The sequence below is a fragment of the Nicotiana tabacum genome, chromosome 8 (genome assembly GCF_000715075.1).
Source record: "Nicotiana tabacum cultivar K326 chromosome 8, ASM71507v2, whole genome shotgun sequence".
Taxonomy (NCBI): Eukaryota; Viridiplantae; Streptophyta; class Magnoliopsida; order Solanales; family Solanaceae; genus Nicotiana; species Nicotiana tabacum.
This window is the reverse complement of record NC_134087.1, coordinates 125506563-125578651: the sequence shown is the minus strand read 5'-3', so window position 1 is coordinate 125578651 and position 72089 is coordinate 125506563.

Sequence of the window (72089 nt, the reverse complement as noted above, 5' to 3'; positions counted from 1 at the left end):
CGATCTAAGATTCGAATCGTTGGGTACTGATTCGAGGAAAGTCGATATGGGATTTGGAAAGAGGACGTTGTCGGGAGTCTATGGTGTAATTTTGGGGCTGTTTGGACCACCGAAACCGCCGTGAGGTGATTTCCGGTGGGCGGAGGGCGGTGGTTGAAGGTGGCGGGTGTTGGGGCCTGTCTCTAGGTTAGAGACGAAGGCTAAGGGGGGGTATGGCTTAGGGGGTTGGGTATGGTTTAGGAATATATAGTGGGGTGGGGATTTGATCTTGGTCGTTGGATCAAGCACGATCAACGGCCTGGATCAATTCACTTAAAGGAAACGGTGACGTTTGGTTATGCATCGAGACTGGGTCGACCAGGGTTGAGATGGACCGGGTTATGGGGGAAGGCTGGGACCGTTGGATCACTGGGAACGGACGGCTCGGATCAACTCGCCTAAAACGGCATCGTTTCAATTAATGCTGGGTTGAACTGAGCCGTCTAATGGAAACAAATCAACGGCTTAGATCCAAGGCACCAAAACGGCATCGTTTGGACTGTCTGAGAGACCAGGCTTATTGGATTGGATCGTTTGATATGATTAGGGCCTGATTTTGCATTGAAATTGGCCCAGTTCCGATTTGGTCCAATTTTTCACTCCTTTCTTTTTTTTTCCTTTCATTTTCTTTTAATTTCTAAAAACCAAAATTCCTAAATTAAATTGTAAAACCAAGATTATTTTAAAAAGATATTAATTAACCCTTAACAATAATTAACACACAAGATCAAATATTGATTAAAATAAAATCACACAATTAAACAATAAAAAATGACAAAGCTACCAAAAGTCATATTTTTTGTGATTTTCATTCTTTTAAAATAGGACATGGTTTAATTAATTCAAAAATGCCCAATTAAATCCTAAATATGCATGCAACATGTATTTTGGTATTTTTCAATTAATTAAAACAAGATAAACATTCACAGACAAAAATAATTATCCAAAATGTCACGCAAAATTCTCAAAATTGTACCCAAAGGCAATTTGTTTTATTTTTCAATTTCATTTTGGATTTATTTTCGTAAAGCAAAAATCACGTGCTCACACGTGGTACCGTTATACTTCGGGACATCAGGAATTCTAAATTTCTTCAGGATGAGCTTCGGAGCCGGACTTGATGGGAATGGTTTCTGCATGTACTTCTTTGAATCTGAAAGTACAAGAGAGGGGGTGAAATGTATATTTTTAAACTTAACCATTGTTAGTTTACTGGTTTTTCAATTAGTCGAGTAGATGCAACAAACTAATAGTTGTAATAACAGAATATAAGATGCTAAAAGTAAATGTAGGAATTAAAGACACCAGAATTTTTATACTGGTTCGGATTCAATGTGAATCCTAGTCCAGTCCCCTTGGGTTGAAAGGGAGTTCTCTTTAGTGAATCAGTTTTTTCGAGTACAATGGAAATGACGTGATAGCTCAGTTCCTATATCACTCGTCTCTTTTGATACAATGCATCACCAATGTTGTTCTCTTTTTCTTCTCTAACTTGTTACACAACAAGCCTTAGAGAGCTACAATGTTTGTTTGTAGTATAACAAAGAGAGGATGTTTGGTTCGATCAAAGTATGTCTAGCTAAGGTGTGATTACAGGTTTAAATACTTTGAGAGAAAGGCTTGAATTCTGGAAAGATTTGCCTACCCAAGATATTTGATCCTTAGAAAGAGATTGATTCTTACCAAGAATAAAGTTGTTCTGCAACGACTCTGTTGAACTCAGAATCTTGATCTTCTATATTTAGACACTTGATTGAATATTCAGCGAGATCTTGATTTATCTGATTCCTTGAGTTTAGCTATAATTGATCCCATATGTATCTTATGTGATTTCGTCTTCCTTTAATCGCGTCCCTTGATTCCGTCAGTATCTTCATGATTGATTTCTTCTTCCTTTAATCGCGCCTATATTCCGTCAATCTCGTAACTCAATCCATGTGTTTCCATAAGTTCCTTTATCATTGATTTCACTAATCCAAGAGTTCCTACACAAGAAGCAAATATATTATTTTCATCATTAAAATTAGATCTAACAATATCCCTCCTTTTTGATGATGACAAAATAATATATGTGTATCGCCCCCTTTTTCCCTTTTTGACGGGGGTCCGGGTTTCGACGTTCATGGGGGAAATAACTCGTTTTCTTTTGGGAATTGGGTATTTGAAGACTAACGGGTTTTAGTGTGTTAGGGCACCTTGAGCAATTAACTCATGGACTAGTTTGCATTACTAGAGATTTAGGGTAAGGACTCGAAATAACCTTGAGGGGAAGGTGTTAGGCACTCCTCGCGGTCCACAATGGTAGGTCCCGACCGAACATAAACTATATGAATTAGTCATTTTAACAAATAAACAGTTTTAACACGTACTTGCAAGTAAAAGGCATTTTTTGACATTCTAAGCGCATGTATGAGTCAAGTAATGGAACAAGGGAAAAGGTTTGAACAAGTTGCACATATATAAAGAAAAGTAAATTTATTTAAACGACGGAAATTGGGAAAGAGGAGTCCTAGGTTGGTTAGCCTACAGGATCATATCCATACAATGCCCGGTAAACACTCCTCAACGAGGGGCTACATGTGACATTAGCGCGTAATCATATTCCTTACTACCCAATTCCCTCCCATTGGTCATAGCCTAAAGCGTTCTAGCAACTTTGAAAGGTATCATGTGCGTGCACTACCCGTCCCTTCTTCGCGGCCCTTGAGGTATTTAGGACCTCTAATTTAGGTAGTTCTAGACCATCCTAAGGTTTCTAAATGATAAAAGTCTAGGCGTCAATAAAAACAATTAGGACTGCATTTAAAGAGGGAGAAGTTAAAGGCTCACATTTACCTCCACAAACATAAAAAGTAAGTGCACGTCTCAAACAACAGTTTCAAGTATTTAAGAGAAAACCTTACAACATGATATCTAGGAGAGCAGAGATTATGCAGTATTGAATTAGGATCAAAGTATCAAAGACATATTCAGCTTGCCTACTGATTTTTAGACCTATTGAATGTGAGCAGTCTCAAATAACAAAGCGCAGTTTTATAGTCGCAGGATTTTTAATTGCCCTATAGGCTTGCCTAGGCGTATAATAGTGATGTCCTATGAACATGGTATATATTACTGATTAGGCATGCAGTAAAACAGTTTTAAATGGACAACTTGAGATCCTATAGGCATGCTTTCTAGCAATATTATTTAAGGCAGCATTGAAACTTATTAAAGAAGTGGACAGATTAGTTAGTTAAACCAATTCAGAATAAACACATGTGAGTTAAACTATTTTTCTAATTAAACTGGTTTTAAGTCTTATAGGCATGATTTCTAATTAAGCATAAGGTGAAACAAACAACATTCATTTAACCAAAGTGAAATCCATATAGGCATGATTTCTATTAGAGCTGATTTTAACCCTATAGGCATGGTTTCTAGTTATTAAAAGTTGATTTAGATTCCTATAGGCATGGCTTCTAATTGTGTGGAAGTAAAGCAAACAAAACTTATTTTAAACCAAAGCATGCCCTATAGGCATGTTATCTAATACATTTGAATCAATAGAGACCCTATAGGCATGGTATCTACCCAATTTTACAATATATAACTACCCTCCCTTTTTCACTAATCACCCCACTGTTTGTTTACAATAATTATTAAAGACCAATTAATTGAATAAAAAAGAACAGAAATTAATCTATAGGGAGTCTGAAGTAGGCCCAAATGATTTCCAAACCTCCAGTAGTCTCAAATACCCATAGTTCCATAGCCAATTTTATGTCTAGGTGTGTCATAGTTCCCTAAGTACCTCGAGGATCCTGGGCAGTGCTCACACCTAGACATTTCTTAAATAGTAACTGATTTAGGTGCAGTGTGGAAATGCCAGCCCTGACATGCTAGAGTTCAGAGAGATCTCCAGGGTCTCAAGGCAGTACACATATCAGAGGGGCAAGACCTAGTATTCTAAGAGTAAGTGGAAGTGCATGATTGTTTGAAAGAGTTTAATAGAAAGGTCTTATGACTTAAAAGAACTTCTGAAAACCATTAGTGATAAAACGGTTTGAGGGAAAGTGTGAAGAAAATAACTTGCAATCAGTATCCAAGTCATAAAACAACTTTCACGCAAGGGGATATGGGTTGGGAACATAGAGGGTATACCTTAATGAAGCATACAAACAATATGATATAGAGAGTTTTCAGGGGGTTCTACAGATGCAGCAAAGATCACAACAGAAACAAGTTGAAGACATCTAACCACACAACTAGAATCACTTTAATGAGATTGACTGACTTAGTAGGAGTGAAATAGAACAAGCAAGGACTTAAATGCTAGGCAAGTATTAACAATGAAGGCATACCAATTATATAGAAGCAAAGTTTAGGAAAAATAGTAGTTAGTCCAAACAGGCTTAAGTTACATATGTAGACATGCTAAACAAGACAACAAACATGCAAGTAAAGTAGAAACATACTAATCACAGGTTTGAACAGGCAATATTAGACATGCTTGGATAAGCAGTAAACAGAAACATGAATAGACTTAGGCCATATGAACTAAAGCAGTAAGTAAACACATAGGTTTGATTCTTAAAAATTAATCAGAAGCATACCTAGTTAAAGAATGAAAAACACAAGATGTGAGAAAGATAGTGTGCAACTCCCATCCTTGGCTTGCAGCCAGCTAGAATGACAGGGATCACAAGCGGCAAAGAGAGCAGAGAGAGAGCCTTTTAGAGTGTAAATAGTAGTAGTTTTGAACTGTTATCCGTTGTTCAGAAGTTAAAATAGGAGGGAGTTTATATAGTAATCAAGAGTTAAACAAAATATGGTAAGGGATAAATTAAGTAGGAATCAGGGGAATTCATGAAATCAATCATATATGTAAATCAGCAAGTCTTCCCTTTAATCGAGGGATAATCAAATCAACGGTAAAAGCATGGTAGATATTTAAGGAAAATAATCAAGTAAGGTTTGGGTATAGGGTAGGTAATTAGGGGTAAATGAACAGAAGTTTCTGTATGCGGCAAACATCAGAAGACTTATTTTCTTGCTATAAGTCATTTCGAAGGGATGCCTCGAGACCCCGAGGATGTGGAGCCACGACTGAGTCCCCTCCCTCGGGGCTCGTCGAGGCTCGACTCAGAGAAGATAGAGATTGAAGCCAGGATAGAAGGGAAAGCTCCCAAGGCAGATGGCTAAGTTTGAGAGGGTCGACCTATCTAGAGCGTATGCCGAAGCGTCGCATCTAGCCATCCCATCTCCGTACTTAACAATTAATGCATGTTGTACTATAGTCGAGTTCCCCTCCTATATAAAAGGAACTCGCACTACCTTGTAAAGGGATGAGGTTTCTCTATTTCTCCACAAGTCCAATAATATCTCTATCTCTCTCTCTCTCTCTAACTCGCTTGCTCTTACTGGTTCGATGCCACTTAGCATTTATTGCCTTCTTACTTGTTCTTTATTTATCGCTTGGTCTTGGCCATATAGAAGTTTTGTTTGATCATAATCTAACTATTATCCCATTCTCGACTGTCCTCGATACCTCAAGATCAATCTGAACATCGGCCCCAAGGCCCCCATCGACCGATCCTACGCCCGGGCAGCAGGTTTCTCAGCTCGTTCAACTCTTTGTTTTAGCCTGTATCCCTTTGGTAAAACAAACCCGGGCAGTCAGCCTTTAGGTTTGGTTATCGCCCCATTTTAGCTTGCATTTCATCATTAAACTCCACATTCTTAGCACCATCTGCTCTAACAACTAGCTCGAGAATAGATCACGTATTTTTAGAATCTCATTTACAAATTTAATTGTTGTTACCATTTTCACGGTAAACAGTTTGGCGCCCACCGTGGGACTAAAAATAATAGTGATTATTTCTAGCTGGTTTCATTGCAAAAATTCAAGTTATCTTTGGTATTTTTTCTTGCCCAAGATATGCGCTTTCAGGACGGAGCGCCTGGCTCGACTAGTGAAATAGGAAGTCGGAACCCCAAAGGCGACAGAGAAAAAGGCATGACCGACCTAGAGACCGGTGTCCACATGATTATTGAGGGAACCAACATTCCCCGAGGACTCGTGTCCAAACGAATAAGAACATCTGCTACAGAAGAGGGACCGGACGGAGAACGCTTAACCGAAAAAACCCTCATATTCAGCGAAAAGGATCTCAAGGCTATGATGGAACCGTACAACGATGCGCTAGTAATCTTGTTTCTCTCAAATAACACAAGGATAAAGCGCGTGCTCGTGGATCCAGGCAGCTCGGTCAACATAATCATGTCATAAGTCGTGGAACAGCTGGGGCTACTCCATCAAGTTGTTCCCACCCCTCGAGTCCTCCACTGCTTCAACATGTTCATAGTAGATATGAAGGGAGAGATCACCCTCCCGATCAACACGTCTGGCACAATCCAGAACACCAAGTTTCAGGTCATAAACGGTGACATGAGATACAACGCCTTACTTGGTAGGCCTTGGATACACAACATAAGGGTAGTGCCCTCGACCTTGCACCAGGTGATAAGATTTCCCACAAGGGATGGCATCACGACCATACATGGAGAACAGCGGGCAACGAGGGAAAGGTTTACGGTCCACCACAAGATGCCAACCCCCACATGCATGGCCTCGAATGAGGAGGGAAGCGTGTAGACCCTTGAAGACAATGAGAAAGACTTATTCGCCACAACCTTCGTCTCTCCCCGAACTTTCGTCGCCCTCGAGGAATCGGATGCGACCAAGTCAACAGTCAAAGAGCTGGAGTAGACCGTTTTGATCAAACACCTCCTGGATCGCAAGGTATACCAGGGAACGGGGCGGACCCCTAAACTCAGGATAGGGTTTATTCAATTCATTAGCATTAATATCGATTGTTTCGACTGGTCCCACTTAGATATGACTTGTATCCCACCAGAAATAACCTCCCACAAACTAAGCGTTGACCCCAAATTTAAACCCGTGAAGCAAAAGAGAAGGTCGCAGTCTGAGGTAAAACATGCCTTCATTAAAGAGGAAGTAGCAAAACGTCTTAAAATCTTATCCATTATGGAGATAAAGTATCCCGAATGGCTAGCTAACGTAGTGGTAGTTCCAAAAAAGGGGAATAAGCTAAGGATGTTCATAGACTATAAAGATTTGAACAAAGTGTGCCCCAAAGATTCCTTCTCGTTTCCTAACATCGATCGCATGATCGATGCTACAGCCACGAGACCCTCACTTTCCTCGATGCCTACTCGTGGTACAATCAAATCCAGATGAACCCCGAGGATATGGAAAATACCTCATTCATCACGAAATATGGTACATAAATGTAATGCCCTTTGGGCTAAAAAATGCGGGAGCAACATACCAACGCCTAGTTAATAAAATGTTCAAGCACCAAGTATGTAAATCAATGGAGGTATATATTGATGATATGCTAGTCAAATCCCTACAGGCAGAGGACCATCTGACCCATTTGCAAGAAACTTTTGACATCCTCAGAAGCTATAACATGAACCTCAATCCTGAGAAGTGCGCCTTCGGAGTAGGCTCGGGCAAATTCTTAGGCTTTATGGTCTCAAACAGGGGGATCAAAATCAATCCCGACAAAATAAAGGCCATCGAGGAGATCACAGTGGTGAACAATGTAAAGGCCGTTCAACGGCTGACAGGGCGGATCGCAACCCTCGGTAGATTCATATCGAGATCATCAGACAAAAGCCACCTTTTCTTTGCCCTACTCAAAAGAAAGAACAACTTCGAATGGACTCCAGAATGCCAACACCCCCTGGAAGAACTGAAACGGTACCTGTCTAGCCCGCCTTTGCTGCACACTCCCAAGGAGGATGAGACGCTATACCTATACCTGGCCGTGTCCAAAATAGCGGTAAGGGGCAAACTGGTCCGAGAAGAGCAAGGTACACAATTTCCTGTTTATTATGTGAGCCGAACCTTGGGGGATGCCGAAACTCGGTACCCCCATCTGGAAAGGCTCTCGCACTAATAAGTGCCTCGCGCAAGCTGAAGCCTTACTTTCGGTGCCACCGTATCTGTGTCCTGTCAACTTATCCCCTCCAAAGTGTACTGCATAAAAGCTGAGTTATCGGGTCGATTGGCCCAGTGGCCATTGAACTCGGAGTGTATGACATCGAGTATCAACCTCGAACGGCCATCAAGTCCCAAATCCTGGAGGATTTTGTGGCCTATTTCTCGCCAACCCTCGTGCCCGAGGTAGAGAAGGAGCTTTTATTAAAATCAGGCACATCCTCCAAGGTATGGACCCTGTTCACAGATGGTGCCACAAAGATAAGAGGATCTAGACTTGGTATAGTCCTAAAGTTGCCTGTCGGTGGCATAATCAGGCAATCCATAAAAACCAAAAAGCTAACTAACAATAAAGTCGAGTATGAGGCTATGATTGTAGGTTTAGAGTTGGCCAAAAGCTTCGGAGCCGAGATTGTCATGGCAAAATGCGACTCGCTCCTCGTGGTAAGCCAAGTGAACGGAAGCTACGAAGCCCGAGAATATAGGATGCAAAGGTATTTGGACAAAATCCAAATCGCATTACGTCACTTCAAAGAATGGACCTTAGTCCATATACCTCGAGAGCAAAACAGCGAGGCCGATGCCCTTGCTAACCTAGGATCTTCCACTGGAGAAGAAGACCTATTCCCTAGAACCGTCGTCCAACTGTTCAAATCTGTGGCCGAGGAAGGTCACGTGAAAATCACTCCGGGGCCGATTCCTTAGTCTTAAAGGTGATAAGAGCGGGCTACTATTGGGACAACATGGAAAAAGATGCCAGGGAATTCGTCCAAAAATGCGACAACTATCAGAGGTTCGATCCCATGATCCACTAGCCCAGGGAACAACTGCATTCTATTTTATCACCATGGCCATTCATGAAGTGGGGGATGGATAGCGTCGGCCCTTTGCCGACAACTCCAGGTAAGGCCAAATTCATTTTATTTATGATTGATTATTTCTCAAAATGGGTGGAAGCGCAGGCCTTCGAGAAAATAAGAAAGAAGGAAGTCATCAATTTTATATGGGAACACATCATATTCCGGTTTGGGATCCCGTTCGAAATAACATGCGACCACGGGAGGCAATTCATCGGGAGCAAGGTAACACAGTTCCTTGAAGACAACAAAATCAAGAGAATCCTGTCGATGCCATACCACTCGTGTGCAAACGGCCAAGCTGAATCTACAAATAAAACCATCATTTAAAACTTGAAAAAGAAGTTGGAAAGTGCCAAGGGAAAATGGAGAGAAACGCTGTGGGCATATCGGACAACTCCAAAATCGAGCACTAGGGAAACACCCTTCTCTCTAGTATATTGCGCTGAAGAACTGATACAAGTGGAGGTCGGGGAACCAAACGCCAGATTCCGGCACACTAACTAGGGATCAAACAACGAAGCCATGGCAATGGCCCTCGAGCTGCTCGACGAAATACGAGTAGCCTCGCTGGTTCGAATGGCTGTCCAAAAGCAGAAAAACAAAAGATACCACAACAGAAGAATGAATCTCCGATACTTTGAAATCGTAGACTTGGTCGTAAGGAAGGTTACTCTCAAAACCAGAAACCCTAATAAAGGGAAGCTGGGCCAGAATTGTGAAAGGTCGTACCGTATCCTTGGGATAGTTGGCAAAGGATCCTATAAGTTTAGCACTATGGAGGACGACCGGCTTCCGAGTAACTAGAATGTATCGATGCTTAAACGGTATTACTTCTAGGGCATCCGATTATGAAACCCCACAACTATTCTCGAGCAAACGTCGCACTCTTTTAATTCGACCGGGTTTTTTATTCCAAAACAGGTTTTTGCCGGCAAGGTTTTAACGAGGCATTGTCCACAAGCTCCCCAAGAAGGATTCAAAGAGCCTACAAGACTCCCTTTGTAATCAGCCTCGCCTCAGCAAAATGATGAACGAGGCCCTGATAGGAAACAACGAACTGGGTCGAGCGGTCCGAGGAGCCGCGCCTGCATGGGCCGAGCTTACAAAAACAAAGAAGCATGTATTTATGCCAAGCAATAAAGAATATCTTTCGGCATCTCATACTCCGAAAAAGGAAATTTCAGTATACTCTCGGCAAAGGCCTCCCCACCGAATGCATCCTGAAATACTCGAAGACTTAGAATCAACAATTCGGCTCCCGCACGACCCCAAGGTCGGAACTCCGGGCTCATAAAGCCCCTGCAAGGCAACTTTGAGTTCACAAAAAGTGGCCTTCGAGATTAAACAAACTCGATGACTTGGAGACTGTCATTAATCGCCATGCACTGGAAAATCCGAAACTGTAAGATCCCTAGCGGGCAGACTCAGCGTAACCAGATCTATTCTATATTACAACAAAAACTGAAAGACCTCAATAGGCATGACAAACTGTAAGACCTCAACAGGCATGATAATCTGTAAGACCTCAACAGGCATGAAAATCTCAAAGTTTAGGCTATACGTCGCATTTGTAAGAATCCCGAAAGGGCATACCCTTGGTGTAGATGCCAAAACTATCACTCGGGATCAAAAATGGCTCCGGCCAAACACACATGACTATGGTCAAAATGGATAATACAGCCAAAATAATGTGACTCGGGGATGCCCGACCGTCGCTAAACAAAATCGCAGGCCACTACTTCGAATATACTTCGAAAAGAACCGGTTAAAACAGGCTTCCCTCAAGAGGCAAAAATGAGCTTTGACCACGTCAGCTCCAAATCGCAAGGTGTCGATCTACTCAACCTACAAGCTGAAAACCTTCTAGGGTGCTCAAACATCGCCGATAACGACTTGAAATCGAGGTTCTTCCGGAATCGACGATGGGTCAGGCAAAATTATTTCAAAAGACCTTAATGAGCGGAAAACAAAGCCTACAAAAAGTCCACTGGCAAAATAGTGTTAGAGCCACTGTCGCCAGCCAAATAAGCCTCTGGGCTGCACACTAAAAGGTCTCTACGACTAAACAGCGTAAGAGCCATTGTCGCCAGCTTGAAAATTGACAACTTGAAGATTAAAATGAGCTCGAATCATAACCCGATTCAGAGACCGGATCCAAATAACTATACAAGCCTCCGGGCCACATATTAAAAGGTCTCAACGACCAAAATAGTGTAAGAGGCACTATCGTCGGTCTGGAAATCGAAAGAACTTTAAGGGTCAATTAAAGCTCGAATCGCAACTCGAGTCAGAGACTGGACCTGAAATAGTTGAAACAACAAACGCCCGAGGGTGAGAAATAAAGGCCACCAGTGTCCACCCAAGTAGGCAGGAAAGAACTTAAGGGTCAATTAAAGCTCGAATCCTAACGCGACTAGGAGACTGGACCCAAAATAGTTGAAATAGCGAATGCCCAAGGGCAAGAAATGAGAACAATCACTATCCGCCCGTACGGGCACATAAGACCGAAGATCAGGCAAGCTCGAGTCAAGCCCTCACTCGGAGACTGAGCCTAAACCACTGATCAAAGCACAGAGGCCCCAACGCCTGCTCACGTCAAAGGTCGCACTTAAAAGCCCCTGGGCCTATCTGATTAGTTCCGTACCTGCAAGGCTCCAACCAAACACGGAAGCCAGCCCGCCTGGTTAACAACAATACAGAAAAAGATGCAGAAGAAATAAAGATTCAAGTTTCCTCTTATCTTACATACACAAAAACCGTGCACTCTTCATCTACAAACATGCTCTACAAGTATCAAATACAAAGCGGAAAAACAAAAAATCTACACTCCGTTGCAAAAGGCTACAGCGTTCCAGATTCGCTCTCCACAACGTCAGTAAGAAGCGACCGAGCGTCACGCTCATCAGCCCTTGCTCGAGCCAATTCCTCCGAGAGAACAAAGCCCCTTGCACCGATCTCCTCGAGTACCTTTCTTCAGGATCTGCAACAAACATATTCCTCGATCTTATTCTCCCGGTCGGAGGCCCACTTCAGCTCGGCCTGGGCATCAGCAGTGTCCTTCATACGAATTGCCATCTCCTGATCAGCCTTGCTTCGGCTTAGTGCCGCTTTAGCCCAGGCATCGATTATCTCAGCCCTAATCTTCGAGAGATCAGACTCGAGTTTCCCGATCATATCCGCTTGAACTATAGCATTGTCATGGGCCAAGCGGAGTTGGGCTTCGAAGGCAGGGACCTTGGCCAAAGCGCCTGTCTCCTCTAAAGCTTGAGCTTGCACCTGACCCCTTAGCTCACCACAAGCATTTCTGACGCGGTCGATGTCACCCTTGAGGTACTCCAAGGCCTCCGTCTTTTTCTGCAACTAATATAACAAAAATGGGGGTTAACCTTAAGGTTCAAAAGGAGCGAAGCGCGTGCTACAAAAGGTTACCTGCTCCATCAGATAGCTCTCATAATTCGAGCTTCGGTATGCCTCATATCGATAATGCAGAAACTCAACCTCCTTCTACTTGCTAAGGATCCTAAGGGACTCGCCCTCGTCTAGAACTTTTTGAAGCATGGCTCCTTGATGAAGTAGCTCAAACCTGAGCCAATCACAGTCCTGCAAAAGGAAAACTCGATGAAGATAGGTGGACGTGCAATACAGAAATATTGCGCCTAAACTCACCACGAAATAAAGCCGGTGGACTTCCTCGAAGTCAGAGAAACGGGCCCGTTCGGCACCTAAAAAGCTACATCACACTGCGGGTGCCAATCCCATTTATCACCATCGTCCCTTGGCTCGGAGGCCGACACCTCCTTCCCCCCTTCGGAAGAGCACTGCCTCATCCCAAAGAACCGCCTGATACCTGAAAACGGCAAATCCAGTGCAAAAGAAAGGGGCAAAATGTTACCTCAAATATACAAAGGCCAAGGCAGAGGAAGCATGTGCGCATACCATGGTATTTTGCTCCTTATCTGATGTTACAGCTCGCCACCTATGCTCATCACAGGTCGAATGGGTCACCAGCCTCCGGACCCAGCTGCGCAGGTCAAGAACTTCGCCGGTATCCATGAAGTTGCTACAAAAGGGGAAAAACACGATTACTCAACTGATTTTCGCTATAAGCAAAATCTAAAATAGCACCAGACACTCCACTCACGTGCATAATTCCATCCCTCAGGAAATGGCCAAAGCTCTACAGGGATAATGTCGGCCATCCAGACCCGGATAAACCAACTGGACCACTCTCGATCCCCATCTTCTTTGTCATCGACAACAAAAGGTGTGGACGAACGGCACCTCGGGGTTAGCAGGCCTTGGCGATGAAAGGGCCGGTATAGCCTTACGAGGTGGCTAAGCGTGAATTCAAACCCAACCCTCTCTGCAAAGAACCTCATCATCAGCACCACTCGTGGATGTATCTACGCCAAAGTAACCCGATACTTCAAGCAAAAATCAAGCACGACCCTATCAAGGGGGCCAAATGCGAAAGGATATAAGTATACGCTCAAGAATCCATCAGCGGATTTTGTAATACTCTAATCCGGGGAAAGCATCTGCAGCATATTCTCCTCGCTCCATCTGCAGTATCTCCTCACCATCTCCAGATATTCCTCTCTTATCAAAGACACAGTCTTCAGAGTGAACTCCGGCGGATCTTGAGCGCTGGGAGTAGCACTCCCCACTCCCTGCTGGGTCGGCCCCGAAATAGTCACCATGACTATGGTAAATTGATAGACCAGATCAAGGTCGCGCGCCAACGCCTTTTATGCCTGAAGAAATGAAGAACCATATACCAAAGCGAAAGGGAAGCTATCTAAAATAGTGAGGCCTTTTGAAGAAGCTGAATTTGCCCCACATATATGCGAGAAGCAGCGACGACTCGCCTACCCGGAGTGAGCCCTTAGAAGCTAACAGCCTTGATACAGATCGATGGAGTGATACCTGACCCCAAGGGCATCTATCAACAAGAGGCTAGGCCTCAAGGAGTCAATTGTATTGTCTTCAGTCTCGATATAGTGTCCGACCTCGAGGACCTCTGCCAAAAAAGAAGTCGGGCTTCGGGAAGCTTTCAACGACATTATTTAACTCAAGATGGTACCCGGTCTCATGGTTTCCTTTTTGAAAAAGAGAAATAAGCACGCGAAGCTCCGATCTTGAAGGCACCACGAAGGCCCGAGGCAGCACCTGAGTACAGGCAACCCCTCAACAGAAGTCTATCCTATACGCTTTAAAAATGTATCTGCGTCAAGATCAAAAGGACCCCCAGGTATCCAAAGCTGACCTTTGTTCATTATAACATTCTCGAAAGCTCCGAAAGTCAGCGTATTATCTCTATGTAACTCGGAAGTCCCGACAACCCGAGCCTATCAGATCAATTCAGGCTTGGTCCAAGGTATGACGATGGGCTCAGAAAGGAGCCATGTCGATCAGTAGAAGATCGAAAGAACGCTCGCATCTGAGTCAGATATCAACGGTCAACAATAAAGGAAAACATTCAAAAGGCCTCGAAGGGTACGAGGGCATGCAATTATAAGGCAAGAATCGAAAACAGAACTTGATGAGGTATATTCATAATCATAAAAAACCATGTAAAATTGCTATCGAGGAGTCAAGTGTCAGAATCATTTCCTTTCGCTTCGTTTAGGGAAACGCGGAGACTATCTGTATGCGGCGAAAATCAGATGACTTATTTTCTTGCTATCAAGTCATTTCGAAGGGATGCCTCGAAACCCCGAGCACGTAGAGCCATAACTGAGTCCCCTCCCTCGGGGCTCGTCGAGTCCTAACTCAGAGAAGACGAAGTTCGAAGCCAGGACAGAAGGGGAACTCCCAAGGCACACGGCTAAGTTTGATAGGGCCAGCCTATCCAAAGCCTATGTTGAAGCATTGCGTCTAGCCATCCCATCTTCGTACTTAACAATTAACGCATGTTGTACTATAGACGAGTTCCCCTCCTATATAAAGGAAACTCGCACTACCTTGTAAAGGGCTGAGGTTTCTCCATATCTCCATAAGTGCAATAATATCTCTCTCTCTCTAACTCGCTTGCTCTCACTAGCTCGAGGCCACTTAGCATTTATTGCCTTCTTACTTGTTCTTTATTTATCGCTTGGTATTGGCCATATAGAAGCTTTGGTTGATCATAATCTAATTGTTAACCCATTCTCGATTGTCCCTGATACCTCGAGCTCGATCTGGACATCGACCCCGAGGAACCCATCGACCGATCCTACGCCCGGGTAGCAGGTTCCTTGGCTCGTTCAACTTGTCCTTTTAGCCTGTATCCCTTTGGAAAAACAAACACCGGGGAGCAAGCCTTCTGGTTTGGTTATCGCCCCATTTTTAGCTTGCATTTCATCATTAAACTTCACATTCTTAGCACCATCTGCTCTAACAACTAGCTTGAGAATAGATCACGTATTTTTAGAATCCCATTTACAAATTTAATTGTTGGTGACATTTTCATGTTAAATAGTTTCAATTAAGGAAACAATTAATAAGAATCAGCAGATAACAAATAAGGCAAGGGAAAAACTAATTAAGGCAAGAAATTCAATCAAACCGAGTGGAGATGTAAGAATCAAAAGTTTCGTTTAAGGAAAAAAGTTCAAATCCAACCGGAAAATAAGAACTTCAGAATAGTCAAAGGTTCAATCAAAGAGAAAATCATGTAAAGAGTCAGCAAGTTTCGAAGACAACATAAATAAAGTAAGAAAAGAATAGTTAGAATGAACATAGGCATATAGAATCAATTGAAAAGTTGAACTAAGAAACTCAGTAGGCATATTAGGATAAGAAAACCACGAGACATTCAGATGGCTGAAGAGAAATCACAATAACCAAGGCAAGAACACAGTCAATACACCAATACATAGAAACCAAACAAAGAACATAAAAAAATAGGGCTTTTAGTATAAACGAGTTAAGGTTGTAGCAAACTTACGAAATCAGTCAAAACACATAAGAAGCAGAATATCAAACACTTAAAAATCATCAAACAATTCGGAAAAGAAATTTCCAGAAACCCTAGTATAGAAAAAATATAAAATCATTTGAAAATCACACGATTCTTGTAAAAAAACCAAAAGGCTGTTGTAAAACTCATATGAAGTAGGTCTAACCATCTCAGATCTATACGGAGCTAAGAAGTTCAGAAGAAAGAAATTAGGGTTTCGAGAAGAACAATACAGAGATGAAGAATCACACCTAGAAACCCATGGATATAGGAATATCTCACTCGGAATCAAACCAGGATAGCCTGAAACAGGCGAGAAATAGCCATAGATGCAATCAAACTAACCCTGGTCCCTTGAGGACCCTGAAGATGGTGATACCAATACAAAGGAGGATATTAGAGGCCTAAGGGTGGTGAGGAACCACCATAGATAGCCATAGATGAGTGACGGTGAGGTCCGATTAGGGTTGGGTTTAAGAGCGTTTGAGAGAGGAGAGGGATTTCAGGGCGGACGGTGGGAAATGAAAGGGTTTGGGGAGTCGTTTCGGACTAAAAAAGAAAGGGGCTGATTATTGCCGTTGATCTATATGATCAATGGCCGAGATTAAAAGGGTTTGGGGCCGAATCGGGTGTTAGGGTTTCGGTTGGGTAGGTTTAAATTGAAATTGGGCTAGTGTTGGGTTGAATTAGGACCAAAATTGAAATAAATATAGGCCAGATTTTAAATAGCCACTTTTAATAACTACATAATTTATAAAAAATAATAAATGAGTTCAAAAAAAATATTTCGTGTAGTAAAATAATTTAAAAATGGTTATTTAATATTTTAAAAATATAAAAGACTATTTTATGCATCAATAATGTAATTATACATTAATATAGGTTATCATTGCAAAGATGTGCAATTTTGCCTAAAAACGTAAATGCAATTATAAAAATGCACAAAAAATATTTAAACACTATGTTGGTAGAAATAATGAATTTAAATGGCTAAATCACTACAAAAGGATATGAAGGATAATTATTGGATATTTTATAAATAAAAAAGAGAAGAAATAAATTGATTTCTAGCTTTTTAAATTATAGAAAAATTATAAAAATGTTTATGCATGCTTATAACTTCATATGTGCGATTTTGAAAGTATTTATATGTATTAAAAACATTTGAGGAAAAATTGGGTACCAACAGCTACCCCTCTTTTCCCGGGAAGGATGAAAGAGTTTTCGGGTAAAGAAATGATGGCCAATTTTGTCCGGACGGGATGTTTTGAAAGACAGAGGCCGGACTCTGGTCTTGAGCTGCCTACATATCCCTGGTTTTGCAGGAATCAGGCCATATGTAGCTCTGGATTCATTGGCGGAATATACTGATGAAGTCATTGCAAGAACGAATACGAGATGCAAGAGCGGTTAAGGTTAGAGATAGTTGAAGGAACTGGAGCGAGGTGGCTCCTGCTAGGGTAGCGGTTGTTTGCTGGTCACCTGCAGATAAAGGGATGCTACAAACATATATTTGTGCTAAAATTTAAACATGATTTAGATTTCCTTTGGACCATGAAAGATGTCTTCAGACGGTTAAGGATGACGTCCTCAGACCATGATGTCCAGGGCCATGAGTTGTTAATGAGGGATTCGTAGGCTATGAAATGGTTTTCTCGGGTCATGCAGATAGTGCCTCCGAACCATGACGCCTTTGAATAATGATATGCAAATTTGAGGGATCCTAAGGCCATGACATGGTGTCTTCCGGCTATGAGGATAATGCCTTTTAGACTATGACGCCTTTGGATAGATTGCTGATATTTCAGCTCATGAGATGCAATAATAAGATGCTACCAAGACAAGGCTTAGTCTTGTGAAATGCAAGTCAAGGCTTAGCCCGATCGAAAACAAACGGATAGTACCAGAATAGAGCAATATTTATGTAAGGAGGGACAATGCTTAGTCCCATGCAAGTACGGAGGCAAGGATTAGCTTCATGCAGACATGGAGGCAAGGATTAGCCTCATGCAAGTATGGAGGCAAGGATTAGCCTCATGGAGGTATAGAGGCACGGATTAGCCTCATGCAAATATGGAGGCAGAGATTAGCCTCATGCAAATATAGAGGCAGGGATTAGCCTTGTAAAAATATGGAGGCAAGGATTAGCCTCATGCAAGTGTGGAGGCAAGGTTTAGCCTCATGCAGGTATGGAGGCAAGGTTTAGCCTCATGCAAGTATGGAGGCAGGGATTAGCCTCGCGCAAATATGGAGGCAAGGATTAGCATCATGATGTATGGAGGCAAGGATTAGACTCATGCAGGTATGGAGGCAAGGAATAGCCCCATGCAAGTGTGGAGGCAAGGATTAGCCTCATGCAGGTATGGAGACAAGGATTAGCCTCATGCAAATATGGAGGCAAGGATTAGCCTCATTAGATATGGAGGCAATGATTAGCTTCATGCAGATATGGAGGGAGGGATTAGCCTCATGCAGGTATGAAGGAAAGGATTAGCCTCATGCAAGCGTGGAGGTAAGGATTAGCCTTATGCAGGTATGGACGCAAGGATTATCCTTATGCAAATATGGAGGCAAGGATTAGCCTCATGCGATATGAGGAGAGGATTAGCCTCATGTAGATATGGAGGAATGGATTAGCCTCATGCAGATATGGAGGAAGATATTAGCCTTATGCAAGTATGGAGGCAGGGATTAGCCTCATGCAAATATGGAGGCAGGGATTAGCCTCATGTAGGTACGGAGGCAAGGATTAACCTCATGTGAGTATGCGGGACAGGGCTTAGTCCCATGCAAAGAGCGAGTAGCAGATAAGAGTAGTGTATTTCATAGCTAGAAATATGTTCGGTGTCTGATGTCCCTGGGTAACACCTGATCATTACGGAAATAGAGTTTTCAAAAATACGCAATTATTGACGAATAATAGAGTTATTTTAGAAACACGTTGAAGTATCAAGTAGTTTTTTAAATGAACTAGCGACTGTAACACATTTTAGATACATTGTAGCTTTCTCATATTAGAATTTTGAGGGTCGTCCTCAAAATTCTGCCCCAGTTTGGTGGATGATATTTCAGCTGTTTGCGGGTAATGAGCCTTGTTGAACCTTCTTCAGAATTTTTAGAATCCTTCTCAAAATTCTGCCCTAGTTTCTTAATCGATTTTCGACCGTCTGACATATGTCGGCGTTGGCTGGACTTGCTCCAGAATTTTGAGGATCCTCAAAATTCTGCCCTAGTTTCTGATCTTGGGGGGAAATGGAAATTTTATTATTATATGACTGAACCCATAAGGCTGTCTACGTATCCCCTCTTAAACGGGAATCAGGTCAAGCGTAGTTCAATTACATCAGATGAAGAAATATAAATAGTCAAAGCATAGTATCTCTTGACTGCCTCTGAATTGATTGGTTTGGGCCAAATTTCTCTATCCATTTCTGCAAGTATGAGTGTTCCTCGTGTTATCACCCTGTGAACCATGTAAGGACCTTGCTAATTGGGAGAAAATTTCCCTTTGGCTTTATCTTGATGCGGAAAGATCTTCTTCAGTATTAGCTGTCCTGGTGCAAATTGCCTTGGTTTGACCCTTTTGTTGAAAGCTTTAGACATTTAGTTCTGGTAAAGCTGACTGTGACATACTGCATCCATCCGCTTTCCATCGATAAGGGCCAATTGTTCATAGCGGCTCCTTATCCATTCTGCATCGCTGAGTTCGTCTTCCTGTATGATTCTTAAAGAAGAAATCTCTACCTCGGCCGGGATGATAGCCTCGGTTCCATAAACCAGCATGTAAGGGGTTGCTCTGGTTGATGTGCGAACTATAGTGCGGTATCCCAACAAAGCAAAAGGTAGCTTCTCGTGCCATTGTTTGTGGTTTTGTACCATCTTCCTTAGTATATTCTTGATGTTTTTGTTGGTAGCTTATATGACTCCATTCATCTAAGGTCTATAAGCTGTGGAATTCTTGTGCTTGATTTTGACAGTTTCACACAGGGCTCTCATTAGATCACTATTGAGATAGGCAGCATTATCAGTAACAATGGACTCGGGAACTCCGAATCAGCAAACAATATGATCTTTGACGAAATCTGCGATGACTTTATTGGTCATAGCTTTGTAAGATGCAGCATCTACCCATTTTGTGAAGTAATCAATGGCCACTATAATAAACTTGAGCCCATTTAAAGAAGTGGGCTCTATTGGACCAATGACATCTATTCCCCAAACGGCAAATGGCCAAGGTGAGATTGTGACATTGAGCTCATTTTGCGACACTTTCATCATATCAGCATGCACTTGGCATTGGTAGCATTTGCAGACGTAGTGGAAGCTATCTGTCTCCATGGTCATCAAAAAAGTAACCGGCCTTAAGTATCTTCTTATCCAAGACAAAACCATTCATGTGCGGGCCACAGGTCCCAGCATGTACGTCCTCAAGTAGTTTAGAAGTTTCTTTTGTGTCGATACATCTTAGCAATCCCAAATCGGGAGTTCTCCTGTACAAGTTTCCTCCGTTGTGGAAGAAGTGATTGGATAGTATCCGGAGTGTGTGTTTCTAAGTGTGGTTCGCATGCTCCGGATAATCTCCTTTCGTCAAATACTCTTTAATGTCATGGAACCAAGGTTTTCCATCTATCTCTTCTTCAACATGAGCACAATACACTGGCTGATTATGAATTTTCACCGGGATAGGATCAATGTAATTCTTATCTGGATGCTGTATCATGGATGATAAAGTGGCCAGTGCATCGGCAAACTCATTCTGAATTCTGGGCACATGTCAGAACTCTATCTTCGTGAACCTCTTTCTCAATTCCTGCACATGGTGCACATGGTGCAGATATGGCAATATCTTGGAATTCTTGTGTCACGTCCCGACCTTGGGAGGCATGACCGATGCTCAATCGAGTGAACCCAACTGAGCAAGCCTTTTTACCCCTTCTACCCAACTCACTATGATAAAGAAACCATGCTTTCATTTAAATTAGACAGTAGGGAAAGATCAAACATGAAACATTGCTAGTTCATTATATATTACAATCCTTAAAGCATAGATAAATTTTCAAATTTCATACATTTACCGATCAGAGGAAACAAGAGCTTAGAATTACAATATAGTTAGCGACCCACCCAATACCCGAACATAACCCACACAAACGTCAACGAGGCCTCTAAGGATACAAAACATAGTTATGATAAAGCCAGCAACAAGCCCCTGGCTATACCTCAAAAGTGGAAATTTTATAACAAAAGGTGTACAACATAAACCCTGAAGGAAAGGGGCTCAACAAGACTTTTGAGAGGAGGATACTTCTCTACCTGTGATCAGCACTGTCCGCTATAGAACCACCTACATTCATTCAAAAATGTAGCACCCCCGGCAAAAAGGGACGTTAGTACTATGGAATAGTACTAATATGTATAACTAAACACCACCTCATTAGAAAGAACTATCATACAAGAACAAAGATTTCACAAGTATCAATCAAAAGCTTTAAACGATCACCACATCATCAAATCAAAGAATCATATAACTGTCACATATTTTCCATAGCATTAGGTTGGGCCATTCAATACTACTCTTCATCATTCATAATACCACCGCTTTTTTGTGCGGAGTTTGATACGACATGATCGGCTGGGTTGCCTCATTTTGAGACATGTATCTCAATCACCATCTCATTCTCACTTTCCGGATTCAATATCAGCATAATACCACCACGTGTGCGGCATGACGTCCGATCACGGCCCGATCGGCTAGGCCGTCTTCCCAAGACATTGTTCCTTTTTCATTAATCATCTCATCTCAATCTTTATTACACATATATCAATTCGTGGGCACTTGGGGCCACAATTATCACATCATACTTGGCACTAGGCCACGTTTCACATCATTTCCACTTTCAATGTTAACCTTGCAATTTAGGATAATAGGCACATACAAGAGTAATTCAAGTTGTAAGCATAGATAAGATTTCACATAGTTGGCATGACAATCTCAGTTTTAATCTTTACTTGAAGTCTAGGCATTTCAACACAAGGTTCATATTCTTCGTGCATCCTTAAATTATCAAGAATTGTATATTGAATACATTGAGGCACATCTTTCACGTATATATAATTGCAAAACCAATTCATGTGAAATAACAATCAATAAATCAATCCAATTTTAGTCTTACAACATTTGCATATACACCAATGGAGCTCAATTTCTAAAAAGAGGGGGTTTAAGCCATACATACCTCAATAGAGTTTTCCTTAAATTCTTACAAAATTCCGGAACTCTTAGCAACTTCAATCTATTTTATGAGAATTACAAGTTGAACCAAAAATTTGAGACATGATTAAGATTCTAGCTCATTTGAGCATATTATCAAGCACTAAGTGTGCATTGTGATTTTAGGACCCCTTTGTGAAAGACTTTTATCATCTTACACCCCAATTGCTATCTTTTTAACTAACAATCTCCCCATACCCTATTCTCACTCATGCATGCAATATAATCAATCCGTATACCCATGAACCCACTTGTTAATCACTTATTTTAATAGAAATTTCGAAATCATAGATTAGGGCACAAGTTCTTGCCTCTTAGGATAAAGGCCTAGTACTTTTACTTGATAATCTTCAAAGATTTGGGCAAGGATTGTAGTGACTTGGTAAGAGTTAGTTTCTACCTCTAGAACTCCCTCTCTCACTCTATTTGCAGAAAAATAGCAAAAAAGGGGTCTAATGGGGTGTTTTTAATGGGATGGGGTCGGGTTTTAAAAGTTAGAAAATAGGAGCCCCGACACAATCTGCGATCACATATGCAATCCCATAATTGACATGCGGCCCGCAAAAGGGACCGTAATATGGCCCCCAAAACATGAACAAACAGCCCGGGTATGCGACAAGAATGCGGTTACATGTTCTGCGGTTGCATAATGCACTGCAGAACTACCCCTCACAAAATTCCAAGGAGATTATGCAATGACAATGCGGCTCGCATATTGATTATGCGATCGCATAATTGGCTGCATAGTTGACATTAAAACTAACCAGCATATTGACTCTCTCTGTGGCGACTATGCAGTCCGCATAGCTTTTGCAACTGCATAATGGACCATAGGGCTTTTCTAAAAAATATTATTCCTTAACGTTTTATGCACAGATCAATCCAAAAGGGTCCGAACAAGATTTCTAACACATATCCCTAACTTGGCACTACGAGATTTCGGGTTTTTGAGTAAAAATTTCATGGGGCCTTACATCCTCCCCCACTTAAGATCATTTGTCCTCGAATGAGGATCAAGGTTCACTCATTAGCAATCCTTATGCAACTTTAGCTTTTTCACATCATGAAACATATCAACAGCCCCAAATTTGGCTAACTCCCTAAATTTTCCAAAACTTTTGCTAGAGTTTCCTTTGTAACTAGGCCTATCCACCTGTTAGAGATCCCCAAAAACATATCCTAACAGCATATACACAATCCATAGACATGACATAACTTGTAACGACACCAACTATGGCCACATAGGCAATATATAATCAAAACAGAGCAGTTTTACATAGACCAAATCAAAGGATACAGAGCTCATATGAACCAAATTCATAGAAGCTATTACATGGCTATACAAACAAATGCGGGTACTTCCTTTTCATTTCTTCCTCAGCGTCCCAAATGGCTTCCTCAACCTGCTGGTTCCGCCATAACATTTTCACGGAGGCAATTTCCTTATTTCTCAACTTCCGGACTTGCCTGACAAGAATGGCAACTAGAACTTCTTCATATGATAGTTCTTTATTAACCTCAATAGTTTCAACCAGCATAATAGTGGATGGATCTCCCACTACCTTCTTCAATAGAGACACATGGAAGACTGGGTGTACCAATGAGATCTCAGGTGGCAGCTCGAGCTTGTATGCCACCTGACCAATCCTCTGAATGATTTTGTATGGTCCGACATACCTCGAACTCAATTTTCCTTTCTTTCCAAACCGCATAATACCCTTCATAGGGGAAACCTTCAAAAATACCCAATCATCTTCTTTGAACTCCAAATCTCTATAGCAAACGTCCGAATAATACTTTTGGCAACTCTAAGTAGTTTTCAACCTCTCCTTAATAATCTTGACTCTCTCCATAGCTTGATGAATGAGGTCCGGCCCTATCAACTCAGCTTCTCCCACCTCGAACCACCCAATGGGAGACCTACATCTCTTACTATACAACGCCTTAAATGGTGCCATCTGGATACTAGCATGGAAGCTGTTATTATAAGCAAATTCTATGAGTGGCAAATGGTCATCCCAGCTACCTTTGAAACCAAGAGCACAAGTACGTAACATGTCCTCAAACGTCTGAATAGTCTGTTCTGCTTGCCCATCGGTTTGAGGGTGAAAAGTCGTGCTAAGATTTACCTGCTTACCGAAGCCTTGCTGAAATTTCTTCCAAAAGTTTGCCGTGAATTGGGCCCCTCGATCCAAAATGATTGAGACTGAAGTGCCATGCAGCCTGACTATTTCTTTGATATACAATTAAGCAAGCTGATCCGCTGTGTCGGTATATTTGACTGGCAAGAAGTGAGATGATTTCATGAGTCGATCCACGATTACCCAAATTGAGTCGAACTTGCGCGGAGTGCGCGATAACCCTATCACAAAATCCATGTTGATCATTTCCCATTTCCATATTGGAATTTCTATGCTTTGAGCCAATCCACCGGGCCTTTGATGTTTGACCTTCACTTGCTGACAGTTTGAACATTTTGCCACAAAGTCTGCCACATCCCTTTTAATATTGCTCCACCAATAAACTTCCTTGAGATCATGATACATTTTTGTAAAACCTGGGTGTACGGAATACCTAGAAGTGTGAGCTTCTTCCATGATCCATTCCCGAAGGCCGTCAATATCTGGATCGTATAAGCGGCCTTGGTACTGTAAGGTAGCATCATCCATACCAAAGGAAAAAGTTGTGGTCTTGTGTTTATAAATTCCCTCCTTCAGCTGCGCTAATAATTGATCGTTGTATTGCTTTTCTTTGACCTCCGCTACAAGCAACGATTCAGCCCTATTATGCACAATCACTCCTCCTTCATTAGAGTCCGCAAGGCGAACCCCCAAACTAGCCAACTGGTGAACCTCCCGGGCCAACGACCTTTTATATGCCTCCAAATGAGCCAAACTTCCCATAGATTTTCGGCTAAGAGCATCCGCCACGACATTGGCCTTTCCTAGGTGATAGAGAATATCGATATCAATGTCCTTGAGTAACTCAAACCATCTTCTCTGTCTCAGATTCAACTCCTTTTGTTTGAAAATATATTGAAGGCTCTTGTGGTCCGTAAATACATCCACATGGACCCCATTCAAATAATGTCGCCAAATCTTTAGTGCAAACACCAATGTCGCAAGCTCTAAGTCATGGGTTGGATATTCCTTTCCATGATTCTTGTGTTGCCTAGAAGCGTAGGCTATAACCTTGCCATGTCGAATCAGCACACACCCAAGCCCGATCCTTGAAGCAACGCAATACACTACAAATCCCTCTATACCCTCTAGCAGGGTTAATACTGGTGCTGAAGTCAATCTTGATTTCAACTCCTGGAAGCTACTTTCAAAAGCATCGTACCATTGGAACTTAACTGCTTTCTACATCAATTTAGTCAATGGAGAGGCAAGAGTATAAAATCCCTCCACAAATCTTCTATAGCACTCAGCCAAACCTAAGAAACTGTGAATCTCTATTGGAGTGGTAGGTCTAGGCCAATTCCTTACTGCTGCAACTTTTTAGGGATCAACCATAATCCTTTCCCGGGAGACAACATGACCCAAGAACGTGACAGATTCAAGCCAAAATTCACATTTCAAAATTTTTACATACAGTTGATATTGCTGAAGAGTCTGCAAAACTGCCCTGAGATGGTCAGTATAGTCCTCCCGGCTTCGAGAATACACAAGAATATCGTCGATGAACACTATTACAAAGGAGTCTAAAAAAGACTTGAAGACTCGATTCATAAGATCCATGAAAGTTGCTGGGGCATTTGTTATCCCAAAAGACATCACCAGAAACTCAAAGTGCCCATACTGGGTTCTGAAAGCTATTTTTAGAATATACTGCTCCCTTATCTTCAGTTGATGATACCCAGACCGCAAGTCAATTTTTGAGAAACACTTTGCACCTTGCAATTGATCAAACAAATCATCTATCCTTGGTAGAGGGTATTTATTTTTGATTGTGACTTTGTTAAGTTGTCGGTAGTCAGTACACATCCATAGCAACCATCTTTCTTCCTTACAAACAAAACCGGTGTGCCCCATGGTGACACACTCGTCCGGATAAAGCCATTCTCTAGCAAATCCTTTAATTGTTCATTTAGCTCTTTCAATTATGCCGGTGCCATTCTGTAAGGTAATATTGATATAGGCTGCGTGCCTGGCATCACATCAATCCCAAAATCGATCTCCCTGTTTGGTGGGATCCTAGGGAGCTCATCTAAAATGACATACGGAAATTCATTCACAACTGGCACGGACTCAAGGCTAGGTGCCTCGGCATCGGTGTCCATAACACGGACTAAATGATAGATACACCCCTTCTTGATCATCTTCGCGACCTTAAGGTAGGAAATAAACCGACCTTTTAGCACTACATTATATCCCTTCCATTCAACAACGGGCTCATTAGGAAATTCAAGCCTCATAGTTCTAGTCAGACAATCAAGTTTGGCAAAACATGAACAAAGCCAATACATTCCCATTATTACATCAAAATCGACCATCCCAAATTCAACAAGATCGGCCATGGTATCCCTACCACGCACCGTAACGACACAACCTCTATAAACTCGAGCAGCCATAATAGACTCACCAACCGGAGTAGACACCGAGAATAGATCATGAAGCTATTCAGGTTCTATCCCAAATTCCATAGCAACAAAACAGGTAACATAGGACAAGGTGGAACCGGGGTCAATAATTGCGTACACATCATGAGATTTGACAATTAGAATACCTGTAACAACATATGGAGAAGCATCTGCAGTCTGGCGACCACTCATAGCATAGAACCGGTTGGGTCCTCCTGAACTCTGTGCACCACCCCTAGCTGCACCACGCCCCACGGGTGCTGGGGTACCTCGAGCTGGAGAGGGGGTTGAAGATGTAGCAGCTGCTGGGCTGGCTAGCTGTGATGTGCCCTTACCCACTCCCTAACGGGATACACGACAATGCTTCTGAATATGGCCCCTAATCCCACATCCATAGCATACGGGCAACTCCATGTAGCAAATCCCTGAGTGCATCTTCCCGCGCCTAGGGCACGGCAACCACTGCTTCTATTAGGATCTCTCTCATGACCGACACCGTTGGTGGGATCCCTTGCTGCCCTGACTAGGCCTGAAACGACTCCACTGCTGCTGCTAGTTGGGCCCTAATGGCGGTGCACTGGCTAAAAATTATGCAACAGACTGGGATAGCCCTGATGATCCTCCCCTGAAATCTGATCTTCCCCTACCTAGTGACTCCCCCATATTACTCGTAGACCGGGCCTTGTTGTTACCCTCTCTCTCCATCATGTTCTTCAGTTTACGGTTCTCTGTGGCCTAAGCAAATGCCACCATATTCCCTTAATTCATGTCAGAATTCAAGGCAGTTGTAGAAGCCTCATTAATAGTCAAAGGATTAAGGCCCTGAACAAACCGGCGCACCCTAGCCTCCATTATGGGCAGCATATGAATAGCATACTTAGACAGGTGGGCAAACTCCATGTGGTACTCCCACACACTCCTGCTACCTTGCTTCATATTCTCAAACTCTACTGCACGGGTTTCCCTTGTCTCAGCAGGTAGGAAATAATCTACAAAAGCATCGGCAAACTCGCTCCACCTTGCCGGAGGGATCCCCTCCTTATGGGAATCTTCCCACAACTCAAACCACGAATAGGCCACCCCTTTCATACGGTAGGCAGCCAACTCTACTCCCTCTGTCTTAGTTGCACGCATAACCCTGAGGGTCTTGTGCATCCCATCAATAAAATTTCGGGGGTCTTCTTCTGGATTGGCACCCGTAAACACTAGAGGGTATAGCTAAAGAAATCTGTTTACCCTAGAACTGGTGGAATCCCCTTACAGGCTAGATGAACTGGGCGCAACATTTGACCTCTGGCCCTGAGAGGATACTAGCTGGGTCAATATCTGAATAGCTGGGGCTGGAGGTGGAACAGGAATATCAATGGGAGGGATAGTAGCACCCTCAGTAGATGTAGGAACTGGTGCAGTAGAACCAGGCAGTGTAGTAGTCTGGGAAATGTCCTCACCCATCGTGTTCTCACCCACATCATCAATGACGGAATCGACTGCCACTCCCGGGGCAACAGTGGCTCCTTGGCCAATTCTAGCTTTCTTCTTTGATGACATGTACTGAAAATTGAAGGAATGCACTAGTTAGAGGAGGAATAGTTTCACAATTGCCGCACAATCCAGAATATCAAAGAAGGGTGTTATTCTTAAATGCCCAAGTAGCCTCCAACTTATAGATGTGGTCAAGTACACACCGATAAGAAGGACTCTAATAGACACAGCTCCGAGATATCCTAGGACACTTTAAAACCTTAGGCACTGATACCACGTTTGTCACGCCCCGACCTTAGGAGGCGCGACCGGCGCTCAATCGAGTGAACCCAACTGAGAAAGCCTTTTTACACCGTCTACCCAACTCACTATGATCAAGAAACCATGCTTTCATTTAAATTAGACAGTAGGGAAAGATCGAACATGAAACATTACTAGTTCATTATATATTACAATCCTTAAACCATAGTTAAATTTCCAAATTTCATACATTTACCGATTAGAGGAAACAAGAGTTTAGAATTTCAACATAGTCTAGTAACCATACAATACCCGAACATAACCTACACAAACGTCTACAGAGCCTCTAAGGATACAAAAGACAGTTATGATAACGCGGGCAACAAGGCCCCGGCTATACCTCAAAAGTGGAAATTTTACAACAAAAGGTGTACAGCATAACCCCTGAAGGAAAGGGGCTCACCAAGACTTCTGACAGGAGGATACTCGGTTACCTGCGATCGGCACTGTTCGTTATTGAACCACCTACATTCATTCAAAAATGTAGCGTCCCCAGCAAAAAGGACGTTAGTACCATGGAATATTACTAGTATGTATAACTAAACACCATCTCATTAGAAAGAACTATCATACAAGAACAAGAATTTCACAAGTATTAATCAAATGCTTAAATGGTCACCACATCATCAAATAAAAGAATCATATAACTGTCACATAATTTCCATAGCTTTAGGTTGGGGCATTTAATACTATTCATCATCATTCATAATACCACCACTTTCTTGTGCGGAGTCTGATCACGACCCGATCGGCTAGGTTACCTTGTTTTGAGACATGTATCTCAATCACCATCTCATTCTCATTTTTCAGATTCAATATCAGCACAATACCACCATATGTGCGGCATGGCGTCCGATCAAGACCCAATCGGCTAGGCCGTCTTCCCAAAACGTTGTTCCTTTTTCATTAATCATATCATCTCAATCTTTATTACACATATATCATTTCTTGGGCACTTGGGGCTATAATTATCACATCATACTTGGCACTAGGCCACGTTTCACATCATTTCCACTTTCAATGTTAACCTTGCAATTTAGGATAATAGGCACATACAAGAGCAATTCAAGTTGTCAGCATAGATAAGATTTCACATAGTTGGCATGACAATCTCAGCTTTAATCTTGACTTGAAGTCTAGGCATTTCAACACATGGTTCATATTCTTCGCACATCTTTAAACTATCAAGAATAGTATATTGAACACATTGAGGCACATCTTTTACGTATATATAATTGCAAAACCAATTCATGTGAAATAACAATCAATACATCAATCCAATTTCAGTCTTACAACATTTGTATATACACCAATGGAGATCAATTTCTAAAAAGAGGGGGGTTTAGCCATACATACCTCAATAGAGCTTTCCTTAAATTTTTACAAAATTTTGAGACTCTTAGCAACTTTAATCTATTTTATGAGAATTACGAGTTGAACAAAAAATTAGAGATATGATTAAGATTCTAGCTCATTTGAGCATATTATCAAGCACTAAGTGTGCATTGTGATTTTAGGACCCCTTTGTGAGAGACTTTTATCATCGTACACCCCAATTGCTATCTTTTTAACTCACAATCTCCCATACCCATTTCTCACTCATGCATGCAAGATAATCAATCCTTATACCCATGAACCCACTTGTTAATCTCTTATTTTAATAGAAATTTCAAAATCATAAATTAGGGCACAAGTTCTTACCTCTTAGGATGAAGGCCTAATAATTTTACTTGATAATCTTCAAAGATTTGGTCAAGGATTGTAGTGACTTGGTGAGATTTAGTTTCTCCCTCTAGAACTCCCTCTCTCACTCTATTTGCAGTAAAATAGCAAAAAAGGGGTTTAATGGGGTATTTTTAATGGGATGGGGTCGGGTTTTAAAAGATAGAAAATAGGAGCCTTGACATAATCTGCGATCGCATATGCAATCACATAATTGACATGCGGCCCGCAAAAAGTACCGCAATACAGCCTCCAAAACATGAACAAACTACCCGGGTATGTGACAAGAATGCAGTCCACATACCTGTTCTGCGGTCACATAATGCACTACAGAACTGCCCCTTGTCACGCCCCTTTCTCCCCCCTTCCAAACGGAGAGGAGTTTCCAGGTTCCTACATTCATGGGGTGTAATCACTCATTTCCTTTTGGGAAATTGGGTATTTGAAGAGTCACCACCTAATGATTTTGAGGTGTGTTAGGGCACCTATAGAGTTCATTTACAACTATGCTTGATAACCAGAGATTGGGTAAGGGCTAGAAATTATCCTAAAGGGAAGGTGTTAGGCACCCCTCAGGATCTACTAGTGTGGTTCCCACCCAGATAGTTCTTTTGTGAATTTGTGCAAATTAGCAAGTAATCAAGTAAGGCTCAAGTAAGAGGGGACTTAAGTTAAACACACAAGCGTTTAAAAACAATTATTGAAAGGCAAGGTTTTGAAAAAGAGTTGTAAGCTAGATATGTTTGTAAAAAGGAAAGAGTGTCCTAGGTTTGTTTATAATATGGATTACCTCAATGCAATACCCAGTATGACACTACTCAGAAGAAGGGATACACGTGGTATTAGCGCACCGTTCATAATATCCATATCTACCATTCCCACCCCGTTAAGGTATCAAAGCGCGGATTGGTCTCGACCTCTATTGCATGCGATTACCCACCCCATTCCTATCAGTCCCGAAGGAATTTAGGGCTACTATTCCTATATGAGGGAAGATTTTAGGTTGACTCTTAGGTTTAAAGGTAAAAGGCTATGCGACATACAAAAACACGTAGGACTGCATTTAGAGGGAAATATGTAAGTAGTTATAAGGCTCACGTATACCTCTGCAAATAAAGCATATAACTAGCATGACTTAAACACACTTAAGGTTTGAATTATAAAATCTTAAAGCAGGGTTTAAGTCAGAACCATATTCATTATATAACTCAGAAAAGAAGTCCGAATCAGGCTTGCCCGCTAGTTGTAGCAGTTGACCATTACCGAAGGCGGTTCCAGTTTCATCTAAGTAATTACCCAAGGCTCTCCTAGGCGTAATGGTGATGTCCTATGAGCATGATATCTATATTGATTAAGAATGCAGTAGAGCAGTGGTTAATTTTAAATAGGTGATTTGGATCCTAAAGGCATGCTTTCTAATGATATTGATTAACACGAAAAGAGTAGGTTATTTAAATCTAATTTAGACAGGCACAAGTCAAACTGATTTTTAACTAAACTGGTTTTAGACCTTATAGGCATGATTTCTATTATAGCTAATTTAAATCCTATAGGCATGGTATCTAATTATTATGCAGATTTTGGACTTATAGGCATGATATCTACCGAATTTATCCATGACATACAACTACCCACCCTTTTTCACTAATCACCCCGTAATTGTTTACAAATTACAGCTCAACTGATTGAATTACAAAAGAAGTGCAGAAATGAGAAATTATAACCAAAGGAAGCCTGATCTTGACTTCCTCTCTGAGTTATGTAATGAACCACTTCAAACGCCAGAATTTCAAAGTATTTCTCGAACCTGGGTGTGTCAAAGTTCCCTAAGGACCTCATGGGATCCCAGGCAGTGCTTACACCCAGGTTTGCATAGCCAGACAGAGATGAGTGCAGTGTGGAAGGGCCAGCCCTTTTGTGTCCAAGTTTAGAGAGAGCTCAAGGGTCCCAAGGCAAGGCTCACACAAGAGGGGCAGAACCTAGATTCTAGGAATATAGTGGAAGTGCAGAACATAGTTTGAAAAAAAGGTTTATTTTTTTAAAAAGCTGGACTGACTGGTCCATTTTTTGAAGGTAATCAGTAGCAAAAGTGTTTGAAATCAGTTGGGGTAATAAGCAAAACTCAAACACACAGAATCAGTAGTCACATAAAGGGGTCAAGGGGTTTTGGGAATAGATTGTATGAAGCATGTGACCCCAGTAGGGGTCAGGTTTGGTCAAGCACAGCAATGGCTGATGCTGGCATGCCCTCAAACCAGCCAGAGAACACAAACACATAGAGGGGATATGGGGATTTGGGATTCATAAGTCAGCAGACACATAACAAGTGAAACACATAGGGAAGCATTAATTTAAAAGGGGAAGGGAACGTATTACAGTATGCTAGTAAATTGGAACAATTTGACTGTAGGTATGTGTTCTGAACTCAAATTGTTCGTGTTTTCGTAAGAAGAGAGTGTGGGTATTTATAATTTTAAAAACGAGTGAAGAATAAGGTAATAAGTAAAGTCTTAACACAAATATGGAAATAATCACAATTAGAATTAATTAACACAAGTGATTCTCTTTAATTAAGTAATCGCTGCTTAACGGACACTAACAGGTTTAATTAAGGAAAGAAATCATCTTGAGACTGATTGATTATTGCCTTATAAGGGGTAGTAAAAGCATGAAGTAAATAATCAAGTCTAAGTACAAAATATGCTTAGTTTTGGGAAAGGATTCAGCAAGATAAAACACCACAGTAATTAAAGGATTGGAATCAATTAATTTAAACAAATGAATACAATTAGGGTTCATAAGAAAATCTTTTGCAATTAGTCACAACATTGAAGTAGTCAGAATCAATCAAGAAAAGGGTCAAGATTCTGCATCTCAACATAAAGATAGCAAGGAGTGAACAGGCATGCAGAGTCAAACATGTTGACAAAAAAGAAGCAACACAAACATAAAGTAGCAACAGGGTAATCTAGGATTCAGTAGTAAAAGAAAACTATTCGAGGCATAGTAGTCAAGCAGTCACATAGAACCAAAGTGCAGAGAACCAAACTGACAGGTAAGAAAAATCAGAAACAAGTAAAGGTCTCGTAGTAGTAATAAATGAGGAAAACCCCTTTTCAGAAATTAGGGCTTCAATAGTAGTCGAGTTTAAGAGATGATAAGAACTCAAATCAGATAAGATAACACCAAAAGGAACTAGGGTTTTTAACATGCTGAATCAAGTAGAAGGAAAGCATAAATAAGTTGTTTGAACATAGTAAAATCATGAAACAACACCAAAAATCACAGAAGAGATCTTTTAAAAAGAGTTTAAGAGAAACCCTAATCGTTGAAAAATGAAGAGTCATTTTGAAAGAAAGTCGAAGAACCTTCAAGAAAACACTTAAGAAGTTCGTAGTAAGCACAAGATAGATCTGAAAGAAAGTCAAAAGGCCTTAAAGCTAGGGTTTTGGAGAACCCAGAAAAGGTGAGAGAGACCTTGAAAAGTTACCGATCTAGTCGGAAAGGTCAAGGATCTGCCTTGAACGGCCATGGATGGTTGGAGAAAGACCAGAGACAGCGGTTGAGCAATGACTGGACCATATCTCTTTGAGATCTAGCCATGAAATCACGAAAACAAACACCAGGAGCCATATGAGGCCGATACACATCTCAAATGGCCATGAGAGGCCATGGATTAGGTTGGGATTAAGGTTGATTAGGATGGACTTAGACGGCGATGGCTAAGGTTCGTGTGAGGTTGCAGAGAGAATTAAGAGGGAAGGGATCAGAGGCGGAGGGTGGTGGGAAATGAGTTAGGGTAAGGGGTCATTTGGGGTTAAAAATGGAAAGGGGGAACGACCTAGATTTAAAAGGGTAGGTGGGGAATCCGGGTTGGGTTGGTTTAATTGGGTTAGGGGTCGGGTTAAAATTGAATTTGGGCTGGGGAAATTGGGGCCTGATTTGGGTTATAATTGAAAACCAATTTGGGCTAAAATTTAAATAGCCATTTTCCCCTTTTAGTTTATAAAAATAGTAAATAAATTTCTAATAACAATTTGAACGCACTAAAATGATTTATAATATATAATTAACAATTTAAAAATGTTGGATCCCATTTTATAAACATGAGAAAAATTTAAACCTAAAAATGGCTAATATTGCAATTATGTGCAATTAGCTTTAAAAAATACAAAATGAATTTATAAAAATATGTAAAAAAATTACCTTAGCCATATTGTTGCATAAATATAAGAATCCAGTAAATGAATCATCAAAATAATAATTTTTGGAAATAATTATTAAGATTTAGTGGATAAAGAGGGAAAAATAAATCAATTTAAATCTTTAAAAAATTATGGCAAAATAATATAATATTTGGACATGATTATATATGGATATAAATGATATTTTGAAGGTATTTTGCATATTGAAAATATATTAAAATTGGGTATCAAAAGTTGCCTCTCTTTACCCGGGAAGGATGAAGGAGTTTCCGGGTAAAGAAATGATGGCCAATTTTGATAGAACGAAATGGTTCGAAGAAGTTAGGCCGTGACCTGGCTTCTGAGTTGCCTACATATCCCTGGTTTTACAAGAATTAGGCCATATGTAGTTCAGGATCCATCGGCGGTGTATACCGATGAAGCGATTTCAAGGACGGATGCAATATCCGGGGAGGGTGAGTGGACGACTTGTGAGAATAGTTAAGGTTTGATATGGCTGCAGGAACTTGAGCGGGATTGCTCTTGCCGGGATGGTCGTCGCTCGCTAGTTCACCTGCAATGAAACAATACAAGCGTATTCTGTGCATAAATTTAAACATGATGCAAATTCCCGTCGGACAATGAATGTTGTCTTTAAACGGTTAGGATGACGTCCTTAGACCATGACGTCATGGGCCATGAAGCGTATGATAAAGGATTCACAGGCCATGAAATGATGCTCTCGGGCTATGAGGATGGTGCCTTCGAACCCTGATGCCTTTGAATAATGATATGCAAAAGATTAAAAGGGGTCCTCAGGCCATGACATGGTGTTGTCGGGCTATGAAGATGGTGCCTCCGAATGATGACACATTCACACGAGTTGGCGATATTTCAGCCCATGAAAGATGCAGTAGCATGAAGCAGACAAGACAGAGCTTTGTCTTTCGAATTGAAAGGCAGAGCTTAGCCCGTAAGAAAAGCGAAATAAATATTGCTTAGTTTCGAAGAAAACGGGAGGCAGAGCTTAGCCTCGGAAGGCAAAATGATAGCCTTATGCAAGATGCAAATGTAGAGAGAGGTAGAGCTTAACCTCGGAAGGCAGAATGGTAGCCTTATGTAGGATGCAGATGGAGACGACGTTTAGTCTTAGAAGGTAGGATGGTAGCCTTATGTAGATCGGAAGGCAGAATAGTAGCCTTATGCAATGCAGATGCAGATAGGGATAGCGCTTAGTCTTGGAAGGCAAAAAGCTAGCCTTATGCAGATAGGAAGGCAGAATAGTATCCTTATGCAATGCAGATGCAGATAGAGACAACGTTTAGTCTTGGAAGGCAGAAAGGTAGCCTTATGCAGATTGGAAGGCAGAATAGTAGCCTCATGCAATGCTGATGCAGATGGAGACAGCGTTTAGTCTAAAAAGGTTGAAAAGTATCCTTATGCAGAAATGCAAATGTAGGTGGAGACAACGTTGAGTCTCGGAAGGCAGAATAGTAGCCTTATGCGGATTGGAAGGCAGAATAGTAGCCTTATGCAAAATGAAAAAACGAATGATAGTAGAGTTTTCTTAATTAATAGCAGATTGCGATATTGTGATTACTAAGAGCATGGTGACTGCGGAGCATTACTTGTGCGTCCTGATAGTAAATATTGGAAAGTGCAAATGATTCGTAGAGTCGTATTCTCGAACGATGTTTGTCCTGTGGGCGTATAGTGTGTTTAAAGATTCTGCAATCCTGGTGCCTGCATCCAAAGAATAATCATGAGTTTTGTAGGGAGGAAGGTCAGTTCGTATCCCCGCTGGCTTTGCTTGGCTTGCTCGGCTTTGATCTGGTGACACTGTATGTATCATTGGGGTAGCGTTGCTAAACAAAGCGGTTTCGATAGTAAACATGCATGATTTTGTAAAATTATGCCATACGTGTATTATAAAAATGGTTTTTAGATGAACTGACGAATGTGACATGGTTCGGGACATTGCAACCTCTCTTGCTACAGAATTTTGAGGCCCCTCCTCAAAATTCTGCCCCAGTTTAATGGGTTGATGCTTCTGACTGTTGCTTGCGATGATCGGCTGAAATTAAATTAGAATTTTGAGGGTCCTTCTCAAAATTCTGCCCTAGTTTCCAATTACGGAGGGAAATGAAAATTTTATTGAATTGTGATCGAACCCATAGGGCTGCCTACGTATCCCCTCTTAAACATGAATCAGGTCAGGCATAGTTCAATTTAAATCATATAAGGGAAGCATAAACATTACACATAGTAACGCTTGACTGCATCTGAATTGATCGGCTTTGGCTTGACTTCTCCGTCCATTTCTGCGAGTAGGAGGGATCCTCCTATCAAAACCCGATGAACCATGGATGGACTCTACCAGTTGGGAGAAAATTTCCCTTTTGTTTTATCTTGATGCAGAAAATTTTTCTTTAACACCAGCTACCCTCGTGTGAATTGTCTTGGCTTCACTCTTTTGTTGGAGGCTCTAGACATTCTGTTTGATAGAGTTGACCATGGAAAACTACATTCATTCTCTTTCCATCTATAAGATCTAGTTGCTCATAACGACTTTTTACCCACTCTGCGTCGTCAAGTTCAGCTTCTTGTATGATCCTTAAAGAAGGAGTTTCTACCTCAGCGGGAATGACAACCTCTGTACCATAAACCAGCATATAAGGGGTAGCCCCGGTTGATGTGCGAACTGTGGTGCGATGCCCTAATAGAGCAATGATAACTTTTCGTGCCACTGTTTATGCTTCTCTATCATTTTTCTCAATATCTTCTTGATATTCTTGTTGGCAGCTTCTACAGCTCCATTCATTTGAGGCCAATAGGTTGTGGAATTCTTGTGTCTGATCTTGAAAGTTTTGCACACAGCTTTCATCAAGTCGCTATTGATGTTGGAGCCATTATCAATAATGATTGACTCCGGAATTCCGAATCGACAAACAATGCGGTCGCGGACAAAATCTGCCACAACTTTCTTAGTTATTGCTTTGTAAGATGCAGCTTCGACCCATTTGGTGAAATAGTCAATGGCTACTGGGATAAACTTGTGTCCATTGGAAGCAGCAGGTTCGATTAGTCCAATAACATCCATCCCCTAAGCAGCGAACGGCCATGGTAGCTTGTTGCATTGAGCTCATTTGAGGTACCTTTGTCATGTCTACATGTATCTGACAGCGGTGGCATTTCCGGACATACTGGATGCAGTCTATTTCCATAGTCATCCAAAAGTAACCATCCCGATATATCTTCTTTGCTAAGACAAAACCGTTTATATGTGAACCACAGGTCCCAGCATCAATTTCCTCCAGTAGCTTGGATGCTTCCTTTGCGTCGACACATCTTACTAGTCCCATATCAGGAGTACTCCTATAAAGAATTCCTCTGTTGTAAAAGAAGTTGTTAGACAATCGCCGGAGTTTGCGTTTCTGAGTAGGAATTGCAAGCTCTGGATATTCATCTTTTGTCAAATATTCCTTGATATCATGAAACCAAGGCTTTCCGTCTGCTTCTTCTTCAACATGGGCACAATAAGCTGGCCAATCATGGATCTTTACTAGAATGGGATTGATGAAATTTTTTTCTGGATGTTGTATCATAGATGACAGGGTAGCCAATGCATTAGCGAACTCGTTCTGGACTCTAGGAACATGTTGGAACTCTGTCTTCGTGAACCTTTTCCTCAGTTCCTGTACATGATGCAGATATTGGAGTATCTTTAAGTTCTTGGTTGTCCATTCATCTCGTACTTAATGCATAAGTAATTTTGAATCTCTAATGACTAACAACTCTTGAACGTTCGACAATAGACGTACACAGACCAGTCATGCCATCATATGACCAGGCGAATATGTCTTCATACTCCTTTAGAAATTCCACGTATTCCTTCTTTTCTGATGGCGATAGGTGAATGTAGATTAGTGTTTCCTTGACGTTTTCTGCATCTCCCAGGTTGACAATTTTGGTCTCGTCTAGGTTGGACTTAGGTCTGTTCTCAACTTCTTTGACAATCTCGTCAGGTATGTCATCTTCCTCTGAATTAATGTCCATTTGTTGCGTTGTCTCATTGCATGTCACAATCGTTGGTCCATCAAGACAAGTAATAATAATGCTGTATTGGTAAAGTAGGGAAAGAAAATGATAGCAATAAATATTAATTCATAAGAAAATCAGAAATGCTTTTGATAAATTGAACAACTGCTTTGAACATCGAAGATCTTATTGCGGGAATTGAAAATGCAAAAAGAAAATTATTTAGTAAATAAAATAGTGAATAATGCTTGTTTTAGCCTTGCTACCCCGAGGCATGTCGGGCTTTGGTTGTCCTGACGGTCTAATTCTTGAGATGTTCCCCTCTGCTCATAGCCAGTATAGAAGGGCCTAGTGAAATAAGATGATGATGCCATAGTGCACGAACTATTCTTTGGGGAGAGGAATAACAAAAATAAAAACAAAAGGTAATCGAGTCAGTGAGGATTATAAAAAGTATTGCATTATTTAAAAACATAGTGCGGGAATGTAAAACGAGTCCTAATTTGGGAACCTCTTTGTGCCCAAGGTAGGCCTAGTGACAAATTGATTTAGAGAACTTAAAATGCTAAATGCCTCATTTTATTGATAAAATAGATGAATCCCAAAATGACAATAAGCAAGAAAGAAAGGTCACTAATGTCCATTGGCCTTATTACATTCATAAAGCGAAAAAGTAAATTCCTATCTATTTGGTCCCAGAAGGACCTTCCTCAGGTTGAATGCTCTTGTTGATCAGATCCTCCAGTTCGTGTAGGTTCACCAGTAAAAATGCCTTTGCCAGGTTTTCTCCTTCATTTCCCTTAGCGTTCTGGCAGTCGGTGACTCGCTTCCTCACTTTTCCTTCCAATTTCGACGGGATGTATTCCAGATATTCCAGATTTTCGCTGGATTTGGTGGCCCTCTCTTTCTATTCATTGCTTTGGACATTTGATGGAAGATTCCTCCACCAATCTAGCAAGAGTAAGGGTGTGCTAACCATACCGAAGCTCGGGACCTCGTTCTTCATTTCTGCAAAACAAATGGGTTAAGACCATACCCCCACCAGACTCGACTATTTAACATCAACAATTAGCATGAAGCATTTCGTTCTCCAAATAAATGCACAGAATGTGGTGGTGTCCGTTTGGGTTTAGGGAAACCCAGTGTACTTTGGACAAGGCTATCTTAAAGGATCATTTATGTGGACAACATAACTTACCCGGCTAGGTTTGACCATGATATATGCACATTTTGAACATAGTAAGGTTTCTATGGGGTTTTAGGCTGGTACCCTTGAGCGGACAACTCAAGAGGGATGGCACAGAACACTCGACTTCACCATTGATCGACTAGTTTTACCGCAAATATGCCTTTCTAAATTTAGGGGTAATGATATAGGAAGAGCGCAACCACTCATTATAAGTGTTGCTATAGTATTTGTTTGGCACAACTGGAATATGATGTTGAGCATGATTATGCAATAATTAAAAACATGTTGACATGTATTTGCATGTTAAGAAAGCAATAAATACAGTAGTTTTATAATTTAAAGCGGCAATAAAGGAAAGAAACAAGGAAGACATATCAGCTTTGCATCTTAAAAAAGAAATTATATGCTTAAAGAAATTTAAACAAGTAATTGCACACAAGGGAGGTACAAATTCACAAGAACAGTTTGAAATGGTAAAAGACTAAAGATCCCCAGTAGAGTCGCCATGCTGTCGTGCCCCCTCCCCACTCCAAATGGAGAGGAGTTTCCGGGTTCCGACATTCATGGGGTGTAATGACTCATTTCCTTTTTGGGAATTGGGTATTTGAAGAGTCACCACCTAACAATTTTAAGGTGTGTTAGGGCACCTATAGAGTTCATTTACAACTATGCTTGATAACCAGAGAAGGTGTTAGGTACCCCTCAGGATCCACTAGTATGGTTCCCGGCCAGATAGTTCTTTTGTGAATTTGTACAAATTAGCAAGTAATCAAATAAGGCTCAAGTAAGAGGGGACTTAAGTTAAACACACAAGCGTTTGAAAACAATTATTGAAAGGCAAGGTTTTGAAAAAGAGTTGTAAGCTAGATATGTTTGTAAAAAGAAACGGATGTCTTAAGTTTGTTTATAATATAGATCATCTCAATGCAATACCCGGTATGACACTCCTTAGAAGAGGGGATACACGTGGTATTAGCGCACCGGTCATCATATCCATATATATCCTTCCCACCCTATTAAGGTATTAAGGCGCGGAATGGTCTCGACCTCTATTGCATGCGATTACCCATCCCATTCCTGTTAGTCTCGGAGGAATTTAGGACTACTATTCCTATAAGAGGGAGGATTTTAGGCTGACTATTAAGTTTAAAGGTAAAAGGCTAGGAGACATACAATAACACGTAGGACTGCATTTAGAGGGAAACATGTAAGCAGTTATAAGGCTCACGTATACCTCTGCAAATAAAGCATATAACTAGAATGACTTAAACACACTTAAGGTCTAAATTATAAAATCTTAAAGCAGGGTTTAAGTCAGAACCATATTCATTATATAACTCAGAAAAGAAGTCTGAATCATGCCTGCCTGCTGGTTGTGGTAGTTGACAATTACCGAAGGCGGTTCCAATTTTATCTAAGTAATTACTTAAGGCTTGCTTAGGCGTAAAGGTGATGTCTTATGAGCATGATATCTATTTTGATTAAGAAGGCGGTAGAGTAATGGTTTATTTTAAATAGGCGATTTCGATCCTATAGGCATGCTTTCTAATGATATTGATTAACACGAAATAAGTAGGTTATTTAAATCTAGTTCAGACAGGCACGAGTCAAACTGATTTGTAACTAAACTGGTTTTAGACTTTATAGGCATGATTTATATTACAGCTGATTTTAAATCCTATAGGCATGATATCTAATTATTAAGCAGATTTTGGACTTATAAGCATGCTATCTACCCAATTTATCCATGACATACAACTACCCACCCTTTTTCACTAATCACCCCATAATTGATTACAAATTATTACAACTGAACTGATTGAATTACAAAAGAAATACAGAAATGAGAAACTACAACCAAAGGAAGCCATATTTTGACTTCCTCTCTGAGTTATGTAATCAAGCACTTCAAACGCCAGAATTTCAAAGTGTTTCTCATACCTAGGTGTGTCAAAGTTCCCTAAGGACCTCATGGTATCCTGGGCAGTGCTTACACCCAGGTTTGCATAGCTAGACAGAGATTAGTGTAGTGTGGAAGGGCCAGCCCTTATGTGTCCAAGTTCAAAGGGAACTCAAGGGTCCCAAGGCAAGACTAACACAAGAGAGGCAGGACCTAGATTCTAGTAATATAGTGGAAGTGCAGAACATAGTTTGAAAAAGAGGTTTATTTTTTTTAAAAGCTAGACTGACAGGTCCATTTTTTTAAGGTAATCAGTACCAGAAGTGTTTGAAATCAGTTGGGATAATGAACAAAAACTCAAACACACAGAATCGATAGTCACACAAAGGGGTCAAGGGGTTTTGGGAATACATTGTATGAAGCATGTGACCCCAGTAGGGGTCAGGTTTGTTCATGCACAACAACGGCTGATGCTGGCATGCCCTCAAACCAGCCAAAGAACACAAACACATAGAGGGGATATGGGGGTTTGGGATTCATAAGTCAGCAGACACATAACAAGTGAAACACACAGGGAAGCATTAATTTAAATGGGGAAGGGAACATATTACATCATGTAGTAATGTAACTTGACTGCAGAAAACATAAGCAGAAGTAGACAAGTATGAGAGAAATTGGAACAATTAGAGAAACATGTTGTTGTTGGGGCTAAAGAATTAACTAGGACATACCAGTAGAGAAGCAAAGTGGAGAAAGGAAAAGTAAGCAAGATTCCATAGTCTGGCCTTAGCTTTCAACTAGCTAGACAAAGCAGTTAGCACAAGTAGTAGTAGAGAAAGAGAGAAAGTTTTGAGTGTAGGTGTGTATTCTAAACTCAAATTGTTCATGTCTTTGAAAGAAGAGAGGGTAGGTATTTATGGTTTTGAAAATGAGTGAAGAATAAGGTAATGAGTAAAGTCTTAACACAAACATGGAAATAATCACAATCAGAATCAATTAACACAAGTGATTCCCTTTAATTAAGGAATCACTGCTTAACGGACACTAACAGGTTTAATTAAGGAAAGAAATCAGCTTGAGACAGATTGATTATTGCCATATAAGGGGCAGTAAAAGCATAAAGTAAATAATCAAGTCTAAGTACAAAATATGCTTAGTTTTGGGAAAGGATTCAGCAAGGTAAAACACTACAGTAATTAAAGGAGGGAAATCAATTAATTTAAACAAACAAATACAATTAGGGTTCATAAGAAAACATTTTGCAATCAGTCGCAACATTGAGGGAGTAAGAATCAATCAAGAAAGGGTCAAGATTCTGCACCTCAACATATAAATAGCAAGGAATGAACAGGCAGGCAGAGTCAAACATGTTGACAAAAAGAAGCAACACAAACATACAGTAGCAACAGGGTAATCTAGGATTCAGTAGTAAAAGAAAACTATTCGAGGCATAGTAGTCAAGCAGTCACATAGAACCAAAGTACAGAGAACCAAATTGACAGGTAAGAAAAATCAAAAACAAGTAAAGGTCTCATAGTAGTAATAAGTGAGGAAAACCACTTTCAAGAATTTAGGGCTTAAATAGTAGTCGAGTTTAAGAGATGATAGGAACTCAAATCAGATAAGTCAAACAAGGAAAAGAGAGTCAGAAATAAAGAACTTAATCGAATAAATACACATTTAAACAAATAGTTTTAGAACTCGGATAACACCAAAAGGAACTAGGGTTTTTAACATGCTGAATCAAGTAGAAGGAAAGCATAAACAAGTTGTTTGAACATAGAAAAATCATGAAACAGCACCAAAAATTAGAGAAGAGATCTTTTAAAAAGAGGTTAAGAGAAACCCTAATCGTTGAAAAATGAAGAGTCATTTTGAAAGAAAGTCGAAGAACCTTCAAGAAAACACTTAAGAAGTTCGTAGTAAGCACAGATCTAAGATAGATCAGAAAGAAAATCAAAAGGCCTTAAAGTTAGGGTTTCAGAGAACTCAGAAAAGGTAAGAATGACCTTGAAAAGTTACCGATCTAGCCAGAAAGGTCAAGGATCTGCCTTGAACGGCCATGGATGGCCGTAGAAAGACCAGAGACAACGGTTGAGCAAGGATTGGACCAGATCTCTTTGAGATCTGGCCATCAAATCACGGAAACAAACACCCAGGAGCCATAAAAGGCCGATACACATCTCAAATGGCCATGAGATGCCATGGTTTAGGCAGGGATTGAGGTTGATTAGGGTGGAATTAGACGGCGGCGGCTAGGATTCATGTGAGGTTGTAGAGAGAATTGAGAGGGTAGAGATACAGAGGCAGCGGGTGGTGGGAAATGAGTTAGGGTAAGGGGTCATTTGGGGTTAAAAATAGAAAGAGGGAACGGTGGCCGTTGATCTGAATGATCAACAACCTAGATGTAAAAGGGTAGGTGGGGAATCTGGGTTGGGTTGGTTTATTTGGGTTAGGGGTCGAGTTAAAATTGAAATTGGGGCCTGATTTGGGTTATAATTGAAAACCAATTTGGGCTAAAATTTAAATAGCCATTTTTTCCCTTTTAATTTATAAAAAATAGTAAATAAATTTCTGAAATAAAATTGAAATCTCTAAAATGATTTATAATATATAATTAACAATTTAAAAATATAGGATCCCATTTTATAAATATGAGACAAATTTAAACCTAAAAATGGTTAATATTGCAATTATGTGCAATTAGCTTTAAAATGACTACATGAAATTATACAAATATGTAAAAAATTACATTAGCCATATTTTGGCATAAATATAAGAATCCAATAAATGAATCATCAAAATAATAATTTTTGAAATAATTATTGAGATTTTGTGGATAAAAGAGGGAAAAATAATCAATTTAAACCTTTAAAAAATTATGGAAAAATAATAAAACATTTGGACATGCTTATATATACATATATATGCTATTTTGAAGGTATTTTTTATATTGAAAATATATAGGGAAAAATTGGGTATCAACACCCCTCGCAAAATTCCAAGGAGATTATGCGATGACTATGCGGCCCGCATATTGATTATGGGATCGCATAATTGGCCGCATAGTTGACTTCAAAACTAACCAGCACACTCACTCACTCTGCAGCGACTATGCGGTCCGCATAGCTATTATGCGGCCGCATAATGGACCGCAGAAACGCGCTTTTATGAAAAACATTATTCCTAAACTTTTTAATGCACAGATCAATCCAAAAGGGTCCGAACAAGATTTCTAACACATATCCCTAACTTGGCACTATGATATTTTGGGTTTTTGTGTAAATATTTCATGGGGCTTACATCTTGGTGGCCCACTCTCCTTGTACCTGGTGCACAAGCAAATCTGAATCACCAATTACCAGCAACTCCTGAATATTCATGTCGATTGCCATGTTGAGTCCTAGTATGCAGGCTTCATACTCTATCATGTTGTTGGTGTAGGGAAATATGACTTTAGCAGATATTGGATAATGTTGATCGATTTCTGATACCAAAACTGCTCCAATGCCCACTCCTTTGAAATTTGTAGCTATGTCAAAGAACATCCTCCAACCGTTGTATGCTTCAGTAATGTCTTGCCCTATGAATGACACTTCCTCATCAGGAAAATACGTTTTCAAGGGTTCGTATTCTCCTCCCACTGGGTTTTCAACAAGATAATCTACCAATGCTTTCCCTTTGACCGCCTTTTGAGTTACGTAGAAGATATCAAACTCACTCAACAGTATCTACCACTTGGCTAGCTTCCTAGTTGGCATGGGTTTCTGAAATATATACTTCAAAGGGTCCATCCTAGATATGAGGTATGTAGTATAGGCACAGAAATAATGCCTCAACTTCTGGGCCATCCAGGTCAAAGCACAGCAAGTGCGCTCTAGCAGAGAGTACCATGCTTCGTAAGGCGTGAACTTCTTACTCATGTAATATAAGGCTTGCTCCTTTCTTGTTGTCTCATCATGTTGTCCTAGAACACATCTGAAGGATCCATCCAATACAGATAGATAGAGTAGCAAAGGTCGACCCGGCTCTGGCGGGACTAAAACTGGTGGTGTGGACAGGTACTCCTTGATTTTGTCAAAAGCTTTCTGATAATCCTCGGTCCAACTTGTTTCAGCATCTTTCCTCAGCATCTTGAAGATGGGTTCACATATGACTGTGGATTGTGCTACGAAGCGACTGATATAGTTGAGACGTCCTAGGAAGCTCATCACGTCCTTTTTGCTCCTAGGTGGCGGTGACTCCTGAATAGCCTTAACTTTAGACAGATCCAGCTCGATCCCTCGACGACTGACAATGAATCCTAATAACTTTCCCGTGGGAACCCTGAATGCACACTTTGCGGGGCTCAGTTTCAAGTTGTACCTTCTTAACCTGTCAAAGAACCTTCTCAAGTCTGCTATGTGATCTGCCGCCCTCTAGGATTTGATAATGACGTCGTCCACATACACCTCTATTTATTTGTGTATCATATCATGGAAGATGGTTTTCATGGCTCTCATGTAGGTAACCCCAACATTCTTTAGACCAAATGGCATCATCTTGTAGCAGTATACCCCTATGGTATAATAAAAGCTATTTTCTCCGCGTCTTCTTCGTCCATCCAGATCTGGTGATAACCTGCGAAGAAATCTACGAAAGATTGGAGTTCAAGCTTGGTGTAATTATCATTCAGGATGTGTATATTTGGCAGTGGGAAGTCATCTTTGGGACTCGCTCTATTTAAATCCCGATAGTCAACACATACTCTAACTTTCCCATCTTTCTTCGGTATCGGCACAATGTTAGCTAACCAGGTTAGGTACTCAACCACCCTGAGAACTTTGGCTTTGATCTGCTTGGTAACTTCCTCCTTGATTTTCAGGCTCATGTCTGGTTTGAACTTTCTGAGTTTCTACTTCAGTGGCGGACACATGGGATTAGTAGGCAACTTGTGAGCTACTATGGACGTTCTCAAACCGGTCACATCATCATATGACTATGCAAAAATGTCCTCATATTCTTTTAATAAATGGATGTACTTTTCCTTCTATGTTGGTGACAAGTTAATGCTGATGTGAGTCTCCTTGACGGTCTCGACGTCCCCCAAGTTCACTGCTTCGGTTTTGTTCAAATTGGACTTAGGCTTATTCTCAAAGTTTTCAACCTCCCTGACAACTTCCTCAGGTATCTCATCTTCTTCATCTGAGTCACTATTCTTATGTTGCGTTGTCTCATTACATGTCACAGTCACCGGTTCATCAGAAAAAGTAATAATAAGGCCGTAGAAAGAAAAATATGAAAGATAATAATAAATAATAAAGAGCAATGCATTTGATTAATACTTAAAATATCCAAATGAGTACGGCTCGATGAATCGAGCATTTTATTTTGAAATAAGTGAATCTTAAAAACAAATTATTGAAAATCTTAAATTCTTAGAATGGCTATAGGAATAAAATTAAGCTGATTGCCAAGCTACCTAGGGACTCGGCGGGCCCGGGACGGTGTGGATGACCAATTCCTGAGAACAGCTCCTTTATTCACAGTTTGAATAGTAATGCCTTCTTCTTCCTCCTCCTCCTCCTCCTCAATTATGGCACTGCATTCCTTGTCTTCCTCTTCCAAGAACAGTTTCTTCAGCCCAGCTAATGCTTCCTCTTCTTTAGTTCCCCATATTGTATCAGCTTGGTGAAAAGCTTGATCTAAACGTGGCACTAGTTGCTCGAGAGGGTAATTTGGCCCGCGCCATGGAGGCGACCAATCATTATACTCTTGCCATGTGTATTGATATCCGAGCCCAAAGGTAGTACCATGACCCTTTAACCATATCGATTTAGTGATACCCGGGAGATTCTTCCCTAGCCTTTTGCTGGGCTCATACCCAAACCATGCCAGTATGTTTTCTATTTTGCTACTCCACCATTTATCTTTCTCGACGGCATTGACCTGTCCAATGTGATGATAGGTCTCCCCTCCTAGCCTTCTTCTATTTCCAATAACCGGGATGGTTTGACTGGTGTAAATGGGGTTACTTCCATCTCTGTGAATGATCACCTCTTGACGATTCCATTCATATTTCACGGCTTGATGTAGTGTGGATGCCACAGCCCCAACAGCGTGGATCCATGGTCGGCCCAACAAAAGATTGTATGAGGTCGGTATGTCGAGCACCTAAAACTCGACGTCGAACCAAGTTGGCCCCATCTGCAAGCAAAGGTCAATTTCCCCAATCGTTGCGCTTTGAGACCCATCGAAAGCTTTCATGTTCATACTTCCTGCCCATATTTCATGAAAACCTTTGTCCAACCTTTTCAGAGTGTCCAATGGACAAATATTGAGGCTCGAACCTCCGTTATTTCATGAAAACCTTTGTCCAACCTTTTCAGAGTGTCCAATGGAAAAATATTGAGGCTTGAACCTCCATTATTTCATGAAAAACCTTTGTCCAACCTTTTCAGAGTGTCCAATGGACAAATATTGAGGCTCGAACCTCCATCAACCATGACCCTGGAAATGAATTTGTCTTCAAATTGCACTGTGATATGCAATGCTCAATTGTGATTCAACCACTCAGGTGGTAGCTCATCTTCGTGGAAGATATTCCAGTACCTGCCATACAATATTGGCCATCTCTTCGCCGGTGATATTGTTGGGTACATAAGCTTCACTCAACAACTTCATTAAAGCATACTTATGCACCTTTGAATTTTGCAGCAGTGATAGGATGGATATTTGGGCTGGGGTTTTGTTCAAATGGTCAATGACGGAATACTCATTTGTTTGTATTTTCCTCCAAAGGTCATTTGGCCTTGTTTCAATGACAAGCTACTTGGTAGTGGCATCCTTACTTGGTCCTCCCAAATGTTCAGGTGTATAGACTTTTTCGATCCTAGTCATTCCCTGTGCAGCGTCGGATTCTTCTACCTTTGCCTTCCCTTTTTGCCGAGCTTCGGCAATGTAATCCCAAGGTATAGATTTTGAGTGGAAAGGAGGTGTGGTTGATACTATCACTATAAAAGGTGTGGACACTTCTACTTCAAACGGAGTAAGGGTGTCCGTAGGCGGAGTCACCTCTACCTCTAATGGAATTGATGCAGCTACCTTAACCTCGATTGGTAACTGAGTCTATACTACAATAGGAGTAAGTATGATCGAGGATTTAAAGTCATCGCCCTCTTGAATAAGCCCAATCGACTTCTCAGGGTCCCATTCTTTGTTCGTCTCTATCACATGTACCCCACCACCTCTATGATCAGGGAGAAGGTTTTTGCGGACATTGGGTGCAGCTTTCTTTGCCTGTATAACCTTGTTGTTAAATAGCTCTGGATCTTATCTTTTAATGTTCGGCACTCATTAGTAGTATGTCTCTTCATACCGAAATGGTACGCAAAAGTTTTGTTTGGGCTGACCCATTAGGATGGATTCTCTAATGCCACAGCAGGAATGGGGGTGACATAACCAGCGACTTTCAACCTTTCATACAGTTGGTCTATGGGTTCAGCAATGGCGGTGTATTGTTTGGGTGGCTTGCGGCCGAAGTTTGGTCGTGGTCTTGGAAAGTTTCGGCGAGTTGGAGGTGATTGGAAATGGGATGGTTGGGAGTTATAGGTGTGATGGACAACGGCTAGTTGGGAACATTTGGGAGATATGGGTTGGTATGTGGGTGGTGGTGCTTGATATGTGGGTGGAGGCGTTTGATATGTGAGTGGTGGTGTTTGATATGTGGATGGAGGTGTTTGATATGTGGGTGGAGGTGTTTGATAGGTAAGTGGAGATTTTGGGCCCTGAGCCACCATTACTGCCCCAACGTCTCTCTTCTTTGATATGTCGCATGATTGTAATGCCTTATTTGTGGCCTGTAGTGCCTCAAAATTCGTTACCATCCCGCTCTTGATGCCTTCTTCGATTCTTTCCCCAAGCTTGATGATATCAGAGAATTTATGGTTTTTAATAAACATTAATCTTTCATAATACTGCGGATCATGTGCTCTAACGAAGAACTTGTTCATCTTTTTATCGTCCAGAGATGGCCTGACCTTGGCCGCTTCCGACCTCCAATTAGTAGCATACTCGTAGAAAGTCTCGATAGGTTTCTTCTTAAGATTTTGGATATAGAAAACATTAGGTGCATTATCTCTATTGAACCTGAACCGTTCCATGAAATCTGACGCCATACTTACCCAATTGGACCATTTCTTCGGATCTTGGCTGATGTACCAGGAGAAAGCATCTCCGGTAAGACTCATCATAAAAAGTTTCATCCGGATCTTTTTGTCTTTCCCGACCCCGACAAGCTTGTCACAGTAGGTCCTAAGATGAACCCTGGGATCACTTATACCGTCAAACATCTCGAACTTAAGCGGTTTGTATCCCTCTGGCAGATCTATATTTGGCTATATGCACAGGTCTTCATAATTCAAACCTTATATTCCTTTTCCGCCTTCGACACCCTCAACTCGACTTGTCATCTTCTTGAGTTCTTCAGCCATGTTTTGAATGAGCAAGTACTTCTCAGAGGATTCTGGCGTATAGGAGATTGGTTGGATAGAGTAAGGCCAGGTTTCCACGTATATGGGGTTATTTTGGTGAGTGCCCGGTGCCTGGGTGTAATGGTGGTCATTGGTAGAGTTTTCAAGATTGGGAATGGGTTGTGGTGTGTTTTGGGAAGTGTGGTAAGTGGTGGTTGTTGGGTACTGAATTGGTTGATGGTGGTGTTGTGGCGGAATTTGTATTGGTAGGGGATTGAGATTTTGGGGTGGGTTGCGTATTGATGTTGTGCATGAGGGTTTTGTGGATGTTGGTTTGGTGTGTTTTGGGGACATGCTGGGTTCTTTGTGCTTTGTTGGTTGATGTTGGGGACATTCAGGGTGAGTGACAAGTTTTCCAAATTGCGAATCTGCTCAAGCTCTCCCTGTAGCTCCAATATCTTTTGTTCCAACCTCAAGACTAGATCATTTGGTGCCGGAGTACTCCGGCCATATAAAGCTTATGCGTTCTCAGTATTCTCCTTTCACATACCACTTAAATCATCCATTGTATTTCTTGGAGGCGGAGGAGGTGGAGGGCCTCTAGATCTGGTATGGTATGCTGACGATGCCAGTATGAGCGAACCAATCTTAGGCGATGGGAATAAGAAATAAAGAAAAAAGCGAAAAGGTAAACAAGTCAATAAGGATTCTAAAATGTTTGCAATATTTAAACACATATTGTGGGAATGTAAATTCGTATCCTAATTTGGGAGCCTCGTTGTGCCCAAGGTAGGCCTAGCGACAAATAAATTTGGAGAAATTTAGTGCCAATAATTGCCTCATTTCATTAAAGTAAAAGTAACCGAACCAAAATGAAACTAAATAAGATAATGTCACTAATGCCTCTTAGCCTTATTACATTTGAATGGAAAAGCAAATAAATCTAATCTACTTGGTCCCAGAAGGACCCTCTCCAGATTGGATGCTCTTATCGATCAATTATCCCATCTAGCGCAGGTTCAGCAGCAGGAATGCCCTTGCAAGGTGCCCTCCTTCATTTCTTTCGGCGTTCTGGCACTCGGTGACCCTTTTCTCATCTTCCCTTCTAACTCCATTAGACTGTACTCCAGGTATTCCAGCCTCTCGCTAGATTTAACAACTCTTTCTTTCCATTCGTTAATCATCTCCATGCCAGCTTTATGTAGTGCCATATGCTCGGCTTCAGACTCTCTAACTCTTTTCCGCAACTTGTTGTACTTCACCTCAGCTTCAGCAAACTCGTCTATAACCCTGTTTCCTGGCCCAGCCCTTGGCTCAACGACCCCAATTATGTTGTCCTCCAACAAAGAAGGGTAAAGGTATGAGCAGCCTGCATGATATCGGTCTGGCTCAATAGTATCCTTATCCACAATAATCTTCAAGGTCCACATGTGTTGTGCTTCATTCTTATACGGGATGGCGTCACCTTGGAAGTTGCCTCTGAAGTGACACATTTTGGCGACCCATGGTATGATTTGTCTCCTGCCTGCTTGTCTCATAACCCTAAGAGGAGCGTAAGGGTATATTCCCCTCAACCCGATCAATACCAAGTGCGAAAAATCCCTGGATCTAATGATGAATTCATCGGTAGGGAACCACTCGAACACCCACTAGACATGATCCTCAGTAAGATTTTCAAAAAGTTGTACCCATCCTGCAGCGTCCTCTGGCTGAGCAAACATATCTGGAATATAATTCATTCTTTTGGGATGATGGAAGGCTATATGATCATTCCACGACCTTCACGGAAATTCTTGATGGTATTGTCCATTTTGGAGATGTTCCAACAACCAGACTTGTAGCAGCAAGTTGCAGCCCTCGAAGAACCTGAACCCCTTCTGACACGCTCCAAAGCTCGGTACATGTCTGCAACAATCATAGGGACGATAGTGTAGGTCTCCCCCTCGATCCCGTCCATCAGAGTTTTTGACACCATGGCCAACTTAGTATGGATGCTATCCCCTTGGATTGGGAATACCAGCATGCCCAAGAAATACATGATAAATACGAAGACCCTACGATGAATCCAACCTAAAGAAGTGATTGAGAACTCATCATCAAAGAGGCAGTAAGAACTGTTGTGACCGTATCTTTCATAAAGGAACTCAAACGGTATGTAGAATTCCTTTAGGCATTTCAAGTTGTCATTCTTCTTCAGCCCTACCATCTTCAAAAATCCCCTAGTAGTGCAATTTTCAGGTGCCAATAGATTAGGACTATCCCAAGGTAACCCAGCAAATCCTCCTATCTCTTCTAGAAGGGGTGTCATTTCTATGTTCCCAAAATGGAACACAGCCCTTTCCTTGTCCCAAAACATAGTTGCATCCTCAATCAACATTTTGTTGAGCTGAGGGTCCATCAAATAAGGCAAGTTTCCTAAGACTCGTTTCATATGATTTTGGTCACATGAAGGAAGATCCCTCCACCAATCTAGCAAAATTGAGGGTGTGCTAACCATACCATATCTGGGACCTCGTGCCTCATTTTCTGCAAAATAAAGAGAGTTAGGCCCTTTCTCCCTCTAAGTTCATCTATTTATACAGTAATGATTATCATATTGGCACTTATTTCTCCAAATTAATGTACATAATCGTGGTTACATCCGTTGGAATTATGGAAAACCCGATGGACTTTTGGACAAGGTTTATCATAAAGGTTTATTATGTGGACAACATATTAACCCAGCTAGGTTTCACCATGATGCATGTACAATTTAATTAGAGTAGGGTTACTATAGAGGTCAAGATTGGGACCCTCAAGAGGACAACTTGAGGGGGAAAGGCACAGAACCGTCGAACACACTGCTAATTGACTAGTTTTACCGCAAATACACCTTTCCGAATTTAAAGGGTGATATATAGGAAGAGCGCAAACACTCATCAAGCATTGTTATAGGATAAATTACGCACGAGTGGAGTATGATGTTGAGCATGATTTATGCAGCAATAAAGAGCATGTAGTCAAGTATTTGCATGTAAGAAAATAATAAATGCAATATTTAAATAATTGAAGAGACAGTTACAGAAAAGAAAACAAGGAGACAAGTCAGTTTCAGGAATAAAGAATCATAAATGCTTTAAAATAAATAGACAGTTAAATTCAAATAAGGGGAAAGGGTGCGTGGGATAGAGCATGCTTGGAATAATTCATAAAAGATAAGTTCGTCATGGTAAGAGCCTAAAAATATCCCCAGCAGAGTCGCCATGCTGTCACGCCCCCTTTTTTCCCTTTTTGATGGGGAAGTCCGGGTTTCAGCGTTCATGGGGGAAATAACTCGTTTCCTTTTGGGAATTGGGTATTTGAAGAGTCTCCACCTAACGGATTATGGTGCGTTAGGGCACCTTGAGCAATTAACTCATAGAGTATTTTGCATTACTAGAGATTTAGGATAAGGGCTCGAAGGGGAAGGTGTTAGGCACCCCTCGCAGTCCACAACGGTGGATCCCGACAAAACTTAAACTATGTGAATTAGTCATTTTAACAAATAAATGGTTTTAACATGTACTTGCAAGTAAAAGGCATGTTTTGACATTCTAAGCGCATGTATGGTTCAAGTAATGGAACAAGGGAAAAGGTTTGAACAAGTTGCACATATATAAAGAAAAGTAAATTTATTTAAACAACGGAAATTGGGAAAGAGGGGTCCTAGGTTGGTTAGTCTACGGGATCATACCCACACAATGCTCGGTAAACACTCCTCAATGAGGGGCTACACGTGACATTAGCGCGTAATCATCATATTCCTTACTATCCAATTCCCTCCCCTTGGTCATAGCCTAAAGCGTTCTATCAACCTTGAAAGATATCCTATGCATGCACTATCCGTCCCTTCTTCATGGCCCTGGTGGTATTTAGGACCTCTAATTTAGGTATTTCTAGACCATCCTAAGGTTTTTAAAGGATAAATGTCTATGCGTAAATCAAAATAATTAGGACTGCATTTAAAGAGGGAGAAGCTAAAGGCTCACATTTACATCCACAAACATAACATGTAAGTGCACGTCTCAAACAACAGTTTCAAGTATTTAAGAGAAAACCTTAGAACATGATATCTAGGTGAGTAGAGATTATGCAGTATTGAATTAGGACCAAAGTGTCAAAGACCTACTCAACTTGCCTACTGATTTTTAGAGCTTTTGAATGTGAGCAGTCTCAAATAACAAAGCACAATTTTATAGTCACAGGATTTTTAATCGCCGTGTAGGCTTGCCTAGGCATATAATAGTTGTTGATGCCCAGTTTTTCCCTAAAATATTTTAAAATTGCATATATACCTTTAAAATCAAACATTAATAGCAATTGGTATTTTTCCACAATTTTTCTATATTTTTATTAATTTATACAGCATTTTGGTTTCCAATAAATAATTACAAAATGGCATTACAAATGATTTCAGAAGCATCTCCTGATTTAACTTATTATTTATGGTCTTATTTCAATTAAATTATTTCATAATTGGCCAAATTGGCATCCTTTGGCTATAATTGCAATAACTTTGCAAACTATAGCCCAATCACATGATTTCATACTATTTTTGACCGGAAATTAGTAATTTGTATTTTTAAATACTAAGTAATCATTTTGATCAACCCCAAAACCCCAATTAAATCAGCACAATACCCAGGCCCAAACCTAATCCTACCCAACCCAATTCCGTCCAAATCCTTACCGTTGATTATTTCTGATCAACGGTCCAGATTAATCCATTCCTTAATTAACCTAAAAGACTACCCCCTCCCAAACCCTCATCACTCTCCGCCATCTCACCCTCTCATTCTCTCTCAAGCCCTCTGCTAAACCTAAGTTTTTACTCGCTAGCCGTTGGCTCACTAGTATCAATGGTGGTTTTACCACCACCCCTAGCCTCCATGGTCTCCCCACACGCCGGATTCTTGTCATCTCAAAGGTCCTCAAGGGACCGGTGGCTGTTCAACTCACACCTATGGTCTGTTCTCACCATTCTCAGGCTACCTTAGCCCGTCCAAGTAAGATCTTTCTATTTTCCGGCTAGATCTATGGCTTCTAAGCCAGAATCTCTCCATCTCTGGGTTCTCTCTCTAAAACCCTGATTTTGACTCTTGATTTCTAAGATCTGTAACAAGATCTGAGTCTCTTCGAGTTGTCCTTACTATTTTTTTAAGGAGTTCACCGATTTCTTCTAAAACAACTCTTCATCTTCAAACTATGGTTTCTTGACCCCTTTCAAAAACGGCTTTTTCTTCTTATTTTAGCATTTTTCTATGATTTTCACTATGTTTAAAGGTTTATTTTAGTTTTCTCCTTTTATCCGAGTTATTATGTTAAAGCCCTAAGTTTCTTGGGTTTGGCCTGTGATTCCGAATTTGTTTTGATAGTCTGTTCAACTAATTTGTATGTTTCTGTGATTCTGTGATTCTTACCCTAGTTTGCTTGTTAGGGTTCCTGATTATGGTCATTCCAGCCTATTATGTGATTTTACGCTATTTTGTTCATCAATGTTTCTGATTCTTCATTTCTCCTACCTGTATCATTTTTATTCTATTAATTTAGACTATGCTCTACATGAATCCCTAATTCTTATATGATTTTTTCCCTACTCAACTTCTTAGAGTTCTGATTTTGCTTACTATGTGCTTGTTCTCATAAAGTTGTGCTAAATTAGTGTTATTTTCTACCTTTGAATCCTTGAGTCTTTGTGATTGATCTTTCACTGATTTCGCATGATACACTCTACTAATTTTTAACCTTGTAAAATATTTTCTGACCTTATTCTACGGTCAATTATTCTATTAATTGATTTCTAAAGTATTTTCCTTGATTGAAATATGCTGAACCTAGCCTCTATTACATGTTGTGTACTTGTACTAAGCTGAAAATATTTCCTTATTCGTTATGCTCAGCCTTATACTATTTCCTTCCTTATTTGTCACATGTTTATTACCGATTGAAGTTAACTCCTCAATTGAAGGGAGTACTTACCTTGATTTTATGTTGATTTATTCTGAGTCCCCATAATTAATGATGAACTTTGATTTTACCTTATTCTGCTACCTGCTTTCAAACAATATACACACTCTCTCATTAACACAAACACACGTACACTTTGGTTCAAAGCTCTCTCTCTCCCACTAAAAGCTCTCTGCCCTCTTTTGTGATTACTTACTATTGTTCTAAGTTAGCCGGCTGCAAGCCAAGGCTAACTATTGTGCTCTCATATACTTCACTTTTTGTTTGTTGTCACTCTATTATATGTCCTGATTTCAATTCAAGTTCCATAACCAATATGTTTCATTTACTGCTTCAGCTTATCATGTTTTTAATTATTTCCTATCTATGGTTCTGTTGTTCAATGTGTAATTGACATGCTTGCATTATAGCTTCATCTGGCATGCTAGTTCTACTCCCCTAGTAGTCTGTTTCAATATGACCCTATCCTTCTTTGAATACTTGCCTACTTGTTGTCCAGTTTTGACATGCACTTACTTTGCAACTGAATTGTCACTTTAGATGTTTGATTCTATGATTATTTCTGAAATCTATACTATGTTGATATCACTAGCTATTCCCTAATCCCATAAACCCTCACAAGTATTGCTATGCTCCTGTAACTATGTGTTCACCTGCATGACCTATGTGTCCCCAAATCCCTTGACCCATGTTTGTGGTTGTTGAACCTGCCTTGGATCTATGATCTCTGACTGTGTGTGAACCTATTTTGTGGGTGTTGTGTTTGGACTGTTGTTTACTACTCCACTCTCTTTTCAAAACTGTCTCTGTTATCTTCTACAAAACTATTTCAAAAAAATCCCTTTTCAAACGGTTTCCCTGCTTAAATCTTTTCAAGCACTCTCACATCTACTCTTAGGTTTTAAGTTCTTCCCCTCTAATGTATGATTACTTAGGGATTCCTATAAAATCCCTCTGAACTCTGATACATTAGAGCTAGCCCTTCCATACTACACTACTCAATTATGACTATGAAATCTGGGTGTGAGCAGTGCCTAGGATCCCTTGAGGTCTTTAAGGAACTCTGACACACCCAGATTATATGAAAGGCTATGAAGCAATCTGGCATTGGAACTTTTGGAAATCTGGGCCTATTAGTAGGCTCCCTATAGAGTAACTTCTTATTTTTCTTATCTACTTATGTAATTCGTTTGATATTGGCCTGTAATAATTTGTAAACGAACAATGGGGTTTGGATAGTGAAAATGAAAGGGTAGCTATGCATGTTATAGATATCAAAGGGGTAGAAACCATTCTTTAGGTTTATATCCTCCTCTATCTGCATTAGAAATCATATTTAGGACCAATACATGCAGAGCATATCATATTAGAAACCATGGTCCTAGGTTCCATATCTACTGCTTTCAGCATTTCATTTTGACATCTCTATTATCACTTAGAAATCATGTTTCTAGGATAAACGACTTTAGAGATAAACTGTCGCCTATGTGTTTTGAAATTATGCTGCAACCTGTTGTGCATTTAGAAATCCTGCTTTAGGAATTCTGCATATAAACTATTGTGAACTTTATACATGCATCTTAGATACCATGCTTTAGGATCTCATTCGTACTTGCTTAGTCACACCTAGTGTAAACCACTGCTTATGGAAGATGTAAAAACAGCTTCACGTTTGATTATCTTGTTTAAAATAAAGTGATAATAATCCCTTCATTTTATAACACTTAGAACAGTATGCTTTAGGTAAAATAACTCCTTCATTGTTCTAATGGTTTTGGTAACAATTGTGCATTATCCTACACCTAGGCAAGCCGTTGGTAATCCAATTTCTTGTAAAACTGGAAACTGCCCCTTTGTGTGTACTGCTTAATAATTAACAAGTTTAAAATCAGTAGGCAAACTATTTAGGGCCCCTGCCTCTGAGTTGTAAAATGAACCTGCATATCTACCGTGTTCTGATACTCATCCAGACATCATGTCTTAGGATACTTTTGCCCTTATCTGTGTTTGAGTCGTGTTGTTTACAGGCCTTATCTGTGGAGGTAAACTGAGCCTCTTATTTGCTCCCTCCTGTTCTTATTTACTGAGAGTCCTATGTGTTATTGCTTGTCGCCTTAGTATTTTTCCTTTAAACCTTAGGGGTCGGTCTAGAACTACCTATAGGTAGAGGTCCTAAATCTCCTCCAGGACTATTAAGAAGGGACGAGTAATAGCATGCAATAGAGATCGTTGACCAACACTCGCTTTAATAACCATTAAGGGGTGGGAAGGATAGATATGGATATGATAACTATGCGCTAATGTCAAGTGTAGCCCCTCATTGAGGAGTGTTTACCGAACATTGTGTGGGGTTATCCTATAGGCTAACCAACCTAGGACCCCTCCTTTCCCAAATCCCTTTTGTTTAAAACTTTATTTTATATAGAACTTGTTCCAAACCTTTGTCTTATTATTTGAGTTATACAACGTCCAACGTGTTTTACTTGAAAATTATTTCATTCAACTATTTATTTGTTAATTGACTAATTCGTGAATATAAATTCGGCCGGGACCCACAGTTGTGGACCAAGAGGGGTGCCTAACACCTTACCCTCGAGGTCATTTCGAGTCGTTACCCTAATCTCTGGTAATACCAAACCAATCCAACAGTTAATCACTTTAGGTGCCCTAACGCACCATAATCCGTTAGGTGGCGACTCTTCAAATACCCAATTCCCAAAAGGAAATGAGTTATTACCACCATGAATGTCGAAACCCGGACTCTCTCCGTGGAGGAAAAAAAAAGGGGCGTGATAGCATGGCGACTCTGATGGGGATACCTTTTAGGCTCTTACCATAACGAACTTATTTCATGAATTAGTCCAATCATGCTTTATCCCATACCCCTCTCCCTTATTTGAATTAAACTGTCTGTTTTCCTTTTAAGCATTTATGATTCTTTATCCCTGAAACTGACTTGTCTCTTTGTTTTCTTTTTCCTGTAATTGTCTTTCAATTATTTAAATACTATATTTATTTTCTATGTGCAAATACTTGACTACATGTTATTAATTTTTGCATAAATCATGCTCTGCATCATATTCAACTCGTGCGCATCAAATCCAATAGCAACGCTTTAATGAGTGGTTGCTCTCTTCCTATTTACTACCCTTAAATTAGGAAAGGCTTATTTACAGTAAAACCAATCGATCAGCGGTCCAGTCGATGGTTTCGTGCCTTCCCCTTCGAGTTGTCCGCTAGAGGGTACCAGTCTATAACCCTATAGAAACCTTACTCTAGTTAAAATTGTGCATGCATCATGGTCAAACCTAGTAGGATCAGTTATGTTGTCCACATAATGATCCTTTAAGATAAGCCTTATCCAAAGTCCCTCGTGTTTTCCATAATTCCAACAGACACAACCATGTTCTGTGCATTAATTGGGAGAACTAAATGCCGATATATTGATCATAAATGTATAAATAGTCGAGTCCAGTGGGGGTAAGGTCTAACCCTTTTGTTTTGCACAAAATGAGGCACGAGGTTCCCAAATTTAGTATGGTTAGCAACATCCCACCATTGTTGCTAGATTGGTGGGAGGACCTTTCCTCAAGTGACAAGAAACATGTGAGAAAGTACCTGGGTAACCTGCCTTCCTTGCTAGATATTGAGCCAAACAACAAATTGATCGAAGCTGCCACTTTATTCTGGGACAGTGAAAGGGCTGTGTTTCGTTTCGGCAACATAGAAATGACACCACTTTTAGAGGAAATTGGAGGGCTCACAGGATTGACTTGGGATAGTCTCGGGCTATTGGTACCAGAAAACCATACGGGTAGGGGATTTTTGAAGATGATGGGGCCGAAGAAGAATGTCGACCTAGTGTGCTTAAAAGAATTCTACATACCTTTCGAATACCTGTACGAGAGGTATGGACATAGCAAGTCCTTCTGTACTTACCATGATGAGATCTCTCTCACTTCTCTGGGTCACATCCACTACAGAGTATTTGTATTCATTGTATGCTTTTTAGGCCTGATAGTGTTCCCAATAAAAAAAGGGAAGAATCCACACTAGGTTGGACATGGTCGCCAAGACTCTAATGGATGGGATTAATGGACAGACATATACCATAGTCCCCATGATCATAGCCGACATCTACAGGGCTCTGGAACGCTGTCAAAGAAGGGTCAAACATTTCAAGGGTTTATTTATTGTTGCAGTTATGGTTATTGGAGCATTTCCAAAAGGGTCGTTATCACCAAGAATTTCCGCGAAGGGCTTGGAACGACCATATTGCCTTCCATCACCCTAAGCGGATGACTTATATTCCAGACAGATTTGCTCAGTCGGAAAGCACCAAAGAATGGGTAGAGTTCTTCGACAATCTGACCGAGGAACATGTGCATTGGATGTTTGAATGGTTCCCAATAGACGAATTTATTATCAGGTCCAGGGATGCTCCACACTTGGTGCTGATCGGGTTGAGAAGGATATACCCATATGTCCCTATGCGAGTTATGAGGCAAGGAATTAGAAAATAGGTTGTACCAAGGGTTGTCAAGATGAGTCATTTCAGGGCAGACTTTCAAGACGACGGTGTCCCTTACAAGTGCCAAGCTCAGCACATGTGGCACTGCAAAATCATTGTAGAGAAGAACACTGTTGAGCCAGACAGGTATCATGCAGGATGTGAGCCTCTCTACCAGGCATAGTTGGAGGACAATTTTAAAGGAATGGTGACACCAGGGGCTGGTCGAGGGAACAAAATCATAGATGAGAAAGCTGAAGCTGAAGTCAAATACAACAGGCTGCGCAAGAGGGTCCACGACTCTGAAAATGAGCACTGGGAAATACATGAGAGGAGAGGTTGATCGAGGAGTGGAAAGAGATGGCAGTCACTTCCAACAGGAAACTGGAATATTTGGAGCGAGGAATAGTGGAGTTGGAAGGAAAAGTCATAAAGAGGATTGAAAATTGCCAGAACGCTAAAGGAGCTGAAGGAGGACATTTGGCCAGAGCCTACTTACTACTAGGGCTGCGCAAGCTGGGGGATCTATATGATGGAGTCCAAAAGATTGAATCTGGGAAGGTCCTTCTGCGACCAAATAGGCTAGATCTATTTGCTTTTCCTAAAATGTAATAAGGCCAAGTGTCAGTAGTGACTTATTTTATTATTATCCTAGTGTCATTTTGGGATGCGTCTATTTTTATATTATGAAATGAAGCATTTATTGGCATTAAAGTTCTCCAAATTTATTTGTCGCTACACCTACCTCGGGCACAACGAGGCCCCCAAATTAAGACGGGAATTTACATTTTTGAAACATGTGTTTAAATACTGTAAACATTTCAGGATCCTCACTGACTTGTTACCTTTTTATTTTTTCTTTATTTTTGATTATTCCCACCCCTTAGGTTGGTTCAGTCATACAGGCCTCATCAGCGTATCACACCAGATCTAGAGGCCCACCACCTCCTTCTCCTCCAAGCAACACAAAATGCAGAGGAAAAGCAAAAATGGACGACTTAAGTGCGATCCGAAAGGAGAATGTTAAGAACATAGAGACTTTAGATGGCCGTAATACTCCGGCCCCAAATGATCTAGTCTTGAGATTGGAACAAAAGATACTGGAATTGCAAGGAGAACTTGAGCAGGTTCACAACTTGGCAAACTTGTCACTCACCCTCAATGTCCCTGATATCCACCAACAAAACACAAAGAACCTGATACCTCCTCAGAACATACAAAACCAACAACCACAAAATCTTACAACACCAAATCAATACGCGGCTCCACCCTAAAATATTAATCTGTTCCCAATACCAACTACACCGCAACATAATCATCAACCAATTCAATACCCACCAACCACCACTTACCACACTCCCCAAAACACACCACAACCCATTCCCGATCCACAAAACTCTACCAATGACCATCACTATACCCAAGTTCCTAGCACCCATCCAAGCAACCCTATATATGTGGAAACTATACCTCATTCTACCAAACCAATCTCCTGTACACCAAAATCCTCCGAGAAGGACTTGCTCATTAAAAACATGGACGAAGAACTCAAGAAGTTAACAAGTCGAGTTCATGGTGTTGAAGGCGGCAGAGGAATAGAATTTTTGAACGATGAAGATCTGTGCATACAACCAGATGTCGAACTGCTAGAACGGTACAAACCCTCCCAAGTTTGAAATTTTCAATGGTACAAGTGATCCCAGGGTTCATCTAAGGACCTATTGTGACCAGCTTGTCGGGGTCGGGAAAGATGAAAAGATCCGGATGAAGCTCTTTATGACAAGACTTACTAGGGATGCTTTTTCTTGGTATATTAGCCAGAATCCCAAGAAATGGTCCAATTGGGTAAGCATGGCGTCAGATTTCATGGACCAGTTTAGGTTCAACACAGAGAATGCACCGGATGTCTTCTACATTCAGAATCTTCAGAAGAAACCTACTTAGACTTTCCGTGAATATGCTACTCATTAGAGGTCGGAAGCGGCCAAGGTTAGGCCCTCTTTGGATGAAGAACAAATGAATAAATTCTTTGTCAGGGCACATGATCCACAATATTATGAGAGGTTGATGGTTATCGAAAATCATAAATTCTCTGACATCATCAAACTTGGAGAATGTATCGAAGAAGGAATCAAAATCGGGATGGTGACGAACTTCGAGGCACTTCAAGCCACGAATAAGGCACTACAATCAGGTGGCATATCGAAAAAGAGAGATGTTGGGGCAGTAATGGTGGCCCAGGGCCCAAAATATCCACTCACATATCAAACACCTCCACCCACATACCAAGTATCACCACCTACATATCAACCTTCATCTCCCAGATATTCCCAACCAGCCATTGTCCATCACACATATAATTCCCAACCATCCCACTTCCAATCAGCACCAGCTGGCCAGAGTTATCCAAGACCAAGACCCAACTTCGACCGCAAACCGCCCAGACAATAAGTGTCCATTGCTGAGCCCATCGACCAACTGTATGAAAGGTTGAAAGCCGCATGTTACGTCACTCATGTTCCTGCTGTGGCATTAGAAAATCCATCCCAATAGGTCAATTCGAACAAAACTTGTGCATACCATTCCGGTATAAAGGGCACACCACTGCTAAGTACCGAACATTGAAGGATAAAATCCAGATGCTAATTGACAACAAGGTCATACAAGCAAAGGAAGTCGCATCTAATGTCCGCAACAATCCCCTCCTGGATCACAGAGGTGATAGTTTACATGTGATAGAGACAAATGAAGAATGGGACCTTGAGGTGTCGATTGGGCTTATTCGAGAAAGAGATGACTTTAAAGTTGCAGTCACACTTACTCCTATTGTGGTACAGACTCAGTCCATAATCGAGGTTGATGTAACTGCATCAGTTCCATTCGAGGTGGAAGTGGATCCGCCCGTAGCCACCCCCGCTCCATTTGAAGTAGAAGTGGTCACACCTTTCACTATGACAGTATCAACCACCACCCCATTCAACTCAAAAGCAATACCTTAGGATTATGTTGATGAGGCTCGGCAAAAAGGGAAGGCCAAGATAGAGGAATCTGACGCTGCACAAGGAATGATTAGAACCGGAAGAGTCTATACACCTGAACACTTGGGAGGTTCAAGTAAGGAGGACACTACTAGGCAGCCTATAATTGATACTGGGCTAGATGACCTATGGAGGAAAGTGAAGGCAAAGGAGTACTCTGTTGTTGACCATCTGAACAAAGTCCCTGCTCAGATATCTATCCTGTCACTATTGTAGAATTCAGAGGCACACAAGAATGCTTTGATGAAAGTACTGAGCGAGGCTTACAAACATGGTTGGGCAAGTGCTGGAGAGCCATAAGATTATCTTCCACGAAGATGAGCTACCGGCCGAGGGTTTGAATCACAATTAAGTATTGCATATCACTGTGCAATTTGAAGACAAGTTCATTGCCAGGGTCCTAGTTGATGGAGGTTCGAGCCTAAATATTTGTCCATTGAACACTCTGAAGTGGCTGGACAAAGATTTCCACGAGATACAGGTAGGAAGCATGAATGTGAAGGCTTTCGATGGGTCCTAGAGGGCTATGATCGGGAAAATCAACCATTGCTTGCAGATGGGGCCAACTTGGTTCGATGTTGAATTCCAAATGCTTGACATACCAGCCTCATATGATCTTCTGTTGGGCCTACCATGGATCTATGCTGTTGGAGCCGTGACTTCCACACTACATCAAGCCGTGAAATTTGAATGGAACCACTAATAGGTAATCATTCACGGAGATGGAAGTAACCTCATTTACACTAGTCAAACCATCCCGGCCATTGGACATAGAAGAAGGCTAGGAGGGGAAACCTATCATTACATCGAACGGGTCAATGCCGTCGAGAAGGATAAGTGGTGGAGTAACAAAATAGAAAGCATACTAGCATGGTTCGGATATGAACCCAACAAATGGTTGGGAAAGAACCTCCAAGGCATCACCAAACCAATACAGCTGAAAAATCATGGTACCACCTTTGGGCTCGGATACCAGTATACATGGAAAGAGTACAATGATTGGTCGCCTCCATGGCGCGGACCGTATTACCCTTTTGAGCAGCCAATGCCACGTTTGGAACAAGCTTTCCACCAGGCTTACACAATATGGGGGACTGCAGAACCAGAAGCACTAGCTAGGCTGAGGAATTTGTTCTTGGAGGATGAGGACAGGGACTACGGTGCCATAATTGAGGAGGCGGAGGAAGAAGGCCTCACTATTTAGACTGTGGAAAAGGGAGTTGTTCTTAGAAACTGGACTTCCACACCATCCCTAGCCCGCCGAGTCCCTAGGTAGCTTGGCAGAATTTACTTCTATGAACCATTCTTGGCGTTTAAGATTTCCCGTAATTTTGTTTTAAGTTTTACTTGTTTCAAAATGAATGCTCGATTCATCGAGCCAAACTTTGTCTGAACAATTTTCTTAGTTTTAATCAAATGCATTTTTCTTTATCATTATTCATTATTATTTCTATATTTTTTCCTTCTACAGTGTTATTATTACTTTTCCTTATGAACCAGTGACTGTGACATGTAATGTGGAAATGCAACATGAGAATAGTGATTCAGATGAGGAAGACGAGATACATGAGGAAATTGTCAGGAAAGTCGAGAATTTTGAGAACAAGCCTAAGTCCAACCTGGACAAAACAGAAGCAGTAAATTTGGGAGACGCCGAGACCATCAAGGAGACTCGCATCAGCATTTACTTGTCATCGGCAGAGAAGGAAGAGTACATTCGGTTCCTAAGAGAATATGAGGATATTTTTGCATGGTCATATGATGATATGACCGGTTTGAGCACATCTATAGTTGCTCACAAGTTGCCTACTAATCCTATGTGTCCGCCAGTCAAGCAGAAACTTAGAAATTCACACCAGACATGAGTTTGAAAATCAAGGAGGAAGTTACCAAGAAGATCAAAGCCAAAGTTCTCACAATGGTTGAGTAAACAACCTGGTTAGCTAACATTGTGCTAGTTCCGAAGAAGGATGGGAAGGTCAAAGTATGTGTTGACTACCAGGATTTAAATAGAGCAAGTCCCAAGGATGACTTTCCACTGCCGAATATACATATCCTGATCAATAACTGCGCCAAGCATGAACTCCAATCCTTTGTCAATTGCTTCGCGGGTTATCACCAGATTTGGATGGATGAAGAATATGTAGAGAAGATAGCTTTTATTACACCATGGGGTGTATACTGTTACAAGATGATGCCATTCGGTCTGAAGAATGCTGGGGCCACTTACATGAGAGCCATGACAACCATCTTCCATGATATGATACACAACGAAATAGATGTGTATGTTGAAGATGTCATTATCAAATCCAAGAAGGCCGCAGATCACATAGCAGACTTGAGGAAGTTCTTCGACAGGCTAAGGAGGTACAATTTGAAATTGAACCCCGTAAAGTGTGCATTCGAGGTTCCCGCAGGAAAGTTACTAGGATTCATCGTCACTCGTCGAGGGATCAAACTGGATCCATCTAAAGTCAAGTCTATTCAAGAGTTACAACCACCTAAGAGCAAAAAGGATGTGATGAGCTTCTTAGGACGTCTCAACTATATCAGTCGTTTCATAGCACAGTCCACAGTCATATGTGAACCCATCTTCAAGATGCTGAGAAAAGATGCCAATACAAGTTGGGCAGAGGATTGTCAGAATGCTTTTGACAGGATCAAGGAGTACCTGTCCACACCACTAGTTCTGGTCCTGCCAGAACTAGGATGACTTTTGCTACTCTATCTATCTGTATTGGATGGATCCTTCGGATATGTTTTGGGACAACATGACAAGACAGGAAGGAAGGAGCAAGCCATATATTACCTGAGTAAGAAGTTCACACCTTATGAAGCACGGTATTCTCTGCTTGAACGCACTTGCTGTGCTTTGACCTGGACAGCCTCGAAATTAAGGCATTACTTCTGTGCCTACACTACATACCTCATATCTAGGATGGACTCTCTAAAGTACATATTTCTGAAACCCAAGCCTACTGGGAAGTTGGCTAAATGGCAGATACTACAGAGTGAGTTCAATATCATCTACGTAACTCAAAAGGCAGTCAAGGGACAAGAACTAGCATATCACCTTGCTGAAAATCCGGTGGGAGGAGAATACAAACCCTTGAAAACGTATTTTCCTAATGAAGAAGTATCACTCGTAAGAGAAGACATTACCGAAGCATATAACTGTTGGAGGATGTTCTTTGGCGGAGCCGCAAATTTCAGAGTGGGCATTGGAGAAGTGTTGGTATCAAAAACGAGTCAACATTTTCTGATATCTACTAAACTCAGATTTCCCTACACTAACAACATGGCGGAATATGAAGCCTGCATATTAGGGCTCAACATGGCAGTCGACATGAACGTTCAGGAGTTGCTGGTGATCAGTGATTCAGATTTGCTTGTGCACCAGGAACAAGGAGAGTGGGCCACAAAGAATTCCAAGATATTTCAATATCTACACAATGTGTAGGAATTGAGAAAGAGGTTTACAAAGATAGAATTCTGACATGTGCCTAGAATTCAGAATGAGTTTGTCGATGCATTGGACACTTTGTCATCCATGATACAACATCTGGATAAGAACTACATAATCCCATTCTGGTGAGGATCCATTATCAGCTAGCATATTGTGCTCAAGTCGAGGAAGAAGCAGATGGAAATCTTTCGTTCCATGACATCAAAGAATACTTATCAAAAGGAGAATACTCGGAGCATGCAAATCACACTCAGAAACACACACTCCATAGATTGTCAAATCACTTCTTCCACAACGGAGGAAACTTGTACAGAAGAACTCCTGATTTGGGTTTACTAAGATGTGTTGATGCAAAGGAAGCTTCTAAGCTACTTGAGGATGTGCATGCTAGGACCTATGGTCCACACATGAATGGTTTTGTCTTGTCTAAGAAGATACTCATGGCAGGTTACTTTCGGATGACCATGGATATGGATTGCATTCAATATGTCCGCAAATGCTTTCAATGTCAAGTGCATGCCGATATGATAAAAGTGCCGCCAAAAGAGCTCAATGCAACAAGCTCACCTTGGCCATTCGCCACTTGGGGAATGGATGTTATGTGGTCCGATTGAGCCCACTGCTTCAAACGGACACAGATTTATTCTATTAGCCATTACTTACTTCACAAAATGGGTAGAAGCTGCATCATACAAAGTTGTAACCAAGAAAGTCATCGCAGATTTTGTCAAGGATCGTATTGTCTACCGATTCGGAGTTCCCGAGTCCATTATTACCGACAACGCCGCCAATCTCAACAATGATATAATGAAAGCTATGTGTGAAACTTTAAAAATCAAGCACAAGAATTCCACAACCTACATACCTCAAATGAATGGAGCTGTAGAAGCCTCCAACAAAAACACTAAGAAGATACTAAGGAAAATGGTAAAGAACCATAAACAATGGCATGAGAAGTTACCCTTTTCCCTATTGGGGTACCGCACTATAGTTCGTACATCAACTGGGGCAACTCCCTACATGCTGGTTTATGGTACCGAGGATGTCATCCCAGCCGAGGTGGAGATTCCTTCTTTAAGAATCATAAAGGAAGCTGAACTCAGCGATACAGAGTGGATAAAGAGTCGCTATGAACAATTGGCCCTTATCGATGGAAAGAGGATGAACGCAGTATGTCACGGCCAACTTTACCAGAACAGAATGTCTAGAGCTTTCAACAAAACAGTCAAACCAAGACAGTTCGCACTAGGGCAGCTGGTATTGAAGAAAATCTTCCCGCATCAAGATGAAGCCAAAGGGAATTCTCTCCCAACTAGCAAGGTCCGTACATGGTCCATAGGGTGATAAAATGAGGAGCACTCATACTTGCAGAAATGGATGGAGAAGTCTGGCCAAAACCAATAAATTCAAACGCAGTCAAGAGATACTATGCTTAGGTTATTTACATTTTTCTCATTTGATGTAATTGAGCTACGCTTGACCTGATTCCCATTTAAGAGGGGATATGTAGGCATCCTTATGAGTTTGATCATATCATAATAAAATTTTCATTACCCCCGAGATCAGAAACTGGGGTAGAATTTTGAGGAGGACCCTCAAAATTTCGGAGCAAGTCTATCCAACATCATCGCATGTGTTAGACGGTCAGTAACCAGTTATGAAACTGGGGTAGAATTTTGAGAAGGATTCTAAAAATTCCAGAGAAGGCTCAGAAGATCCATTATTCGCAAATAGTCAAAAGATCATCCACCAAACTTGGGCAGAATTTTGAGGAGGACCCTCAAAATTCCAACATAAGAGAGTCACAATGCCTTTGAAATGTGTTACGGTCACTAGTTCGTCAAATGTATTAATATATTTCTAAAATAATTCTAATTTTATGGAATCGCATATTTTCGAAAACTCTATTTCCATAGTATTCAGGTGTCACCCAAGGGAACTCGAAAGGCTTTCAAAAATGAAGCGAGGCAAAGCCCGCTGACAGAAACACGAACCAACCTCCCCCCCCCCCCACAAAACTTACAATTTTTCTTTGAACGCAGGCACATCTGACGTAACGATAACATCCACGTAGAAGGATCACTATCAATCAGGCCATCAGACACCGAATATATCTCCACCTAAGACATATACTACTCTTATTTGCTATGTGCTCTTTACATGAGGCTAATCCCTGCCTCCCTATTTGCATGAGTCTAATCCTTGACTCCATACCTGCATGAGGCTAATCCCTGCCTCCCTATTTGCATGAGGCTAATCCCTGCCTCTATACTTGTATGAGGCTAATCTCTGCCTCCCTATTTGCATGAGTCTAATCCTTGACTCCACACCTGTATGAGGCTAATCTCATCCTCCCTATTTGCATGAGTCTAATCCTTGACTCGATACCTGCATGAGGCTAATCCATGCCTCCCTACTTGCATGAGGCTAATCCCTGCCTCCATACTTGCATGAGGCTAATCTCTGCCTCCCTATTTGCATGAGTCTAATCCTTGACTCCATACTTGCATGAGGCTAATCACTGCCTCCTTATTTGTATGAGTCTAATCCTTGACTCCATACCTGCATGAGGCTAATCCCTGCCTCCCTATTTGCATGAGTCTAATCCTTGACTCCATACTTGCGTGAGGCTAATCCCTGCCTCCCTATTTGCATGAGTCTAATCCTTGACTCCACACCTGCATAAGGTTAATCCCTACCTCTACATTCACATGGGACTAAGCACCATCCCCCTCGGCACAAATATTGCTCCATCTCTAGCACTATCTATTTGTTTTCTAATCGGGCTAAGCTCTACCCTCGATTTTGCAAGACTAAGCTTTGTCTTGTTAACACCATATTATTGCATATCATGGGCTGAAATATAGCCAATCTACCCGAAGGCATCATAGTCTAAAAGGCATCATCCTCATAGCCGGAAGACACCATGCCATTTCCTGAGGGTCTCTAAAATTTGCATATCATTATTCAAAGGCGTCATGGTTCAGAGGCACCATTTTCATGACCCAATAACATCATTTCATGGTCTGCGAATCTCTTATTAAACAATTAAGGGGCCAGGACATCATGGTCTAAGGACGCCATCCCTAACCATCAGAAGACAACTTTCATTGTCTAATAGGAACCTGCATCATGTTTAAATTGATGCACATTATACGTTTGTATTGCTTTTATTTGCAAGTAACCCAGCGAGCAACTGCTATCCCAGCAGGAGTGATCCCACTCCAGTTCTCTCAGCCATATCAAATCTAACCAGACCCGTAAATCATTCACTCACCCAGCCCTAGATGTTGCGTCCGTTCTTGAAATGACTTAATCGGTATACTCCGCCGATGGATCCGAAACTACATACGGCCTGATTCCTATAAGACCAGGGATATGTAGGTAGCTTAGAAGCCGGAGTGCAGCCTAATCTCTCGAACTGTTTTGCTCGGTCAAAATTGGACATCACTTCTTTACCCAAAAACTCTTTCATCCTTCCCCGGTAAAGAGGGGCAGCTTTTGATACACAATTGTTTCCCTAAAATATTTTAAAATTGCATATATACCTTCAAAATCATGCATTAATAGCAATTGGTATTTTTCCACAATTTTTCTATATATTTATTAATTTATACAGCATTTTGGTTTCCAATAAATAATTACAAAATGGCATTACAAATGATTTCAGAAGCATCTCTGTATTTTACTTATTATTTATGGTCTTATTTGAATCAAAATTTAATAATTGGCCAAATTGGCATCCTTTGGCTATAATTGCAATAACTTTGCAATTATAGCCCAATCACATGATTTCATACTATTTTTTACCAGAAATTAATTATTTTATTTTAAAATACTAAGTAATCATTTTTAATTATTTTCTATGCATAAAATTCATTTTGTACAATTTTCATCTATTTTTTATAAATTATTTTATTAAATTTAATTGGGTATTTAACAAATAGCCCATTTTATTTCAATTTTAACCCAATTAAACCAGCCCCAAAACCCCAATTAAATCAACCCAATACCCAGCCCCAAACCTAATCCTATCCGACCCAATTCTGTCCAAATCCTAGTCGTTGATCATTTTTTATCAACGGCCCAGATTAATCCCTTCCTTAATTAACCTAAAAGACTACCCCCCCCCCCCAAAGCCTCATTTCTCTCATTACTCTCCGCAGTCTCACCCTCTCATTCTCTCTCAAGCCCTCTACTAAACCTAAGCTTTTACTCGGTGGCCGTTGGCTCGCCGGTATCAGTGGTGGTTTTACCAACACCCCTAGCTTCCATGGTCCCCCCACACGCCGGATTCTTGTCATCTCGAAGGTCCTCAAGGGATCGGTGGCTGTTCAACTCACACCTATAGTCTGTGCTCACCGTTCACAGGCCACCTTGGCCCGTCTAAGTAAGATCGTTCTATATTCCGGCTAGATCTATGGCTTCTAAGCCGGAATCTCTCCATCTCTGGGTTCTCTCTCTGAAACACTAATTTTGACTTTTTATTTCTAAGATCTCCAACAATATTTGAGTCTATTCGAGTTGTCTTTACTGTTTTCTTAAGGATTTCTCCGATTTCTTCTAAAACAACTCTTCGTCTTCAAACTAGGGTTTCTTTACCCCTTTCAAAAATGGTTTTTCCTTTTGATTTTAGCATTTTTCTATGATTTTCACCATGTTTAAACGTTCATTTTAGTTTTCTCCTTTTATCCGAGTTATTATGTTAAAGCCCTAAGTTTCTTGGGTTTGGCCTATGATTCCGAGTTCGTTTTGATAATGTGTTCAACTAATTTGTATGTTTCTGTGATTCTGTGATTTTTACCCTATGTTTTCTTTTTAGGGTTCCTAATTATGGTTATTCCGGCCTATTATGTGATTTTATCCTATTTTATTCATCAATGTTTCTGATTCTTCACTTCTTCTACCTGTATTATGTTTATTCTAGTAATTTAGACTATTCTCTACATGAATCCCTAAATCTTATATGATTTTTGCCCTACTCGGCTTCTTAGAGTTCTGATTTTGCTTACTATGTGCTTGTTCTCATAAAGTTGTGATAAATTAGTGCTATTTTCTACTTTTGAATCCTTGAGTCTTTGTGATTGATCTTTCACTGATTTCGCATGATGCTCTCTACTGA